This window comes from Lampetra fluviatilis, chromosome 25 (assembly GCF_964198595.1).
Source record: "Lampetra fluviatilis chromosome 25, kcLamFluv1.1, whole genome shotgun sequence".
NCBI classification, from domain to species: domain Eukaryota; kingdom Metazoa; phylum Chordata; class Hyperoartia; order Petromyzontiformes; family Petromyzontidae; genus Lampetra; species Lampetra fluviatilis.
The window spans coordinates 546,494-607,500 of record NC_136299.1 but is presented as its reverse complement, the minus strand read 5'-3'; the positions used below and the strand labels follow the sequence as shown (position 1 = coordinate 607,500).

At 51.1% G+C, this 61,007-nt stretch overlaps 1 protein-coding gene across 8 annotated transcripts; it reads left to right on the top strand.

Moving 5' to 3' along the window:
- Nucleotides 1-492: 492 nt before the first annotated feature.
- Nucleotides 493-50,900, top strand: LOC144941637 (Golgi integral membrane protein 4-like). Of its 8 annotated transcripts, XR_013639252.1 has the most exons (14): nucleotides 1,092-1,140; nucleotides 2,305-2,509; nucleotides 4,895-4,969; nucleotides 13,919-13,968; nucleotides 15,853-15,906; nucleotides 18,748-18,898; nucleotides 38,734-38,816; nucleotides 40,238-40,351; nucleotides 41,971-42,054; nucleotides 48,049-48,144; nucleotides 48,575-48,622; nucleotides 49,499-49,571; nucleotides 49,652-49,700; nucleotides 49,849-49,864. XR_013639252.1 is itself a non-coding variant. In XM_078867972.1 (13 exons), the coding sequence occupies exons 2-13, from the start codon at nucleotides 2,347-2,349 to the stop codon at nucleotides 49,927-49,929; spliced, it is 1,044 nt and encodes a 347-aa protein (XP_078724098.1). In that variant the 5' UTR covers nucleotides 1,092-1,140; nucleotides 2,305-2,346; the 3' UTR covers nucleotides 49,930-50,900. The 8 variants fall into 8 exon arrangements, 6 of the variants coding, with proteins under 6 accessions (XP_078724101.1, XP_078724098.1, XP_078724097.1 ...); XR_013639253.1 differs by lacking the exon at nucleotides 48,575-48,622; XM_078867972.1 differs by lacking the exon at nucleotides 49,499-49,571 and having other exon boundaries at nucleotides 18,754-18,898; nucleotides 49,652-49,702; nucleotides 49,849-50,900.
- Nucleotides 50,901-61,007: the final 10,107 nt, after the last annotated feature.

Sequence of the window (61,007 nt, the reverse complement as noted above, 5' to 3'; positions counted from 1 at the left end):
TCACGCAACGGACGTTCCCCTTCGTTTGTTTGCTGTGGCCCATTGTACCACACCGCTGTTGAAGTCGCCTCTTGAGTTCAGTCCAAGGTGGAGATTCTACACGCGCCTGTCGATCTGGCGGCTTTTATGCCTTAAATTCGACAGGATTGGTCGGACAGTTTCTGGATCAACCTCCCTATACCAAGAATTACCGCCGCTTAACCAACACCTGCTATGAACACAATGCGCAGTCCAGAGGGCATTGACTGCAGACGGACGAGGCACACGACAGCGCACAGCATCGCCGATGAGTGCTCTCGAACCGCGTTCGCATGAGAGGGGCAGTCAAACCTCTGCCATGTCCACGCCACGAGTGTCAAAGTTACTCGATACAACCCACACAACAAAATACCACAGGCAAATAAATGATCCGCGTGGGAACAAACTGAGGTCTCGAGTTTTAACTTTAGACAATGGAAGCAGCAGCAGTCTCAACCTCACGAAGTTCAAGGAGGAAGCGATTTCCAGACAGCAGAAGCCGAGAAGGAGCGACCTCCTCCACTGACGATGATGATGACGATGATGATGAGGTACCTGCAGCAACGGGCTGCTACTGCTGTTGCACAGCGGACGCGGCTGTGGTTTTCCGCAGGAATGAGCACTGAGGCGTTGCTGCTCATTTCCTGTTCACAGCCCTGAGCCGGCGGGTGGATATTCCACATTTCTATGGCGGGAGCGAGTCCCATCCATAGGACAACCACCAGTCAGTTGACTTCCTCGCAAAGTGGGAGTTGTTTTTATCGACCGCACAGGGATGATGGGCCGGGTGAACCCCCGAACCAGGAATTGAACTGAGGGGATTAGAAAGGAGGCTGGTTGCAGCGGTGCACGCCTGCGCGACCGGTGAGGTGGCCGAGTCCCTCTCGACACCGCGCGACTGAAACCGCCCGCGCGCGCCAGCGTCTTCGGTTGCAGCGAAACGCGCGACCCTGCAGTTGCACGCGGCTGAGTTGCGCAACTGATCGCGCAGATGTGGACCCCGCCTATCTAGACAGAGCTCAGGTGGAGGGGGGCAGAGGGAGTGGGGTTCGAGTTACACGAGGGGAGGGGGAGGATGTGCAGGCCGCCGTCACCGCCGCTGCGATAGACACGAGGAGCGTGGTGAGTGAGAGGAGGAGTGTGGTGAGTGAGAGGAGGAGTGTGGTGAGTGAGAAGAGGAGTGTGGTGAGTGAGAGGAGTGTGGTGAGTGAGAGGAGGAGTGTGGTGAGTGAGAGGAGGAGTGTGGCGAGTGAGAGGAGTGTGGTGAGTGAGAAGAGGAGTGTGGTGAGTGAGAGGAGTGTGGTGAGTGAGAGGGGGAGTGTCGTGAGTGAGAGGAGGAGTGTGGTGAGTGAGAGGAGTGTGGTGAGTGAGAGGAGGAGTGTGGTGAGTGAGAAGAGGAGTGTGGTGAGTGAGAGCAGTGTGGTGAGTGAGAGGAGGAGTGTGGTGAGAGACAGGGAGAGGAGTGTGGTGAGAGACACGAGGAGTGTGGTGAGAGACACGGGGATTGTGGTTAGAGACACGGGGAGTGTGGTGAGAGACACGAGGAGTGTGGTGAGTGAGAGGAGGAGTGTGGTGAGAGACACGAGGAGTGTGGTGAGAGACACGAGGAGTGTGGTGAGGGAGAGGAGTGTGGTGAGTGAGAGGAGGAGTGTGGTGAGAGACAGGAAGAGGAGTGTGGTGAGAGACACGAGGAGTGTGGTGAGAGACACGGGGAGTGTGGTTAGAGACACGGGGAGTGTGGTGAGAGACACGGGGAGTGTGGTGAGAGACAGGGAGATGAGTGTGGTGAGATACACGGGGAGTGTGGTGAGAGACACGAGGAGTGTGGTGAGAGACGCGAGGAGGGTGGTGAGAGACACGAGGAGTGTGGTGAGTGAGAGGAGGAGTGTGGTGAGAGACACGAGGAGTGTGGTGAGAGACACGGGGAGTGTGGTGAGAGACACGAGGAGTGTGGTGAGATACACAGGGAGTGTGGTGAGTGAGAGGAGGAGTCTGGTCAGAGACACGAGGAGTGTGGTGAGAGACACGGGGAGTGTGGTGAGAGACAGGGAGAGGAGTGTGGTGAGAGACACGAGGAGTGTGGTGAGAGACACGAGGAGTGTGGTGGGAGAGAGGAGGAGTGTGGTGAGAGACACGAGGATTGTGGTGAGTGAGAGGAGGAGTGTGGTGAGAGCAGCAGGAGTGGTGCTGCTGCTGCTTCTGCTGCTGGTGGTGGTGCAGGTGGTGGTGGTACAGGTGGTGGTGGTGCTGGTGGTGCAGGTAGTAGTGCTGGTTGTGGTGGTGTAGGTGGTGGTGGCGGTGCAGGTGGTGCAGGTGGAGTGGGTGGGGATGCCGCTGTGGAGGCGGAGGCCCACGTGGTGGTGGCTGCTGCTGCTTCTCGCCCCGACCACGCTGCTGCTGGGCTCGCGGCTCCGCGCCGGGACGCGCCGCGCCGAGGCGGAGACGCGCGCCCTGCGCCTGCAGCACGACGCGCTCAGCGCGCAGCTACAAGGCGAGCGGGGGGGGGCACGCGATGGGGGGGGGGGCACGTGAGGGGGAAGGCAGGTGAGGGGGGGGGAAGGCAGGTGAGGAGGAGAGGGCAGGTGAGGGGGGAGGGCACGCGAGGGGGGGGGGCACAGTCGGATCTTGCAGAGCAAATCGGTCGTTGAGCCTCTGGGGCACACGCGGGGGGCACGTGGGGGGCACAGCAGCGGCGCCTCGCTACCCAACAACAACAACCGCCGCCGTTCACCGATAAGCGACGTTGACGTCACCAGCGCGCTTGTGCCAGGCTAGGTGCACCCTGAGGCCGTCACGTTGGGGGTGTGGACGGCACTCTGCTGGATGTTAGAGGACAGACCCGGGATGCTCTGAGTTGGCTGGCTGAGGTCACCGGAAGATGCTCACTCCTGCTCCCCACGCGACACCCCGAGCTGTAACAGAGCTGCGGGGCAGTCTACTCCGAGCAAACTCCCCCAAGTCCCTGGGGCGTGTGGAGTCGCGACCTCTCAGCCGGGTCACAGCAGTCGGCCGTGGCGCCGCCTCGCGCGCGGTGCTGGTGTGGGCCCAGAGAGCGGGGGACGTCCTGGGCCTCACACCCCACAGGGCGCCCCGCGTTGGAGATGTCCGAGGATGTGAGGGATTGTGAGCCTCTGTGAGTGTCTGTGAGTCTCTGAGCTATGTATGTAAGTCTGTGAGTGTTTGTGAATATATGTGAGTGTCTGTGAGTCTCTGAGCTCTGTATCTGTGGATTTTCTGTATCTGTGAGATTAATTGAGCAGACAACTCCTGGTATCCATTCAAATCCCACAGCAAGAACAGCACCTGGGCTCTAACTTGGCTTTACCTGCGGTTGGTGCCGGCAGCGGTGGTGTCGCTGTTGGTGTTGCCCCCCGAGTGCGCTGCTGTGTTCGTGGTTTGTTTGGTGCGGGCGCGGCGCGGTGGCGGTGCTGCGTGTGAGGAGGTGCAGCGGACACGGGCTCGCTGTGAACTTGACTTTTCCGACCGAACGGAAACTGACCTAAGTCACACTTAAACTCACAATCAGCGTCTTGACTTAGACTGGAGGAAGAATCAGATGAGCTGCGAAGCTCTTGTTTCACAGATGTCCAGTAGGGGCGGGTCAGAAGATGACTAACAACAGGGCGCCACGGTGGCTGGGAGATGTTAACTACCTCGCCTGGTGTACAGGAGGTCGTGGGTTCGATCCCGACCCTGAACTCTGCCGCTGTATATTTGGAGTTTGTGTGTCTCTTTCCTCGTGACCGTGTGAATTTATTTCCGGTCCTTCAGTGTTTCCCTCCACATTTAGAATCAACACCCGGCGTTTCGAGGATTCTGGCTGCAATACATTTCCACGTGATAAGCCACTGCGTTGAGCTACCATTTGTGGCCAGGTCGCTTCTGAAAAAGAGCCACATAGCTCAGTGGGCCTTACCTGGTAAAATAAACAAAATAAGGTTAGTGAAACGTTTGAAGTCACGAAGTATAAATATAAAATGAATAAAGCATGTAACTACCCACGGAATAAGTTCATCAACTCCTGACGGTTTCTCCTGACATCAACCAGATAGCTCAGTGGGATTCACTCGGCTAATGAAAGTAGAAATATTTAACAAGCGACGTTTCGGGCAACGGCCCTTTTTCATAGCACATACATCTACGTGCTGTAAAACGTCGCCTATCTTTGCTGTAGATGCTGTATATGTTGTAGATGCTGTCTATGTTTTATATGCTGTATGTGCTATCTATTTTGCATATGTTGAATATGATGGATATGCTGTCTATGTTGTAGATGCTTTTTCTGCTGTATATTCTGTAGATGTGTAAGGTGCCATTGTTTTTTGGTATCTGTGTTCGTGCACCTCTGCCGATGGAGCAGCAGAAGCAGCATCGCCAAATAATTTGTTTGATCAACTCAACTTTTTTCTGCGATTTCACTCCGCTTTATTTACGTTAAAGTCTCATCCGTATTTGAGTGTTAGGCCACGGAAATGATGTAAATGTGTTGTCACCCTCCACCACCCGACATGGCCACATAATTGCGTGACTTAACCCGAATACAGGTGATGGATGAATTGGTTATGGATTAAGCGAAACTAAACTTTTACTTTAAACATGTTTTTCATTTGATCAGATATGGCCCACTGAGCTGTGTAGTTATTCTTCAGAATCGGCCTGGCTATCACAAATGATAGCTCAACGGAGTTGTGGCTTATCATCATCGTGAGGATTTTTTTTATGGCAGCCAAATTACTCTAAATGGGCGTTTCTACGATGGATGATATTGACTGTGAACCCTGACCACGCGTGTACACCTCTCATGTTCACCCCGCGTGTTCACCCCGCGTGTTCACCTCTCCCCTTCTCTCCCCCCCTCTCCCTCCCGCCACTGCAGTGGTGTACGAGCATCGGTCTCGGCTGGAGAAGTCCCTCCAGAAGGAACGCCAGAGTCACAGGCGCACCAAGGACGGTGAGGCTTGCGGCATGATACAACAGAGACAAAGATCCTCCGTGTAGCCTCACACAGACGGTTGGGGCAAGTGCTGTTAGCGAGTAGTATCTTCTAAGACCTCCACCAATACAGGTGCAATGTGTGTTGCTTTGGGACAGTAGGCAAAGTGTTAACTTCACTGGCAAATTATCTGAGTGTTCAGCCCAGCGTGTGGTGTTCCGTGTAATTAATGAGTTGGTGAGTGTGTCTGTGAGTCTGTGAGTGTGTCTGTGTGTCTGTGTGTGTCTGTGAGTGTGTCTGTGAGTGAGTTGGTGAGTGAGTCTGTGAGTGAGTCTGTGAGTGTGTGAGTGAGTCTGTGTGTGTCTGTGAGTGTGTCTGTGAGTGAGTGTGTGAGTGTGTCTGTGTGTGTGTCTGTGAGTGTGTCTGTGAGTGAGTCTGTGAGTGAGTCTGTGAGTGAGTCCGTGAGTGAGTCTGTGTGAGTGAGTCTGTGAGTGAGTCTGAGTGAGTCTGTGAGTATGTGAGTCTGTGTGTCTGTGAGTGAGTCTGTGTGTCTGTGAGTGAGTTGGTGTGTCTGTGAGTGAGTTGGTGAGTGCGTTTGTGAGTGAGTTTGTGAGTGAGCGGTAGTGTTGTGGTTCGTACGCTGCGCTACGACCCTGGCGGTCCGAGTTCGATTCCTGCTCACGGCCAACACCAGTGATGATCATCTGAACCCGTGCTGAGCCTCCCTTAGGTCGACTTAAATGAGTACCTGAAGGTGCAATGTGTAAACATCGCCACTGGGGAGACAAAGGCGACCGGGCATAGCGTTGGCCACCCTTCCCCTTGTGTGCTGTGCCGGCTTTGCGTAGGTGCTCGCTCACAGCACTTGCCCCAATAGTCTGTTCAGGCTATACAGGGGATCTTTGTCTTTGAGTGTGTGAGAGTGTGTTTGAGTGTGTGTGAGTATAATTACGGGGATTTATTAAGGAACGGCTTAGATCCACAGTTTGATATTTAATCTGGCTCCGTGTTGTAATCTCCAGTGGGGAGGGTGGGAGGCACCGCTTTTAGGAGAGGGATCTGCGTGGCCGTGACCTTTGCGTGCCAGCAGCCTCGAGCTTCGTTTAATCCTCCCCTGGCGAGAGATGAAACGAGCCCCCCCCCCCGCTGTGCCATTGTGGCGGAAGCAGAGACCGTGGCCACGTTACAGTTAGACGCGGGTGAGAAACGTCGCTGCTGCTGCTGAATGAATCCAGCGACGACCACAACAAGAACCACTCTCTCAACACGTTCGGTAGTAACACTGCGGATTAAAAAAAAAAGTATAATAGACAACGTTTCAGGCAATGGCCCTTCTTCACAATGTTTTGTTTTTTGTAATTTTGCACCACTTCCAATGGCAATATAGCAAACAGTTGTGTAAATGTGAATGTGGAATGTCAGCTGGGAAGCAGCTCTTCGTCCTGCTGTAGCCCCACGGTCTCTGGCGCATCCCCTCTGCGGGCGACATCGTGCTGTGTAGGAATGGGAAAGCGTTCTGAGAAGTGTCGGTTCAAGTGTCAAGTTCCCTTTTGTTTAACCCGGCGGCGAGAACTCGAGAGCCCCCGGGATGGAAGGGTTTCATTTGCACGAGTGACCTGGGTGACACGTCTGTTGAACTTCTCTTGCACCGTATACGTAGCCAGCCGTGGTCATCGGAGATGCGGGGGATCGACCGAAAACTAAACGCAAAAATTAATTCTAAGGAAATTAGTTTTTAATCTAGATCATTTAAAAGCGCAAGGCTCCAGTGGTTTCCTAATATCGGAAGGCGGAGCGTTCCAGACGGCAGCAGAAGCGCATCCAAAAGTGCCGCGCGATGCGGTGACCGCCGTCTTTGTTTGATTGTTCGGCAAACGCCGCTGCTGCGAGGATGTCCGGAGTTCGCGTGATGGTTCATGCTGCTTGACGAGATCAGCGAGGTGTTGGTTCATCTGTGGCAAGCACTCTGTGTGTGTGTAATGAGTGCGACCTCACAATGTGTTTGTTCGGCAACCCGAAGCCAATGCAGCTCGGCGAGCACCGGACGGACATTGTGAGGTTTGCTCATTTTTAATCTGTAAAGTTGGGATCCATTTTCTCTCCCATGCAATTCCCTCAATACTTATTATCGGACACCAATGCGGATTGCTTTTAAACGTTGCTTTAACGACGACGAGCAATAAGGACAATAACTAGATCCGGAATAGTGACTCTTAACAAGTTTTGGAATGTATTAACTCTGCCTTGATTTGTTACGCATAGTGTGTCAGACATGGCCGCATCTTGCAGTACCCGTCAGAACAGGTGCCACAGAATGTTGTACACGCTGCAGCTTGCTAAGTACAGCGTTCAAGCAAATGGAATTCAGGAATAAAACCAAACAACCAACGAGAAGTCAGAACAAAATACAGGCGATTAGAAATTTGAGCTAAGGCAAACTGCATTACAGAATAAATAAATAAAGAATATGGCACAAACATAACTCAATATCAAACCGAAGACACATCCAGTGGAAAAAGTCGGTGGGCGGGCCCCATCCCGACGGCTGAGGGTGCCACGTGGTGGCTGGCATTGCCCCGTGACAGAGGGAGGCGATGCGCGGCCTCTCCCAGGGCAGGCCGACCGCCGGGAAGCCACTCGGCGACGTGGAAGCTGCCATTCAGTTGTGCGGTCGCGGTGCCCAGCACGCAGCTGCGCTCACAAGTCGTGAACGAGCGCTGGGAAGGTTGCGCGTCAAGTCGCGTGATGACCAAATGGCGGTAACACGCGATGACGTCACGGGGGGGGAGGCGACGATATGTACGCATGGCGTGTGACGTCACACCATGTGTTCTGTGCGAACCTCGATCCAGGCTGTGTTCCTGGGGTGAGCGGGCGACTTGCTGGGCCCACTCCTTGGTTGTGGAATTCCCGACCATTGGGAATTCGTTTATCTGATAGTGCGGATACTTTAAGTCTCGTCTTGAAACCACATCCTCGTAAGTCCGTTCATTCTATGTAGCTTCTCTGTCTCTTATGGCCTTCTTACAAGGCGCCTTGAGGCATTCGTGGAAGTCACCTTTTAATTTCTATTGCTAGCTCCGTTGCATTTGATCGTATCCGTGACTGGGACAAGAGATCGCACCCAGGCATTTGTAAACAGAACTGGGGGCCAAAATTCGGACTATGGTCAATTAATGATTTATTTAAACTGGGTTTTATGGTCAAATGTTTTAATTATCATAGATTTTTAAAAAAAATGTAAAAAAATGGTGTTGTGCATCATTTTGCCATGCGATCTTCATTGTCCCGTTTGGGGCTAGGTCAAAAAAAAATGGGGGGGGGGGGGGCGACGAGGAAGAAGAATCTTTGGGGTTGACGAATCTCTGGGGATTTAATGCGAACGGAGAGCGAAAATCAGCAATGAAGCGTACACGTGAGCGGTGGAGTGACATTGATGAGTCACTGCAGCGCGTGCCGCTGGGAGATTGGTAGACAATAGAATTATGAGTAACAGCCCGTTCTACCAGCTGCACTTGTGGGCAAGGCACGGAGACACCTGGGGGATCCAGAGGGGGGCGTGGCCGAGGGCGGAGCCTGGCCACGCTGTTCAGGATATAAGGCGAGCTCCGACTCACAGTCAGGGCGGCTGCTATCTGGAGTGGAACTCGTCGTTCCGTCGTCGTCCCGGTGATCTTAGCCCCCCCTTCAAGCTGTGGATCTGGCAGCATGTTGGCTGTCCCGAACCGGTGTGTGGTTATCCCCTAAGGCTGTGTAGGCCGGAATGAAAGAGAGAATTGGTACACTACAGAGGTAATAAAATATAGTATTTTTTTACACTGATCACATTTAGCAATTTCCCCACAGGGCGGCAGCCCACCAGGGCGTTTGCCCTGTGGCCTGTCTGGGCCTTCCGTGAGACTGTCGTGGGCCTCTGTTACACGAAGGCAGAGCAAATGTTGTGAGTGGAACCGTCACAGCTAGCTTCGGCTGGAACATTCCGCTGCAGTAGGCGTTGAGTTGTAATATATATATATTTTTCAGATGGTCATGGATTATTACGCAACTCTTTCCTGCATTTACAAATTACGTCTGCACGCGTGTCAGATGTTCGTGTGTGTTTTTTTTTTGCATGGCTTTTTAGGTTATGTAATTTCGCGATTTGCAGTAACCAAGGGACACGGTTAACATTGAAACTTAAGTCCTCTCCACAATGTTGATTTCCTCCACGGGACTGGATGGTGCCGTGGTCATTTGGTCTCGTCTGGCAATGTGGTCCCGCATCTATTCGACGCCTCCTGCGTGGGTTCCTCTGAATATTTATTTTATTGTGCAGGAGGAATCCGATGAGCAATGAAGCTATTTTTCACAGATGTTCCTGTAGGCCTCTGGCGTGCCCCCCGCGAGTCTTCTACACCCCCATCCTCCTCCGCCCCCTGCTATGCACTATAGTTGCTCTACTGCCAATTAGATCGTTCTTTTAATTGGTGACCTTTGTTGTTATAACGCTAGGACGGGAATGATATGGAGAGACCCGCGCCCCACCGCCACGTCTCGCCACACCACCACGTCTCACCACACCAGACACGCGCACCACCACCACATCTCACCACCACGTCTCACCACACCAGACACGTGCCCCACCACCACCTCTCACCACACCAGACATGCGCACCACCACACCAGACACGCGCCCCACCACCACCTCTCACCACACTAGACACGCGCCCCACCAGCACCTCTCACCACACCAGACACCCACCACCTCTCACCACACCAGACACGCGCCCCACAACCACCACGTCTCACCACCCCAGACACGCGCCCCACAACCACCACGTCTCACCACACCAGGCACGCGCCCCACCACCTATCACCACACTAGACACGCGCCCCACCACCACCTCTCACCACACTAGACACGCGCTCCACCACCACCTCTCACCACACCAGACACCCACCACCACCTCTCGCCACACTAGACACGCGCACCACCACCACCTCTCACCACACCAGACACCCACCACCTCTCACCACACCAGACACGCGCCCCACCACCACCACGTCTCACCACACCAGACACGCGCCCCACCACCACCTCTCACCACACCAGACACGCGCCCCACCACCACGTCTCACCACACCAGACACCCACCACCTCTCACCACACCAGACACGCGCCCCACCACCACCTCTCACCACACTAGACACGCGCCCCACCACCACCTCTCACCACACCAGACACCCACCACCTCTCCCCACACCAGACACGCGCCCCACCACCACCTCTCACCACACTAGACACGCGCACCACCACCACATCTCACCACACCACCACGTCTCACCACACCAGACACCCACCACCACCACCTCTCACCACACCAGACACGCGCCCCACCACCACCTCTCACCACACCAGACACGCGTGGCGCGCATGGCAGCAGAGCGTGCGCCTCAGTTTCTGTTCGCGCTAATCGCGCTTCTTACACTCGAGGGATATTTGCCACTGGAACAGTGGGAGCGAGGTGTGTTCGCGGTCCGACGTGAAGAGTGGATGTTCTCAGTGAGGCAGCTCGCGATGATGTCTCCATAGTCACAGCCTCTCACATCAACATGTCCATCATTCCTGTGTAGCCCCCCCCCCCCCCGGCTATGCACGCAATATCAGGATCTTTCAGAGTCTGAGGACATTTTTTAAAATGCGTCTTAAAACCTGGTTATATACGCTTTCACCCATTAAACTTTTAGTTAATTAAAAAAATAGATGAAAAATGTATTATATAATTAATTATATGCCGAGCGTCTGCTGCTGCTGTGTCCTGTAGAGCGCTTTGAGATCCTTAATGAAAATTGCTCTATACATGGAATTATTCAAAGTTTGTATCTTCTCCTGCGGTGCGGAATTTCAAGCGGAAAGATATTTTTTGTTTTGAATTGTTATTATTGTTGCGCGTTAAAACCAGTTTTTGTATTGCGGCAAACATTTTTCGATCTTTTCAACCAATTAGAATATTGAGCAAACGACTTGATGCTGATGCAGTTGCGGCTGCGCTGGCAGCGGTGCACGGACAACAGCATCAACACTGTGGCCTTAAACAGATCAAAATATATTAATATATAACCGGCGACGTTTCGGGCAATGGCCCTTATTCATAGCACATGTTGTTGACGAACGTGTTCATGAAATATTGACCTTCATGGTCTTGCCCCACCATATCTCGCTATTCTGTATCTGTCTATGCCGCCTTCTCGCCCTTCTCAATCTTTACTCTCTCTCTGTTCCTCTTCCTCCTTGTACTCAATCCACGCTATCGCTCTCCCTCTTCTCGCCCACCACCTTTACTGGAACAAACTTTCCCCCTCCACATTAAGCGGTCACCTTTGCTAAGTTCCCACTCCTTACTCAAAGCTCACTTATTGTTACCCCTAGCTCACCCCACGACCCCCCTTAATCTCTTCCTCATAATCACCGCCACCATGACTGTTCCCTCTTCATATTCTCATTACACGGCTGCCACTCATTCACCCCGTTCATTTAATCCATTCCTCATCATTCACTATCAACAATTTCGCTTTCACCGAATTCACGCATCACAGATTCGCCCCCATTGCTTCCTCTCGTCTATTTCATTCACCTCATATCCACCATTACATCTAAAAATAAAATAATACATTAAAATAACATATTACGACGTTTCGATTGCAACACAAGCAATCATCATCAGGCACAAAAGAAATAGCAACAAAAATCTAACCAGAAAACTATAGACAGACATACAAGCAGACAGACATCACAACGGCACACAGAGAGAGGACACAAATCGGCACAAAGAGAGGGGTCGTTTCTGTGACGGTCCCTTAAATATAGAGAGGGGGGGCGGGGACGGAGATAGGGAGGGGGCAGAGAGAATTAGCATATCAATGAGTGTACGGCAACGTACTGCTGTTGCAAGTAAGATGACAATGTGGAACGGGCACGCAAGCTTATTTGATTTTTAGACGTGACTTAACCGAAAAGAACCAAAGAATAATTCCTGCAGTCACGAAAGCTCCTAAATTAAGATTGAACCACTTCTACGGGGAAGTTTTAAGCTTATCCTTTTTCTTTCTGGCTATTTGTTCTCTCTGCCTGTGTCCTCTCTTTGGAATTTTCACACTTAAAATTCTAACTTAGCAAATTTTGAAACACGTAATCAACCAGGCTATGCGTTAATTGTGTGTTAACCGACTCTCTGTGTTGTATTACATCACATTTCGATATTTTGCTAGGTTATTTAATTTTCGTGTGCCTGTCTCCTAATTTTCAAGCTTGCGTGCCCGTTCCACATTGTCATCTTACTTGCAACAGCAGTACGTTGCCGTACACTCATTGATATGCTAATTCTCTCTGCCCCCTCCCTCTCTCCGTCCCCGCCCCCCCTCTCTATATTTAAGTGACCGTCACAGAAACGACCCCTCTCTTTGTGCCGATTTGTGTCCTCTCTCTGTGTGCCGTTGTGATGTCTGTCTGCTTGTATGTCTGTCTATAGTTTTCTGGTTAGATTTTTGTTGCTATTTCTTTTGTGCCTGATGATGATTGCTTGTGTTGCAATCGAAACGTCGTAATATGTTATTTTAATTTATTATTTTATTTTTAGACGTGACTTAACCGAAAAGAACCAAAGAATAATTCCTGCAGTCACGAAAGCTCCTAAATTAAGATTCCACCATTACATTTACACACGCGTCGTTGTTGTTGTTGAACCGTTGTTGATTCCTTGTAAAACGCCGTGGTCAAGATAAGATTATGTTCACGAACTTGGGGCTACCTCTCATGATCTTGCCGGGTATCAGCATAGAGAGCTTCTTGCACGGCCGAGTAAGCGCCCTTCACTAGCCAGGTGGCCTGGGCTTGGCCTGGGCTTGGCCTGGGGGTGACTTTCCAAAGCACCCCGACCCCATTGGAACCTTCTTTGCCAGTAGCAAAATATGATAATTGTTTTTTACCCTTTTATCTGGCAACAAAACTGACACCTTTTTTTACAAGGAGTCATGTTTGCATTGACCACAATACCTGCGGTTGGAATGCAAAAAAAAACACAACTCTGATAAAGTATGCACTGTCCTTGAAATTGGCGTCATCTGGTCCAACACCATGTGAGACTAGGCTCGAATAAAAGCTGTCTCGGGTGTGGACCAATCAATTTCAAGGACAGTGCATACTTTATCAGAGTTGTGTTTTTTGTTGGCATTCCGACCGCAGGTATTATGGTCAATGCAAACATGACTCCTTGTAAAAAAGGTGTCAGTTTTGTTGCCAGATGAAAGGGTAAAAAACAATTATCGCACCCCGACCCGTTCCCATCCACACCTTGAGCTCATCACTCCCAACACCAGGAGCTGTGCTAGGCATGCGGCACTCCGCAGCGTGTCCCACTATCGTTGTGTCCCCTCTCTGACGGGCGGTTTCAACTCGTCCGGCCAACTTGCTGCACGGTGACCTTTGTACTGCTTCATATTTATCTTGAGCAACTTTGCAGTCTTTCTCTCTCTCTTTGACCAACTTCTACGATTATCATTGGGGCTGATTCCCATTGTGGCTGATTCCCGTTGGGATTTAAAATAACTCTGGGAGAAGGCAATTGTCCTGCACACTACCTTTTTGCGATGGTTATAGCAACAACAACGCACACAGCAATAACAACAACAATACACAAATCAACAACCATGCACACAACAATAACAACAACACACAAAGCAACAACCACGCACAAAGCAATAACAACAACACACACAGCAACAACAAACACACTTGAGAGCGTGATCGCGACTCGAATTAACTTCTTACCCATTATTAATGTCGGCATCTTTACATCCACTTCTGAATAACGAGCCGTGCATTTGGGCAAGTTTGTTTCTTACGCTGGTTTCGGCGTGACCCCTGAACGCGGCGTGGGCTGTGCGGAATTCGGTGCTCAAGGTGTGCGCTGTCCGTTCGTGTGCCGACAGACTACAGCGCGTTCAAGGTGGCTTCCCGAGAGCAGATGGAGGCTCAGAAGGTACCGAGCCGCGTCGAGAGTGGCCACTGGCGGCGCGGGTTCCCCGTTTGTCAAACTTCACAATCGGGGTCTGGCTGTTTTTTCCCTCTCTCCTGCTTCTGCGAACTCGCCTGTGATTGTTCACTCGAGAGACTGCTGCTCCACCACCGTAGCCATGCGGAAGGTTGGCTGAAACTGCACGGGCTCACTGGAGGGCACGGGCTCACTGGAGGGCACGGGCACACTGGAGGGCACGGGCTCACTGGAGGCACGGGCTCACTGGAGGGCACGGGCACACTGGAGGGCACGGGCTCACTGGAGGCACGGGCACACTGGAGGGCACGGGCACACTGGAGGCACGGGCACACTGGAGGGCACGGGCACACTGAAGGCACGGGCACACTGGAGGCACGGGCTCACTGGAGGGCACGGGCACACTGTAGGCACGGGCACACAGGAGGCACGGGCTCACTGGAGGGCACGGGCACAGTGGAGGCACGGGCACACTGGAGGCACGGGCACACTGGAGGGCACGGGCTCACTGGAGGCACGGGCACACTGGAGGGCACGGGCTCACTGGAGGGCACGGGCTCACTGGAGGCACGGGCTCACTGGAGGCACGGGCTCACTGGAGGCACGGGCTCACTGGAGGCACGGGCACATTGGAGGCACGGGCACATTGGAGGCACGGGCTCACTGGAGGCACGGGCTCACTGGAGGGCACGGGCTCACTGGAGGCACGGGCTCACTGGAGGCACGGGCACACTGGAGGCACGGGCTCACTGGAGGCACGGGCTCACTGGAGGGCACGGGCACACTGGAGGCACGGGCACATCGTGGCGGCTTGTGAGGGCTACGCGGGGTGTTTGTGAGCTCCAGTCAACAAGCTGCATTCCAACACAAATTGGTACAGTGGATGCCGCAGGCGTGATTGTCCCAGAGACGAGTCTGTGACAGCAGCAAGCGGCTTTTAGGCGTTGCTCAGCGATTCCGGATGCTGATGTTGCTCGGACAGGGGCTGGCGACCTTGAAAAGAAGAATGAGAGGCATTTTTTTTTGTCTTTTACCAAAATAGTTGGAGAGCCGCATCACGCGCAGAGCCACTTGTACACAAACACGGACACAGCAGCGGGCAAGGCCGTAGCCATGAAGTCAACATTGGGGGGGACCAAATCTTCCAGGGTGTCTGGGGGTCCCAACCCAGAAAAGGATCTACATTTGAATACTAATGTCCTGCCTAAAATATAAAAAAATGCACTAACACATGGGTTGGACTTTTTTTACAATAATGTCTAATAGTGTATTGTATTACATTGCTTTGTTTTTCAAGTACTTTTTTACCATTTCTTGTTTTATTGTATGTAATGGCAGAGAAGACAAGTCCAGATATTGTGGCCAAGGTTTAGCAAATTGTTTTTTTTATTTACATAGCATAGCAATAATATTTTTATAGCAATATATTATAATTACGGCCTTGGCAGCGGGGATATAGCAGATGACAACAACACACATTCTGACTTAATCAACAAAATAGATGATGGAATAAACTGCGTCTATTAAAAGTTCCACTGTTCCCCCTTAGTTATTCCTTAACAATATAGTTTGACTGTTGTACATATTGTTGCCACCAAGACATTCCCTAGTGACCCCATTCCCTGACGTGAATTAACCTGGAAGGGGGCAGCCAAAGAATCGTAATGGACAGTCGGAGAGCCGTATTCCGGCTCCAGAACTGCAGGTTGTGCTAAGCGGTGGGTCACGGGCCGAAGCAGCTGTTGCGTTACCCATGCATGCTGTTAATGCTCACAACGCCAGCCACGTGCACTTACGCTACTACTATTTACTCTTCTATGTATATTTTTCACAGCACAACATGTACGTAACGCTTCTATGTCGTGCTTACAGAAACAGGCGTCGGCGTTATTCCAAGTGGTGAAAACTGAAGTTGAGTTTTTGAAGGTGCGTCGTTGGGTGCCAAGCGTGCGTCGAGTCCAGTATCCCCCCCGCCCCTTCGGTATTTCGGAATTTGAAGAGACCGCATCGTAGTCTGCATGACGCTTCATGACTCGCGCTGATGTCTCCTTGCTCCAGGTGAGTAAGCCTGGATCTACGAATACAATTCACGCGACTCACAAAGGTTAATTTCGCGGGATCTGCAGTGATCCATCTAAACCAGTGGCTCTTAACCTGATGGTGCGAGATGCCCTTTCTGGGAGTGAGAGACATGACCAAATGTTTTAGAAAGTAAATAATTGAAAATACAAATTAAGCACGGGTACGTAAGTACAACTACTTTGTTTTATCAAACTTATGTATTTATTAACATTGCAAAAATGTATTTACGAATGAGAACCAAATGGGTGCAAGGCTACAGTAAAGGTTAAGAACCTCTAATCTAAACTAAACAATTTTTTTCTTTGCCAGGTGAGGCCCACTTTTTTCCTTCGAAGCGACCTGACCACAAATGATAGCATAACAAAGTGGCCTATGACGTGGAAATGTATAGTTGGCAAATATTCTAAACGCGTGATGTAGATTCTAAATGGGGAGGGAAAACTCGGAAAACCCAGAGAAAAATCCATGGGACCACGAGGAGACGGAGAGATGCAAATTCCAAATATACAGGCGGCATCAGGGTCGGGATCGAACCCACGACCTCCTGCATACCAGGCGAGGGAGTTAACATCTCCTAGTCGCCCATCTGCGCTTACGCGTCTCATCTTGGGAAGCAAATCAGAACTGAGCCCTGGATCGCTGCTTGGATGAGCGACCACCACACATCATAAAAACCGCTGCGAGAGGCCGCGGCTGCTTGCGAAGCTTCGTGGTGGGCACCAGGGGGCAGTGCAGCTTAATACGTTTCACTGCGCTGCGTTCTGCATTACAGAGGCGCAACCATGGGGTGGGGTTCTTGTAATTGGCAGCGTTACGCGACGCATAGGGTCCCAGTCGGCCGCAAGGGGGCCCCGAATCAACATAAACACAAGTAACATGTTAACAGTTGGTTTTATTTGTTTGTTAATAAAAAATTAGCTGCGGTCTACCATGGACCAAGCCCCGACTAAGGCATCTGGCTATTGTATCAATAAAGTTGCGCGATCAGTGATCACCCCCCTTTGTGGGAATCCTAGAGCAATGGGGCCGGCATGAAAGCAAGATGCACGATTGCTCAATTGTGAGTGTTGTACCTTTAGATCTTTATATTATTAAATCACTATCACCATGAGACTGTCTTCCTTTAATCCCAATACACGCTGTAACTAAAACGACATACAGCATAATTATAGCCTACATATTATTGTATACGGTGTTAAAATCATCCGCAGCTATTTCAGTAAAAGTGAGTCGGGTGACAGGAGAGCGGGCACAGTTGCAGGGCCGGATGAAGGTTCTTGTCGGCCCTAGGCACTTCCGTTTCGTAGGCCTTCAGTGATAACTCCATTTGGTACTGCTGCTGCCCGTGTTACTACTACCCCAGTCCCTGGTGTCCACGAGGTGCCTTCTCTCGCTCCCTATCCCCCCTCCGTTTCCCCACCTCTTTGACTTATATAGACTCCTGGCATCTCTCCCACTTTAGTATAAAATTTCTTGCTGTGGTGTTCACACCTGATGATGATTGCTTGTGTTGCAATCGAAACGTCGTGATTTAATTTTATTTATTTTGATCTTTTATTTTATTTTTATTTATTATTTTCTTTACCTACGTGACTTTACCGAAAGAACCAAGAGCATGGATCCTTGCAGTCATGAAAACTTCAAATCTAGAATTAATCTCCGGTGTTAATCTCTTCTACCTCATGAGAAAAAAACCGACTGACACGACTTTTTGTATCTACACTGTGCTTATCTTTGCTATTTGAATATATCTATTCAAGAATATATCTTTGTAAACATGTTTTTATCCATGTAAAATAACATGGTCAACATTTATTTCCGTAGGCCGTTAAGCTTTCGTAGGCACTAGGCACAGTGCCTACTGTGGCCTATTGGATAATAGGGCCCTGCTCTGCTGTACTATGGTCCACTGTCTATGCTCCCCGTCATCACCAACAACATGCGAGCGTGATGGTGAGCATATTTTGGTGAATTAACTCCCATGGCCTCACACGGCATGGGGAAAGCCTTTGTCCAGCAATAGATTTTCACGTTGACCAAACATCCCGATATTGGACCACATAGCTCGAGCAAATGTTGGTAGTGCCGGTTCTGTGGTGGCCGTTCTGCTCTGAATCTCTCTCTCCCGAAAGGGGTTAAAGGAAAACGGAACAATTCTCAAGTTGCTATAATCTCTCATCTAATAATTTATGTGGGGCCCAAGTGCCTGAGCAACTCAAAAAGCCTCACCATCTCAAACATTCGAACGGCACCCCCAGGTGGCAGCTGTCCCTGTGTGGCACGCGGTGACTCGGCACTCAGCCTTTGAGCGGCCATCGGTCTGCCATCAGGGGGTGATGATTGCCGCTGCTGTTGTGCTTAATCCCAATTGAGTAATTTGATGGTATTTTTTTCCGAATTTGGCAAATTTGGACCCGAATGACACCAGGGGATCATTAGCGGCCATTGTAAAAGCAGATGGTGTGTGTAGTATGTTATGGTTAACATACCCGCGGTATTGACCAGGGTGGTCTACCGGAATTAGAACCGCGAACCCCTGCAACAACCGGCAGACGCGCTGATGCTTCTGGGCCATGTGTAGTGGGATGAACGGGGGTTGCAGTGGTTACGGTGTGTTTGGAGTGCTGTGGTCGTGGTGGCGTCCCCGGGAGAGTGCAGCGGCGGTGGTGTGCCCGTGGGGTGCAGTCGCAGGGTGGGGAGATGGAGCGGGAGATGGCGGAGCGGAGCGGCCGCTGGGAGCGTGACGGAGCGGAGAGATCGCGCGAGTTGCGTTTGCTGCGACAGCAGCTGGAGGAAGCGGAGAGGGAACGCGACACGGAGGTGACGAGCCTGCAGGGTGAGCCCTCCACCACCCCACCGCCCCATGCATCACCACGGCCGTACGCTGCTGCACTGGCTGCTCGTAGGGACGTTCATTCTAAGCTCTTTGCTGTGATGGGCCGGACAGCTCGCACTTTCGAGGTTGTCAGTTCAAATCCTGGCCGTTGTTGACTCGGCAAATCATTCCTCCCTCTGGGGTGGAAACAATGAGTACCCTTTCGTAGGGAAGTTAACAGTGGTTACCCTACGGAGAGATCTGCTCCCGCCTATAGGAATGTGGAATTTCCACCACCAGCTCAGGATGGCTGTAAGCGGATGAGCGTCGATGCCACGTTGGCTCATTTGAGCAGCAGGAATTCGCCCTGACTTTAGTTTTAAGAGAGGTAGGAAAGTGTGTGGAGGAGGTGAGAGGGGAGAGGTAGGAGAGTGCATGGAGGTGAGAGGGGAGAGGTATAGTTTATGGGCCCAAACCAAGAAAAAAACACTTATTGGTACCATCTGAGGTGGCAAAGTCTAGTCATGATTTGTGTAATCATCCATGTGTGTGGGACATATTCTGATATGATAACTTTTGCGGAGTGGCAGCTTAGTTGTAGTTACCATGACTTTTATACCCATAACCTTTGACAGGTGTCCGGAATGATGAAATGAGCATTACTGAAAAACTACATAGACCAAAGCCAGTTAGGTCACAAACTGGTCTTTATTGGTTTAAATGCACAATGAAAACACACGATAATAAGGAATAGCATAGTGAACTTTAGAACTACTTGAATATTATAAACATTGACATTCGCACATACTTAGTCAATGATATATGTGTAATCCCATATATATCGTTAGTGATGGGTATATGTGAAGAAGGTTACATTATTGTTATCAAGCTCTGTGTGTACTTGGATGGTGTTAACAATGGTAACCAAGTCCGGATTCACCACACTGTGCATCGATGTATATACTGCGACTACCACAGTAATACCATCAGAATCGCCACCCTGTGTCACCCATCAAACTGCTCGTCTATCTCGTCATCTGACTTCCCGAGTTCAAAGTCAGGTTCTGGATCGCCCTGCAGTTTTTGGTTACTGCAGGTCTGTAACCTGCACATGTCTGTGCATGTCAGTCCATTTGACAGGCACGTGCAGCTTGGCATTTTACATGAATGCACACACTTGCATGCTAGCAGTTCCAAGACCACATCTGGAGTGGGTGGGGAGCACATCCAGTAAATAACTAGCTTGCCATCATTGCCTGTCCATCCATACTCAGTAGGGCTTGGCACCACATGGTTCGCCTGCAATTTTCTAGAACAGCTCATCACTCACATTCCATGACTGCCCCAGTCGACTAAAAGTATCTTGGCAGGAACTGTCCTTTCTCACCATCTTCAGGACATTCAGCTTCCCTCGACTGGCGAATGCACTGACAGTGTCGCATCCTGTGAAGGCGTGTAAGCCAATTAGGCTGTCCCAGATGCTGTCTCCAAATGACCTTGCCAGTTTGCTGATAATGACAAACCGTGTGCGGTTCTGTATCCCACACTTCTGGTAGATGGGACAGGTGATGTCCTTCTGGAAGCCAAGACAAAGCACCATGAAATCAGTGTCCTTAGCTGTGATAATAACTGCCTTTGAGCCCACATTTGCTGCATGCAATGCATGCAGAAGCAGACGGGTGTCAGCTTCTTCATGCGTGGAGTGCAGCTCTGCTACTTCCTCACACATCTTCTGTCAACTTGTAGCAGGTTTCCTCACAGGTCATGTACATAACCTTGCCATGCAGCATCTCTCTGTATCGTGGGAATTTTCACTGTTCCACCAGAAACTTGACTCTTGATGTCCTCTCTCAATTTGATGGCTGCTTTGGCTATAACATCTTGAGCACCGACACTTGTCAGGGTCTGCAGCTCCACTTTGAGGGACTGATTTTCTTTGGCAAGTTCCCTCATGGACAGGTTATCTGGATAGAGAAGGAGTTTTCCTTTCCCATCAGGGAAGATGTGCAAGGCTCCAGCAACGGCACTCCAGCTTTCGCCTTATGTGCTTCTTGGTTGATTCTTTGACTTGGACAATGCCTAGGGAGTTCATTGAAGGGACCAGTCGAGACATGAGATCAGTCATTGTCATCACTTTAGGATTGCCAAAAAGCTCCATCCTGATGTTGTGTCTTGTAAAATCACTCAGTCGCACACGTTGTTACAGGTCACCTGCTTATACTTTGTTACTCTATTCTTGCACCAGTTGTAGGCACTCCTTTCTCTGTCTATACGGTCACTTTTGTTAACTAACTTCCCCTATCTACTTTACACCTTGCTAACCTGCATGCGGCAGCTCTTCATCTCAGCAGTTCTGCACTCACAGCTCCGCACACAGACAGCAGCTCCGCACTCGAGGCTCCGTACATGGCAGCTCCCGCTCTCGGTAGCTCCGCACTCGAGGCTCCGCAATCAGCAGTGCTCACACAGAGCTCGCACATAGCTTCGCTCACTCTGCGCTGCTGCCCTCGCCTACGTTCCCTCAGACCCACTCACTCGTCCGATCCGGGCGGGGGGATCATCCCTGGCTTGAACGGCAGTGGCGAGATGTCGTCACCTTGGTCCCAGCAACCAGACTTCTCGCTCCGCTCTCACGTGCCTCCTTATATCCTCCTCCCAATTATCCAGCTCCTCCCTTGTGTCTCTTTAGGGCCAGACAGGTTGGCGCCTGTCAGCCCATCAATCACCCCTCATTGCACGTCTCCCTGGCAACACCTTCGGTGTCAGCGTGCAACCCCGGGCCGACCCCGTCTGCAGCCGTTTCTCCCCTTAATGAGGGGGAGGTTTGCTCGTGCAACCTCAAGTTGCACACGCGCACCTGCTTGCCCTCGGTTGCCCTCAGCCAACAGTGTGCACCGCGTATTTTACCACACTACACTGATGAAGAGGAACAGGTCATTTTATGACTGATTCACAGCAGCTTCGTACTGGGCTGCAGCATCATTATCCTCATTACTGGCAACCTCTTCTTTGGAAACCTCTTCGGTGTACAGTCTACAGCATGACCTGTGGTAGTGCCCTTCAGCTGCTATAAGGTCTCGACTCACAATGGCAAGGATTCTGCTGTCCGTCTTATTTGTGGCTGCACTCCTGATCTTTACATCAGCTCGCAGTTCTTGACACTGTACCAGTACTTCTCTCGTATTCTTTTCCTTGGCATATTTGTTGGTTTTCTGACAAATATGCACTCTGCGTCATAAGTCCTAGACATACTTGGGGCATGTCGAGCTGTTAGATTATTTCTCTTCAGCAGAGCCACTGGCACGTTTCTTTTCTTTTGCAAGGATGCCATAAAGAACTTTCTCCATAGTGAAGATACTGCGATACTTTCTGTGGTAGTAGATTTCTGGAATCTGTCCCTCAGGAATGTCTTTTGCCATTTCCAAAACTGGTGCATGATTTTGTATCTGAGCTGCCCTGAGCAGAGTTCTCCAGGAGTAACCACTTTGTGGTGACACCAGCTTATCTGTCGCATCAAAACAGTGGCTGATGCACTCCAACCATGGTCGCTTTGGTAGTGGGTTGTTGCTTGCTTGTTCACCAGTGGCCATATTCAGTCGGTTTTCACCTGCATCATACAGTACAATCAGAAATCATTATTACTTTGATGCAAAACCTGAATTAATCTCTCAGTACTTTGGTTACACATTGACGGCAGCAGAGAGTTACAACCCAAAAGCAAAACTAACATTGCTTAAGGGTTAAATTAATCTTAACTAATCTTAACTAAATTAAGGAGAGTTACTACAGGTGAATAGGCAAAACAAATTCCTGTCCTTTTATCAGAATGAAAAATTACCAGATGAATAGACACAAAAATATACTTCTTTTTTTTGTGACTTTCCCCCATTCATTTATGCATATTACGTGTTATCTCATTAAATATGCACACTTGCATATTATGTAAAACACATTATTGACTTAGTAGATGAAGTCAGAACTTTTTGGTTTGTTTTAATATGATCAATAACTAATTGGTTTGTAATCTACAGAGGCTTTTGTCAAAATATAGTTTTTTCAGTTAATTATGTTAAAATACACTTGACACATGTTAAAAAACAAGATTTTTGCCTATTTTTTTTAGATATAATACCACGTAAAATGGAAATGACAAAAGATATCAAAAATCCCTCCGAACATTTCTAGCTATTCCAAGTAGGAAGCAGTATGTATAATTATGTGGCTTTACCTAGTATGAAACATGAGTTGTCAAACTCGGCATGAAAAATGTCATTTTGATAAAATCGCAATTCCTGTTCTGGCATTGTGCTGCAAGTAGCAATGAGATTTGAGCGTTATACTTGCGTTCCCCCTCTTATTGCCATAAGAGCAAAGTAAATAGCCATATATGACTAAGCTAGACATCTATTCCAGAGAATAAGCTTTTCAGTGATATGCAATACAACTAGGTTATTTGTTTAAATGTGGAGACAAATTGCGATGAAAGATGCTAAAAAACGCTAATTTAAGGCTTTGTTTACTTGGCGAAGTTTGTATAAAATCGTAAAAACTAACTATTTATAAAATATAAATAGTTAGTTTTTATGATTTTAATCGTCAATTATTACCAATAACAAAGTTATTGGTATTAATTGTGTGCATGTTATGAAAGTTGACAATTTATAGAAGCAAAATATCAACAGATATCAAAATTGACTAACTGAACAAAATTAGTTATTTTTGCCTTAACTAATAATCTTAACAGGTACATACAAAATACATTGAGAGTAAAGTTAGCACTTGAGATATCTTTACTGAACATAAATAATACAGAACCACCAGTACTTGCCTCACCTGCCAGTAAATGATCATGAACAAACAAGCTGCTAGAAACAGAAGGAAAACAGATAGCGCCAATCTATTCCAGACTTCACTAAGTCACTGAAATTGAAGAACAAGCGTGAATACATGCAATAATATGTATGAAATACATGCCTTGGGGACAAACATCCATTTTGTCAATTATTTATTGTCTTAATTAACAGCAGATGTTTTGGAATGTTTTATTTGTAACGTCCGGGCAAATAGGCATGATTGCGATAGGTGCAAAAACAGGTTTCCTGCGAGACAAATTTAAACAGCTACTCATTTGTAAAGGTTATCACGTTTTATTTTACTTCTGTTGGTGTAACAAATAAAATGGCAACATTGAAGTGTTGCCACCTTGAGTGGTATCGATATCTGGTCTGGCACAAGTGTAGTGAGTTCTTAGAGAGACAGACGACGTAGTTGAGGCACACTCTTTTATTTAACCAAAAGGCGGTAACAATACTTGAAGGGGTAACGGCCCCTTCACCCGTGCTCAATGGGAAACACCCCTAGCACTATTCCCTGACTGTCCTATTCCCAGTCCTCCGCTATGAGTGCTAGGGGAGGCTATCTGATCCGGCCCTGGTCAAGCACGGATCCCGGCACCCAGCTAACCAGGCCGTGCTCTTACAAGAGCAGCGGTCCTGGAGCTCTTAGGGCCGCGCCACTGGCTTGCTCTGCTCGGCCCTGACAAGGACAGCGAGCCAGGGGAGTTCCAGGGCCTATTCTGCCGGTCTTCAGTCTTCACTGGTAAGCTTCTAACAAACTAGCCCCGAGCCCTTTGGCTCCCCGCCTTTTATAGGAATCCTCTCCGAGGGGTGGGGCTATGGGGGATCACAGCGCCCCCATGGCCCCCCAGAGTTAACCGATGCGGACGTGGATGTAGACACCCGTGTGTGGGTGCAGACACCCTTGTGTTTCTGTCCGCCTTTCTCCCCGTAACAACCCCTACATCACCCCCCCCTGTAGAGCCCACAGCTGTCCCGGCTGCGAAACCCCCCTCCCCAAAAGCCAACAACAATAAAGACGTAACACAGTCAACATGTGTGTGCCTCGTAACAATAACAAGGGTAACAAAAACAACCGACGGTCCCCTATAAATACCCCAACCCCAACATGCAAAGACATATGTACAGAGTGTGGTTTCCCACCCCCTCCCAAAAGGTGAGCGAGCCCCACGGCAGCGGAACATGCGCGGAAAGCAACTCACAACAACCGGCGCATCTTGGCGCGTGTCCGTGCAGCGGGCCCGTCACAAGGGCCCGACCCGGTCGGGCCGGTGGTGGGTGTTGACAGTTCAGGTGCACGGCCCTCCGGCTTCTCGGACGAGCCTGCGCTGACCCCCTCGGGGGAGGCTGGCGGCAGAGAGGGCGTCAGTCTCTGGACCCCTGAAGGCGGAACAGTTAGCAGCGGAGCAGAGGCTGATGGTGAACCCGCCCTCCAGGAGTCGGTGGACCCCCCACTTGTTCGGCCATAGTTGTGAGGAGAGGAAGCATGTGGCGCAAAGAACGGCTTCAACCGTGAAGGGTGGACGAACCACTGGCGCTTCCCCCACTTAATGCGAATACATTGGGGCCGCACAACCTGCACAATTTTCACGGGGCCCCTCCATGGTCACAACAGCTTAGACGAGGTAGCCAATGGCACCTGAGGACAGTGTAGCCATGCTCTGTCGCCCGGGTGCCATTCGTGCGTGTGCGACCGGCGCAATCTCAACCTTTCACTCGCCTTCTGGCGAGAGTCAGAGTTTTGAATAGCCGCCTCCCGTGCATCAGCCAACTTGAGGATATTAAGTTTAACATGGTCAGCCAATTTGAACTTATCATGCGGTGTGGAAACGCGCAGCTGGGTCGCGACAGGCGGGTCAACTTCACGGCCATACATAAAAAAAAATGGCGAGAATTCGGTTGCCGCGTGAGGAGCCATCCTGTAGGCTTCCAGAACCTCCGGGATCTGAAGGTCCCAATTGGTTTGGGACTCAGATACCTGGTGGGACAGCATGGACGTAATAGTCCTATGCAGGCGTTCTACCATCCCATCCGTTTGTGGGTGGTATGGGGAGGTACGAATTTTCTTCGTACCGAGAAGCTTGCACACCTCGTGTAAAAGGGAACTAGTGAAGTTCTTTCCCTGATCGGTCAACAACCGTTCCGGAGCGCCCTTGTCGAGGACATAGCCCTGGACAAAAGCCTCCACAATGGCTGCTCCCAACTGGTTGGCGAGGGGCCAAGCCATAGGCCATTGCGTGAAATATTCCACGCCAACCAGTAGGTACTTATTACCCCTAGGTGTGGAAGGAAACGGCCCCAAAATATCAAGAGCGATGAGCTCATTAACCCGGGTGACCGAAATAGACTGGAGCGGTGGGCTGGCTCCCCTTGCTGGTGGCTTCCATTGAGCACACTGGGTACAGGACTGCAAGAGATCGTCCACATCTCTTGCCATGCCCGGCCAAAAGAAATTAAGCTGGAGCATGGCAAGGGTTTTGTGGGTGCCCAGGTGCAGGAGCCGCTCATGAGCAGCCCATACAGCCTTACCCCTCAATGTGGAAGGCACCACCAGCCTCTGGCGGCGGATCGTCTCGTCTCAATGCATGAGGAGGCCCTGGCACAACCCCCATGAGTCAATGCCCGACCTCCCCTGACCGGATTCCCCTGCGCGACGCCGTAGCGCCAAGAGGGAAGTATCCTCCATTTGGAGGCGCCCCCACTCCACACCTGACAACCCCAGTAGGGAATCTTTCCCTCCCATTTCAATAGGGCCAATGCTCGAAGGTACCTCAGCGGCGGCAGCAAGGACCCGATCATGGCCGTCGCTCGTAGATTTGCAGCGCCCCGAGCCCAGGAGACAAGTGCAATCCGAAGTGGCCGGCAGGCGTGACAGGGCATCGGCATTAGTGTGGCGAATCCCCTTGTGATATGTTGTTTCAAAATAGAAATCCTGAATGATCTCCAGCCATCGGGATAATTGCCCTATGGCTGGTCAACACGCAAGGCATACTGCAATGCCGCATGATCTGTACGGACGGTGAAATGCCGACCGTACAGATATGGCTGGTACTGTTGAATAAAGAACACAATAGCCAACAGTTCACGGCGGGTGACGCAGTATCTTTGCTCGGCAGGAGACAATACTCTACTACCATAAGCCACTACGCGCTCCACGCCTCCAACAACTTGGGAAAGCACGCCCCCAATCCCCGTATTGCTCGCGTCCGTGTCGAGCAAGAAAGGTTTAGAAAAATCGGGGTAACTCAACAGTGGGGCCCCCACCAAGGCGTCCCGAAGAGAGTTAAAGGCGGCCTCCTCTTCTGGCCCCCAATGAAACTTCACCCCCTTTGCCGTTAGGGCATGTAACGGCTTAGCGATGGAAGCGAACTCTGCGACAAACCGCCAGTAATATGAAGCAAAACCGATGAAACTCCTAACCTACCCCACTGAGGTGGGAGTCGGCCAGGAGCTGACACAACGCGTTTTGGCGGGATCGGTTGAGATACCTGACCTTGGTCTCGGAAAAGACAATTTCATGAGAGCCCACAGCGTTGTAGCAATGATCGGCAACGGCGGAAAAATCAGTTTTGCTGATTCAACCAGTCTACACAACAAAGACTCATTCCTGGCAGCGGTTTCAGCCGCACCACCTCTACATAACAAAAGGCTCAGTCCCATTAATACGCACCTTTACATCAGCCGCACATTAACAACTCTTGGAACCTCCGATTTAAACCAGTCTACACAACAAAGGCTCATTCCTAACAGCGTGCTTCAGCCGCACCGAACCTCACAATAATAATATCCAGGGCCTACCTTGGCTCCTCCCACCGTCAACCAGTATATATACAAGGACTGTTTTCTTGGAATTTCTCTTACTTGATACAGCTATCGTGCTGTGACGGTTCCACCTGAAGATGGAGGCTTGTGTTGCCTCCGAAACGTCGTGATTTTTATTTTATTTTTATTTTACTTTTATTAATTTTAATTTTTTACCGATGTAGGGGTGTTAGAGAGAGAGCCCGTTATGCATGGCAGCTTATGGCAAACAAACACAGTGGGGGCGGGGCTACGTGAGTGCACGGGGAGGTGCTCTCTACGACGTCCGCGCCAGGCACCCCGGGGGGGCCCCACCCCTCAGCGGGGGGTTGGGTATAAAAGGGGATGTATCGGAGGGCTCGGGGTTCTTGTTAAGCTAACCAGTGAAGACTGAAGACGTCTTAGCTAGAGCCCTGGACTCCCCTGGTTCGCCGTCCTTATCAGGGCCGAACAGGACCGAGCCAGCGGCGTGGTCCCGAGATCCAGAGCCGGTGCTCTTGTCAGCGCTGGTCTGGGACTCAGGGTACCGGGCCCGACTTACCAGTGTCGGGCCAGATAGCCTCCCCTAGCCCGTTAGAGGAGGACTAGGAGGCAGGCTAGGAAGTAGCTAGCGCGTGTATCCCCAGCTAGCCGGGTGAGGGGGCCGACACCCCCTCTAGTGTTGTATGCCAGAACCGTGCTGTGTGAATAAAACCCGTGTGCCTCCAACTCCGGCGTCCAAGAGTCGTGAACTCTATTACATCTGGTGTCAGAAGTAAAGATCTACGAACATGGACACGCGCCGGACAGCTCGAGTCGGGGTACTGGAGGGGGAGGACACCGTTGCAGTCGGGGAGCCCGGGACGGCTGAAGAAAACACGGAGCAGTCGGGGTCGGATGCGTCCACACCGCAGCAACAGGAGAATGGAGAGCCGTCGACAGAGGGGCTGAGGCAGGCGCACGCTAAGCTGGCGGAGCTGCTGTACGCCGCTGCCGCCATGCTGGACCAGATCACACAGCTGGGGGCTGCTGGACCGCCACGGCGGAAGAGATTTGCGCCATCGACCATCAACGGCAGCAGGGAGCGGGAGTACGGGCGGACCGGGGCGGTTCGGGCCATCTCGACCATCCATCGTCTTCGCCAGCGCTCCCGCGCTGTTACAACTGCGGCATCCGGGGCCATGTCGCCTCGGGGTGCCTCTCTCCTCGGCAGCAGGGGACGACACCTCGACGGGACGCCGGCCCTCTTCCCAAGCTCCGTCATCATAACCCGGCGAGTCGCGGCACCCCTCATGTTTGGCCCACGCACACGCCCGTCACACACTCAAACACCGCAGCGAATGGGGGATCGATATCGCGCACCATCGCACCAACACGCACCACTCTGGGTACTCATATCGAACCCAGCCAGTGGTCCATGTTGGCCCATCGTGTTGTAGCCGCATCATCGGGGTCGTCTGCCGTTGTGGGGCACATCGACGGGGTTGAGGTGCGCATCCTGGTCGATACGGGAGCATCGGCGACCATTATTTCGGAATTGATTTACAATATTCTCCCTGTCCAGAGCCGTCCTTTTATGCCCGTTAACGTGCCATTCTATGCTGCTAATGGGGGCTCACTTGGCATCATTGGACAAATTCGAGCCAAAATTTGTATCGGGGATATTAAATTGTCTGGGCCGATTTTTGTTTCCTCCTCGCTGGCGGTTCCGTGCCTGCTGCGGATGGACTTCCTGGCCAAAATGCCGATTAGGATATTAATCGACCAGGGATGCATTGAGCTCCCATCGGGCCGACGCATGGCGTTTCTGCCATCTCCCGTTACGAGTCGGATGGCGTTCGCGACGGTGCCGGCGTTCGTAGATAGAACGGTGCGCGTTCCTCCGGGGGCACAAATGTTGATTCCTTTGAAACTTCGGCGGCCCTTCGCTAAGGGCATTGGGGCCCAGGGGGTTCTGCTGGGGCCGTCTAGGGCCGGGGTTAGTGGACCTCATTTACTTCCGGCCCAGACCATAGTAAGAGGGGACGGAGACCCCTTCATCGCGGTCCTCAATGTGGGCTCGCAGACGGTGGTGGTCCCACAGGGGACCGTGCTTGCTCACGCAACGCCGGTGCCCTGTGAGGAACCCGTCGCGAATCACGTGAGCGCTGTCCCAGCGCCGCGACCACATTCGGACAGCGATGAAGGATGGCTCGAGGCGCTTTGTGCGGGATCGACGGACCTGTCAAATTCAGAGCGTCAACAGCTTAAAACACTACTGCGGGAATTTTCCGACGTTTTCAGTCGGGACAAATACGATTTTGGCTGCACTCATCTGCTGCGTCACCATATTGATACGGGTGACAGCGCGCCAATACGCCAGAATCCTTTTCGGTTAAGTCCCGCCGAAAAGGACCATGTCAAATCGGCTGTTGATAACATGTTAGCCGCCGACATCATTTCTCCTTCCACCAGCCCTTGGGGAGCGCCGATCGTCCTAGTTAAGAAACAGGACGGCTCGTTGCGGTTTTGCATTGATTTTCGGCGCCTTAACAAAATTTCGGTGGCCGACGCATACCCGCTCCCACGGATGGACAAATCGCTTGACGCCTTGGCGGGAGCGCGATTCTTCTCCACATTGGATTTACTTTCGGGATTCTGGCAGCTTCCTCTGGACGATGATTCAAAGCCTAAAACTGCTTTCCGTACACCGCACGGCCTGTTCCAATTAAACCGGTTGCCGATGGGACTCCACTCAGCGCCAGCAACTTTCCAGCGTTTGATGGAATTAGTTTTGGCTGGATTGCAATGGGACTCGTGCTTGATTTATTTGGATGACGTTATCGTCTTTAGTAAAACATTTGACGAACATCTCCAGAGGTTGCGGGCGGTTTTCAAAAAGATGCGGGCTGCTAATTTGAAATTCAAACCCCAAAAATGTCATCTGTTACACGAATCGGTGCGTTATTTGGGACACATCGTGGGACGCTCAGGTATTGCTACCGATCCCGCCAAAACGCAGTGCGTCAGCTCCTGGCCGACTCCCACCTCGGTCGGAGAGGTCAGGAGTTTCATTGGCTTCGCGTCCTATTACCGACGGTTTGTCGCAGATTTTGCGACGATTGCGAAACCCCTACACGCTTTAACATCAAAAGGGGTTCGGTTCCACTGGGGACAGGAGGAGGAGGCTGCTTTCCGCTCCCTTCGGGACGCTCTGGTGAAAGCTCCTCCCTTGGTTTACCCCGATTTTTCTAAGCCCTTTTTGCTTGACACCGATGCGAGCAACACGGGTATTGGGGGCGTGCTTTCCCAGGTGGTTGACGGCGTGGAACGGGTGGTCGCGTACGGTAGTCGGGTGTTGTCTCCTGCGGAGCAAAGATATTGTGTCACCCGTCGGGAACTGTTGGCAATTGTCTATTTCATCCAACAGTATCGCCCATATCTGTACGGTCGGCATTTCACCGTCCGCACAGATCATGCGGCACTACAGTACGCCCTGCGAGTTCAACAACCATCGGGACAATTGTCTCGATGGTTGGAGATTCTCCAGGACTTTGATTTTGAAACCACCTACCGTAAGGGCGTTCGCCACACCAATGCGGACGCTCTGTCGCGCATGCCAACCACCTCCGAATGTGCATGCCTCCTGGGGTCTGGACGTTGCAGGCCTCCGGGGGACATATCGGTTCCGGTCTTGGCGGCTGCCGACGACGACGAAAACATTGATTACTAATTCGATCGCACAACAGGGAAAAGATTCCCTGTTGGGGTTGCCCGTCACTGAATGGGGGCGCCTCCAGATGGAGGATACCTCCCTCCTCGGGTGGCGTCGTCGCGTCGGGGGTGCTGCGCGGGGGAGGGGTTATGCCGACGCATGGGAGATGGTGCAAGGTCTGCTGATGCATTGGGACGGGAAATCTCATCGACACCGGCTGGTGGTCCCTTCTGGGTTGCGGGGCAAGGTGGTGTGGGCCGCTCACGAGCGCCTCCTACACCTGGGGACCCAAAAGACCCTCGCCTTGCTCCAACTTGATTTTTTTTGGCCAGGCATGACGAGGGATGTCGGGAATTTATTGGGGTCATGCCCTCGGTGCGCGCAACGAAAACCGCCAGCACGGGAGTCTAACCCACCCTTGCAATCAATCAAAGTGTCCAGAATAAATGAGCTTGTCGCGCTGGATATTTTGGGCCCATTCCCCGCCACCCCCAGGGGCAATAGATATTTGTTGACTGGTGTGGAGTATTTTACGCGCTGGCCTATGGCCTGGCCCCTTGCCAATCAGTCGGCAGCAGCCATCGTGGAGGCCTTTGTTCAGGGATATGTCCTGGACAAAGGTGCTCCAGAGCGGCTGCTGACCGACCAGGGCAGAAATTTTTCCGGCAAACTACTCCAACAAGTCTGTGAGCTCCTGGGCACAAAGAAAATTCGTACCTCCCCGTATCACCCGCAAACTGACGGGATGGTCGAGCGTCTGCATCGCACCATCACGTCAATGTTGTCACAGCAGGTTTCGGACTCACAGACCAATTGGGACCTGCAAATTCAAGGGGTCTTGGCGGCATACCGAATGGCCCCCCATGCAGCTACGAGATTTTCCCCCTTCTACCTCATGTACGGCCGCGAACCTGACCCGCCTGTTCGTGCCCAGCTGCAGATCCCCGCGCCGCAGAGTAAAACTAAATTGGCTGACCATGTAAAATTTAATCTGGCCAAATTAACTGAGGCACGGGATGCTGCCATGCAAAACTCTGACCGCCGTCAGAAAGCGAATGAGCGGCTCAGACTGGGTCGGGCGCACATGCTGCAGTGGAAGCCGGGGGACAAGGCATGGCTGCACTGTCCCCAGGTGCCACTTGCTACCTCCTCTAAGCTGGTGCGGCCGTGGCGGGGCCCTGTGGAGGTGGTCGAGGTTTTGCGACCGCAGTGCGTGCGCATCAAATGGGGGAAGCGGCGTTGGTTCGTGCACCCCTCTAGATTAAAACCCTTCGTTGCGGTACACATCCCCACTTCACACACGCGTGGCCAAACATGTGGGGGGTCGACCGACTCACTGGGTCCGTCTCCGTCGCTCTCACCTAACGCCTTGCCGGCTGTGCCACCTCCAGGTGCATCAGGAGTGACGGGCTCACGCCCGATCACCCCTCCTGGGGATGCCAAGGGTCACGCGGCGTCGGATGAGGACTCACTCCGAGACGGACAGTTGCCACCTGACGGTCCGCCACCCGGGGTTACCCCATGTGAGGGGCCCGCTGCAAGGACGCGCGCTAAAATGCGCAGACTGTTGTGAGGCCGGAAGATGTGTACATAGGTTGTGTTCATTGTGTGTTGTGTGGGTGGTGTGTTCCCGGCTCATTGGATGTACATATGTTGGGTTCGCCATGTGTTGTGTGTGTGGTGGGTTCCCTGCAAATTGTATATAGGCTGTTTTTACGGAATTCGTATTTATTCGGGGGGGGGGTGCGTCGGGTTGTTTTCTCTTCTCGCTGTTGCGTTCTTGTTGTGTTCTTGTTGTTGTTCTTGTTATTGTTAAAAAATAGTGAGGCACACGCGCGGTCAGGGGGTAAATGCGCTTTTATTGTCATTTTTTTTGTATGTTGGCAGCCGGGACGGCTGCAAGCTATGCGGGGGGGGGGGGTGATGTAGGGGTGTTAGAGAGAGAGCCCGTTATGCATGAGTGCACGGGGAGGTGCTCTCTACGACGTCCGCGCCAGGCACCCCGGGGGGGCCCCACCCCCGGGGGGGCCCCACCCCTCAGCGGGGGGTTGGGTATAAAAGGGGATGTATCGGAGGGCTCGGGGTTCTTGTTAAGCTAACCAGTGAAGACTGAAGACGTCTTAGCTAGAGCCCTGGACTCCCCTGGTTCGCCGTCCTTATCAGGGCCGAACACGACCGAGCCAGCGGCGTGGTCCCGAGATCCAGAGCCGGTGCTCTTGTCAGCGCTGGTCTGGGACTCAGGGTACCGGGCCCGACTTACCAGTGTCGGGCCAGATAGCCTCCCCTAGCCCGTTAGAGGAGGACTAGGTGGCAGGCTAGGAAGTAGCTAGCGCGTGTATCCCCAGCTAGCCGGGTGAGGGGGCCGACACCCCCTCTAGTGTTGTATGCCAGAACCGTGCTGTGTGAATAAAACCCGTGTGCCTCCAAGTCCGGCGTCCAAGAGTCGTGAACTCTATTACACCTACGTGACTTTACCGAAAAAACCTAAGAATATAAAACCATGTGTTGTGTCAAATTGTTGGGAGACAAAGGCGGTTAGGAGTCTCTGGTCCTATGGAATACCTATTATCTCGGTTGTGTGTGATTGACCTATTTTGCCTTGTATCTCTTTTGACTTACCCTAGGTCTAATACTTCATGATTATTATTTGGTTTATGTTTAACCAAGATTCGTGATCTACCATAGTTTTTACCACATGTATTCCGAGGGTTTTATTAACCTTTGTTCCCTGTCTGTATCCATTGATCCGTGCTTTAATTCTCGAGTTCTATTTTGATATCCTGAGGTTGGAGATGTAACTAAGTTTTCACTTAAGCTTTCTTGACTGCCGGAATTCATATTCCTTGGTTCTTTTGGTAAAGTCACATAGATAGAAAGATACAATAAGAAACAATATATGAGGTGAATAAGGGTGAAATAAAATAAGTAATAATACAAGCCACTAATGTAGACTGCAGTCGATAATGTCGATTGATTTTTGTCGCTAAGTTTCGAACTTTTACCGTTAAAGAAAACGCCATTTGTAATGTCCGTTTGCCCTGTGAACTGTCCAAAACGTCCGTGGAGGTCGTATCATATGGTCCTTTGGCAATCTGGAGATTTCCCAGATCGTCATTAACCCCCCTTTGCCCCAGAGTGTATTATTTAATGGCGCTTTATGACCTCCTCCCTCCAGTTGCTTTAATATGGCAAGGCAGCTGGGTGTGAGGGGTGGGGTGTACCTCACCCTTTCATGCCCCATGCTGACCCTATATATACAACAAGGTTTCGCGACACATTCATATTTACGCGATCTAACCAAAAAAATAACTCAATTATGGACATAAATATAAGCAGACAATTCGACTCTCTTCTGTGCATCGAAACTGGTCCAGAGTTTTTGCTTCATGTTGAACACCGCTAAAACGATGCACTTCAAGAAGGAGGCCGGGTGACTGATGGGGATGTGTAAAAACGAGTGCACATTGTGCGTGGCAGGCACAGATGCATGATGGAGACGTAGCGCCCATTTAATTAATCTTGCGCGTCAACAGCATTACCGCAGCAGGGCGTTGGCTCACCTGATGAGCTCTCATGAAGTCAAACAACAACAACAACAACAACCGCCATTCGCCACTAAGTGGCGGTGACGTCACCACGACGCTTGTGCCAGGCCATGTGCACTCTGAGGCCACGTGAAGTGTCGAACGCCCGCTGGCAGGAGGTCACGGGGCAGACCCAGGTGCCACGGGTCGACTGACCGAGATGACCGAGATGACTGGCTGATGCACCACCTGTGCCCCCTACTGTGCCGACTTGCTGTGCTTTAGCCACCCGGCGCTCCGCTCGTTGTTGTGAGCGTCGCTCCTCCGCCCTCCGTTGTTGTTGGAGGGCGACTGCCTCCAACTGCCCAGTAGCGTCCTTCACGAGCCTCCTCCACTGAGGCCGATCTTGACACCGCTGGTACCAGTCATAGGCAAGTCCACTCAGCTCCACGTCCTCCTGTACCACATCACTCCATCTCTTCTCTAGCCCGTGCCGCGCCCGTTTAGCCCCCTGGATCCGGCCGAACAAAAGCTGTTTAGGCATGCGGTGGCTGGGCATGCGGGCTACATGACCCAGCCAACGCAGCCTTGCCTGCCGGAGGAGCTCACTGATGGGACTTTGCCCAGATCTTTCAAGGACTTGTGAGCTCCTCACACAATCCAGCCTGGTTAAACCCAGGATGGATCGTAGGCAGGCCAGCCTAAATGTTTCCAACCGGCGAAGATGCTCCACTAGGGGGGTCCACGTTTCGCAAGCGTAGAGAAGGGAGGGAATGACCGTGGCCGAGAAGACCTGAAGCTTCGTGCGGAGCGACAGACCAGGTAGCTTCCACACAGCGTTACGCAACCGATGAAAAGATATTGCCGCTCGACTGATTCGGAGTGAGACCTCTGCTGATAAACTGGAGCCGGTCATGAGCACACTGCCCAGGTATGGGAAACTCTCCACTCTCTCCACTACTGCCCCATCACCGATTGGGAGTTGTGGGGGTGGAGTGCCCGATGGTACAAAATACCCAGGCAGGTGCTTAGTTTTGGTGGGGCTGATGGTAAGGCCCCACCTCTTAGTGGCACACTCCAGTCTCAGCAGCAGCGTCTCCAACTCCTCTTCTGAATGAGCAGCTATTACCAAATCATCGGCATACATTACGTGGTTGACCAATAGGGAGCCATCCCTTGATCGCACCCGGGCGTCGATCAGCCTCCCATTATATCTGTACCAAATGGTAATTTCCCCGGTACAGCTATTGAAGGCTTCACGAACTACGCAGTCGAAATAGATGTTAAATAATGTGGGAGCCAGAGGACATCCCTGTCGCACCCCAAGGTGTACAGGGAAAGGCTCCGACTCCCGGCCACGTAGTTTTACCCGGGCCCGCTCACCATCATGAAGGTCCTTAATGATCGTGAGCAGAGGGTCAGGGACTTCGAAAGCACGAAGAACAACCCAGAGCCCAGTCCTACTGATGGTATCATAGGCCTTGACCAGGTCAATAAAGCAGAGATGTAGGTCTTTTTGGAATTCCCTACACCTCTGCTGTAGCAAACGGACAGAAAATATGGCATCTGTGCAGGACCGCCCTTTCCTGAAACCGCATTGGGGCTCCGCAAGCCTCTCCTCAGCATGCCTAGCAAGGCGATGTTGAATAATCCTTGCCAGGACCTTACCCGGCACACTGAGGAGTGAGATGCCCCTGTAGTTGTTACAGTCGGTACGGTCCCCCTTCTTAAAGAGGGGGACCACCAGGGCATCCTTCCAGTCCTGCGGAACCCGTCCAGTGGTCCAGACTGTTGTTATGATGTCATATAGGGCAGTCTGTGCACAAACGCCACCCTCCCTCAGCATTTCGCTTGGGAGATCATCTCTGCCCGGTGCCTTCCCTGGTCTCAGACTCCGGATCGCCCTCAGTACTTCCTCAACAGCTGGTACCTCAGCCAGCCACTCACAGGGGGTGACCTCTTCTAATATTTGAGGCACCGCAGCCTCAGCAGGGTTATCCCCACTGTGCCATGATGTTTTCCTGGCTGAGAGATTTTCCCTCCCCCAGGACCTCACAGAAATGCTCAGCAAATCTGCAAACCTGTTCCTGGGGGTCGGAGATTGGATCACCGTTTTTTCCTCTAATGATGGTAATAGGTGTGGCGCTACAGGTTACTTTTTTGATGGAGTTAAATAGTGATTTGTGATCGCGGGCTACTGAGGCAGACTCCATCTCCTCAGCAACCCGCGACCACCACCCATCCTTGCAGCGCCTCACGGCTCTCCGAACCTCCGAGCGAAGACTGCGGTAAACCTCCTCATTCTCTGACGTGGGATGCTGTAGGCGATGAGAGTGGGCCTGTCGCTTTTTCTCAATTAACCTGAACACCTCCTCCGTCAGCCAGGGTTCCCGGGGAGGTCTGGACCGCGTACCCAAAGCAGCCATTGCAGCTGCATGAGTCACAGTCTTAAACCTCGCCCATTTACCCTCGACATCAGGTGGAGTGGGGGACGATGCCAACCCCAGCTGCAAGCGATGATGAAATTCTCGCTTGCAACTTTCATCAGCTAACTTAGACCAGGCCACTTTTGGTTGGAATGGGATCCTGGGTGTACACCCACCACCGGAGTGGAAGAATGGCAGGCGCATCTTACAGATGACTAGTCGATGGTCAGAGGGCAGATCAGCTCCACGGTAGGTCCTGGTGTCAAGGACATGGGCTCGCATCCGCTGGTCCATCACTATGTAGTCCAGCAGATGTTCTTGCTTGGACCCGGCATGCATCCATGATGTTGTGTGGATGCGCCGATGCCGGAAGAGCGTGTTGGTAATTACAAGCCCATGGGCTGCACAAAAATCTAGCAGCCTCCTACCGTTATTATTGAGCTGATCTGGCCCATGCCTTTCAATCACTCCAGACCAGGTGCCAGCATCATGACCAACTCGGGCATTGAAGTCACCCAACAAGATGACTCTGTCCCGAGTGGCCACTTTAGCCAGCACCTGTGACAGGAGGTCATAGAAAGCGTCCGACTCATCGGCTTTACCTGCATCCCTCCACGGATGTTCGTCTTCGGTGGGGGCATAAGTAACCACGACCACCACTCCTCGCCTCTGGTTGATGGGAAGGCGAGCCCAAAGTATCCTGGGGCTTACAGCTTCCCACACCTCACCGCCACGCTCCCACGCCCCCTTCATTCTTTTGTTCAGAAGAAGAGCCACACCCTGTTGTTTGGCAGTCTCCTGCCCCGAGTAGAGGACTGTCCACCCCTCATGGTGGCAGGAGCCAGAACCGGTCCACCGGACCTCCTGAATGCCACAGAGATCCAGGCGGTACCGGTCCAGCTCCCGACAGAGGAGTGGCAGCCTCTCCTCCGCAGTGAGCGTTCGAACATTCCACGTGGCCATCCGCAATGGTTTTTCGTTGTTTCTGGAGGAGCCCCGAGGGTGAAAATTCAATCTCCTGGCTCCGCCAAATGGGGTTTGGCCAGGAGACGTCATAAAAGCCTGACCCCCCGGGGCCTCCGGCACAAGCTTATTAATTACAGGTTTATGTTTAATTCGTAGTTTAGTGGTGGTTAATTGAAGGTGGAGGGGTTACCAGCCCCTCGCACCCGTCCAGAGCCCCCGTTTAGCCACTGTGGTGGTCACAGACACCATGAGGGGAGAGGCCAATAGGCATTGGCCCTCCCCCCACAGCACTGCCCACGACAGTGTTGCCCGTCCGGCACCGCGAGGAGGTAGGAGGTTGTTTTGAAGTCAAACGCACGCACACACACACACGTCTTGCATGCCGGAGGCCTGTCGAGCGTGCACACTCACAGATATGACGGAATTTTCCAGCATGCGCAGTGCAGCTCGGGTGCCTGCGTGACCACGGTATTGGGTGCTGCGTGACCACGGTATTGGGTGCCTGCGTGACCACGGTATCGGATGTGCGACGCCATTGATGGCTTGCGTCGAGCGCCGCGCACCGCGTTGTAGTCCCTGTGCTAAACCCTCGTGCCCGTCCCTCCGATAGAAACGATAACCCGAGAGAAGGAGGAGAGTCAGCAGCTGCGCAGGGAGAGGCAGGAGTGCCACGTGTCTCTGCAAGATGCACAGGTACGGCTCGCGGCACGCACGCATGCATCCCACCATCCTCAAGCACTCTAAAACTCCCGGCTCATCACCACAACCACTGCGTGCGTCCGCGCACACTGACCGCTGCCTCATTCTTGTGTACAGGTGGTACAGGTGTATGTAGCACGTTACCTGACCATGGTGCTGCGTTGGCAGTGGTGCACAAAGCAGAGTTAACAACGACAACTCAACGCGTTTTGGGCAATAACTCCGTAGCCTTGCACAACAATACATGAACATGAGGGGTGACATTTCGGGCCATGGTCCTTCTTCAACGCATGTGCTTAGAGAGGCAAGAGGACAGTGGATGATACGAATTGGAGACTGCATGAGGTCACACCATGGGGGCATGATTAGAATGATGTAATGCCGTGTTTTCTGAACATGTTAAGAATAGGCGTGTTTAGTGCAACTTTACATGCCTGCCGTACTTGGACGTGAACAAAAGGCCGACAGAGATAAGATATTGGCACTCCAAATGTATCGCTACAGAAGTATTACCGCTGCATCTAAGCTGGAGCCAAAGAGTGGCCAACCTAGAAGTAAGAAAAAGGTCGCACACAGAAGCAGACGGCCTGCTGATGAGACAGGCAGTGATGAGAAGGAAACTGGCACTATTTGGACAGATATGTAGGATGGACAATGGCAGGAAAAATTGGAAGGAACCGGACAGAGAGAAAGACCTAATGGAGAAAGGCTTTACGACGACATCAGAGATTGGTGCCTGAGAGATATTGCCACTACTGTGGAGACACTGAGAGAGTGGGAGGACAGACGTCTCACTCGAGGGAACAGCCGTGCAATTCATCTTCTTGGTTCTTTAGGTAAAGTCACGTAGAATTGAAATAATAAAATAATAAAAATAAAACATAATAAAATAATTCTCACGACGTTTCGGCCACAACGCAAGTAGCCGTCCTCAGGTGGAGAACAGGTCTGTCGAGGAGACAGAATATTATTTCAATTCACGTGACTTTACCAAAAGAACCAAGAAGATGAATCCCTGCAGTCACGAAAGCTTTAAATCGAAATTTAGCCGTGCAATTGTTTTCCGGTAAGGAATGAAGTGATTTTTTAAAGTGTAGTGTTCAGCATTTCGATTTATTTGGCAACTGCTGCTTACGGCCAACACCAGTAACGATTATCTGAACCGGTCCTGGGCCTCCCCTAGGCCGACTCAGCCTTAAATTAGTAGCTGGTGTGGTGTGTAAACATCACTACTAGGGAGACAAAGGCGGCGTGGTTCTGGCCACCCACCCCCTTCGTGTGCCGTGCCGTCCTTCGTAAGTACGACTTGCTAACAGGACTTGCCCCAAGAGTCTGTCAAGGCTACACGGGGGGAGATATTTGTCTTTGTGTGTTCGTGGCGTTGTAGTGATGCAGAAGCGCGCGTGTTTCCGCAGGTACGTCTGGAGGCGTGCGAGCTGTCGCGAGGCAAGCGAGCGGCACGCGACGGCACCGCCGAGTTAGAACAGAATGAGACGAACGCAGTGCGACACGCACAGCGGCACGTGCAGGTGCCCGCCGTGAGCCCCCGCCACTCGCGCGCACCCAGCCACATGGGGCTTGCTTACGTGGGAGTCTCTGCACGCTTGCTACCTCATACCAAATTGTGAAAACTGAAGTTGAGTTTTTTTAAGGCGTGTCATTAAGTGCCACACGTCTTGTCTAGTCCAGTACCCCCTCCTTCGGTATTTGAAGAGACTGCATCGTAGTCTGCGTGATGCTTCATAACTCACGCCGATGTCACCTTGCTCCAGGTGAGTAAGCCTGGATCTGCGAATACAATTCACGTGACCCACAAAGGCTAGTTTCTTGAGATCTGTGGTGATCCATCTAAACTAAACTATTTTTATTTTACCAGGGAAGGCCCACTGAGCTATATAGCTCTTTTTCAGAAGTAACCAAGCCACAAATGATCGCCCAACGAAGTGGCTTATCATCGTGTGAAAATTTACAGCAGCCAAATACTCTAAACGCGTGACGTTGATTCTAAATGTGGAATGAAAAAACGGAGTACCCAGAGAAAAATCCACGCGACTACAGGGAGACATGCAAACTCCAAAGATACACCTGGCGTCAGGGTTGGGATCGAACCCACGCCCTCCTGTATACTAGGCGAGGTAGTTAACATTTTTTACTGTACCGGCTTCTCCTGCCGAGAGAGGGCACGGATCCTCCTCGACACACCATCTGTGCATGATCCACCAACCCTCACTGCTGCTTCCACAGTGTTGGATGACAGACTGCCACGTTCATCATCACCACCCATTGCCTGATCAAATCTGTTATCTGCTAACGCTGCGGTGTATCGGTGCTCCTCCGGCGTTATAATTTCACACGGATTGTTCGAGCGTAAGACAGATGCGACCCTGCGCGTATCCCAATTGCAGGTATTGATCGCAATCGATGGGTCGATTCATCATCCCACCCGATGTACAGGCCAGAGCGAGTTAGACCGCAATACCGAAGTTATCGGGTTTGTCCCCCAGATGGAGACGTTCGGTTTTGAGAAGGGAGCTGGTGCGTCTACCGGTCATCTCAGTCAGCCAACCCATGGCACCTGGGTCTGTCCAGAGACTTCCTGCCAGCGAACCTTCGATTTTTTACGTGGCCTCAAAGTGCACCTGGCCTGGCACATGGCGCGTATTGGTTTTGGTGTCATTACGCAGGTGTGGGCGTGTGCATGCATGTGCGCGTATCACACACCGCCACTTGGTGGCAAACGGCGGCTGTTGTTGTTGTAGTTGTTGCGTGACCCAGTGCTGGTGCCAGTTGTTATCGTGACTTCTCATACTAGCACATGCTCACGAGTGTGTGTGTCTGTGTGTAACGCAGGGGAAGCGTTAGCCACGCTACCGTTCGAAACCGGTGACGCGAGTTTGATTCCCGCTCACGGCCAACACCAGTGACAATTATTTGAACCGGTCCTGGCCCTCCCCTAGGTCGACTCAGCTTTAAATTAGTACCCCGTGCAGTATGTAAACATCAGCATTGGGGAGACAAAGGCGGCCGGGCATGGTGTTGCCCACCCACCCCCTCATGTCCCGGCCTTCGTAGCTGCTCGCTAACAGCACTTGCCCCAGCAGTCTGTTAAGGTTATGCGGGGGATCTTTGTATTTGTTGTGCCACACAGCAAGCCCACGACATGCTGTCCATCCAGCATGATCAGATCAAGGAAGTCCTCAAGGATCATCAGAATCAACTGAAATCTGCAAAGGTTCGTTACCGCCCCTTGTCATGTGTGTGACATCATCGGGCGTCGCTGCTGCTGACAATAATTGTTGTCAAACTTTGATGTACGTCACATCATGGGAAATCTGATGATCCCCACAGCATCAAGAATACAACATTCCACGTGGTCAGACCGGCACATTGTCCGTAGGCCTGCGTGCATCCACACGACGGCATTCCCTCGTTATTTGCGGCGAGGGAGACGCTCCAGAGATGCTCGTGAATAGCACATTTGGCGCATGATTTTGGCTTACAAAACTCTATCCTATATCTCATAACTTTGTCATCACTTTCTCGTATCACATTCTCTCTCATCACTTTATCTCATCACTCTTTTTTTCTCTCTCTCTCGACGCAGCAGTCGTGTTGAGTTCCAGATGCGATTCATGGACAGCCAAAATCTTAGAGAGCAAGTTTGTGAATAGCGAGAGAATACTGTACCCATGTTCATAGTATTATCTGTGTGAAAAATTATTGTATGCCAGCCTTTGCTGCTCTGCAACTGTCATTGGGAGGCAGGTAAAACTCGTGCCTCACAGTAAGAAGGAGTCTGGATTCAATCCCCAAATCAGGCGCTTTTCTGCATGGAGTTTGTATGTCTCGTCTTTTATGTTCTGCATGCGTCTTCAGGTTTTCCAGCTTTCTCCCAGAGCTTAAAACGAAATACACTTCAGACATCCAAATGTTAAAGTATTGCCTGCTAACGACTCAACTGGGATGAGGCATCGTAACATAACCCCCCGACTGTGAACTACTTTGACGGGACCCTAAAATGAGTCTTGGGACTCGGTGAGACTTTGTTTTGGTAAACAAGCACGAATAAATAAATAATATACAATTATGCACCAACTGTTGCAGTTAAACATGAACAGTACACAGCTGGACAACGCCGCGAAGAAGACGCATGTTCACACGGGGGTTGCGTTAACTGGGAACATTTAGCGGAGGGTCGTTTGGAGCTTAACAGGCCATCGGGCAAGTGTTGTTAGCGAGCACCTATGAAGGCCGGCACAGCACACGAGGGGGTGGGTGAACAGCACCACGCCCGGCCGCCTTTGTCTCCCCAGTGCTGATGTTTACACACTGCACCGGGTGCTAATTAAAGGCTGAGTCGACCTAAGGGGAGGCCCATGACGGGGTTCATATAATCGTCAATGGTGTTGCTGGCCCTGAATTGGAATCTAACTCGGGTGGGCGGGGTTTGTAGTGCAGTGCAACCACTCCTCATACATTAACGCACGACGACCAAATACACTCACTCACACATTCACTTAATATTCACCCATTCATAACAACAATAATCGCCATTCGCCACTAAGTGGCGGTGACGTCACCTCGGTGCTTGTGCCAGGCTAAGTGCACTTTAAGGCCATGTGAAATGTCGAACACCCGCTGGCAGGTCACGGGACAGACCCAGGTGCCATAGGTTGACAGACTGTGTGGATATGAATGGCACCAATTTATATCCACACGTGTACACACGTGCACTGGGTTTCTTTCCAAGTGGTCAAGCTTGCCCCGTGCGGTCACGTGGCGACGCCTCGCTGCCTCGTTACATGCGGTACAGGAGCAGATGGACTCACGTGTTGCGTCCCAGCTTGTGTTTGGTGCCAGGCATAAACCCTGTGGGTGCAGATGCAAGTCTCTGGCTGTGAGGTGTCGGCGTCACGGGCTCCTTGCTATCGCACCGTGCGTGAGCATCGGGTTTTTAGCTCCACGCCCGTAATGCGATCCATCACCTGAAACAACTAAATGACGACAATTACTGACAGCAGACTTCACACGGGTAGGTGGGGTTACAAAAGTCTCTGGTCAAAAGCCACGGCCGTAAGATGTTCGCCCGCTGCATTAAATTTTGCGGTAAAGGACACTGGTTTTGTTCGCTTTTGGGATTGTTGAATGATTTGTGGTGTGTAAGCAACGTGAGCATTACAACATCATCTTGACACGTGATTGATGTTCGGGCCAGATCCGCGCAAGCCAACATGTTGTGCCATGAAACCCTCCCCTGTCTGACACGGCCAGCAAATGGGTATTTTTTTTTCGTCACATGAAGTTGTATTCGATTTGAAAAAATCAATCGAATACAAACATATGCTTATGGTGCTGAAGCAGCACAAGCATATCTTTGTATTCGATTGTTGAAGCAGCACCACATTGGCACGATTGTTCACATGCCAAATTTATGAACTGGCTGTGTCAGGTAGGTGGAGAGTGTACGACACATTCTACTGATAAAAACAACAAGAGATTTTTATCTTTTCTGGCAATAAAACAGGAGCAGTGATAAGATGTTCCAACACCAAATAGATACAATTTTCATAGGTATCAAGTCTGTATTAACTACACGTACTTGTCGCAAACCATGCATCGATATTGATCGAAAGGGTATCCGATAGACACAATTACTCGACCCGAGCTACGTGTTTTGATACTTGCATTGTCTTTGTACTGTTCGCCTTTTGCAATTTTCTGTTCTGACACTGGTGAGACAAGGCCATAAAGAAGGCTGCTGTCTCTGGTGTGTAGGCCAATCCGTTTAAAAGGCAATGTATATCTTATCAGAGCAGGTTTGTTTGCATGTTTTGTCACAAGTATGTGTGCTTAATGCAAACTTGATGCCTTGATTAAGTTTTTTATTTGGTGTTTGAGCATCTCCATACCTCTTCTTGGTTCTTTCGGTAAAGTCACGTTGAAGGGAAGTAATAAAATAATAAAAATAAAACATAATAAAATAAAATAATAAAATAATAAAAATAAAACATAATAAAATAAAATAAATTTTTATTTTATTATGTTTTATTTTTATTATTTTATTTCTTCCCTTCTACGTGACTTTACCGAAAGAACCAAGAAGATGAATCCCTGCAGTCACGAAAGCTTTAAATCGAAATCTCCATACCTGTTTTATTGCCAGAAATGGTAAAACCTATTCTTATTTTTAATCATTTTGGATACTGGCAAAAGGTCCCATAGAGGCATATTCTACTTACGTGATTTGACCCAAAAATCAATCACCTGGAGCCTGCGTGTTGTATGTACGTTGAACTTATAGCCAGGCGTGCTAATCGGAGGTGCGAGGTGTTAAATAGTGGAACTTGGTTTTTATATTTTCTTAGCCATACTGTTGGTAGCAGTGCATCCTCGAGGAGGTCATGGGCCTCCTCGAGGCCGACTCAGCCTCAAACGAGTAACTGGCACGGTGTGTAAACATCACCACTGGGGAGACAAAGGGGGCCGGACGTGGTGTTGGCTACCCACCACCTCGTGTACCGTGCCGGCCCTCATATATTTTCGCTAACAGCACTTGCCCCAACAGTCTGTTCAGCTTCTTGGTTCTTTCAGTAAAGTCACGTAGAAGGGAAGTAATAAAATAATAAAAATAAAACATAATAAAATTCTCACGACGTTTCGGCCACAACGCAAGCTGTCGTCCTCAGGTGAAGAACAGGTCTGTCGGAAAGACAGACCTGTTCATTCAGACGCTGTCTTTTCGACAGACCTGTTCTTCACCTGAGGACGGCTGCTTGCGTTGTGGCCGAAACGTCGTGAGAATTGTATTTTATTATGTTTTATTTTTATTATTTTATTACTTCCCTTCTACATGACGTTACCAAACGAACCAAGAAGATGAGGTCAAGGTGTTTATTTTGTTCTTGTTTTGTCTGTTCAGGTTACACGGGGGGGGGGGGGGGGGGGTGTCTTTGTGTTTGCGTGTGTGTATGCATTTGGGAAGTGGTGATACAGTAGCTGGAACTCGGCCTTAATCCGAGAATATACCTGGTGCAGTTCTTATTTATCGTGCTGGTGCAGCACTATATATAGTAGAAGCCCTTTTAACGACGGTAATTGGTGAAGTGATTTGGTCGTTAAGCCAGTGTAGTGAGTTCAACTGAGTCACAGACGTACTCTTTGGAGGCAACACATTTATTAATACCAACACAAAGGGGTAACTGCCTCTTAACCAGATAACAAGCTATGGTGCTGGACCACCAGGCTAACTAGACTAATTACACCATGACTAGCTACAACAGACCGGACCACAGCTCGGGTCCAGGTCCACGTGTTGGAGAGTTTGTAGGATGTAGAACGGAGAACGTAGGTTTCTTCAGGATGAACAACAGCAGCCGGTCCCTCTTGGGGACCCGGCTTATATCCTCTGTGGCGTGGCTGGCTCCGCTCTTAGCCACGACCACCTTCTAGAATCCTCGAGCAGGATCTCAACCCTGACATGTGACTACCCCTAGCCCCCACCTTGGGGGCCCTGTGTAGTCTATACCGGTCACGTGTCCTTCGGGGTCAATCAGAGTACCATGGCCCTTAGTAACCCCATGTCCGACACTCTCACACCCTATCCTGCAGGGGTCGGCACTGCACGCAGAGCGTGGTGCCATCCAGCACTGCCAGTCAGTGCTCTCCGAGCCCCTCTAGGGCCAGTACTGCACCCACATATATGTGGTGCCCGCGACGTCAATGCATCGCACGCCGTGCCTCTCTTGGGCCGGCATTACACAGTGACATCCGCGATGTCACTACACCAGAATAGGCAATACACGTTAAAGGCTTAATTCGTTCTGATACCATTGAAAGTTACTCATTTTCACCCAAAATACGTACTTTATAATATTTAAACAACGGATATTAATGCATAAAGATACTAACATTATGAAGACACAATATTAGAAGAAACATAGTTAATCAATGCATTTGTAGTGGTTTCCACGGAGGCACACACTTGAACTTCAAGTCAACACGTTTATTACTACACCCCAACAGGGTACTACTTAACACATACTGGATAACGACATAGGTGGTAACTACCACGGTTAATGCAAACCCCAACGGAATAACTAATCATCTGAGTCAGGTCAGTAACGTACTGCATGACTCACGATGCCGAACGTGACGACCGAAGAGCGAGGAGACGTAACACCGCGGGTTGCTTCCTGAAGACAGCCCGGATTGGCACTCAGGAATTCCCTTTTATGCCCTGAGCGCGGCCTGGCTCCACCCTCGGCTACGCCCCCTTCTAGATCCTACGAGAAGGTTCTGGGCCTTGTGTCATGTGTCCCTCTCACCACCCCTTGCCCCCCCTTGCTACCCTCTCCTGGTCACGTGCCCTTTTGGGTTCACCCAGACTGTCATGTCCTGAAGTGCCCTCTCTCTGGCCGTCACCAGAAGCATGCCCCCTAGGGCCCCTTCTATGCCATACACACTGGTGCCAGAGAGAGACGCTAACATGCACCAGTACCACTCTTACTCTTTGGTACTTTCGGTAAAGTCACGTAGATAGAAAATAAATTAAATAATAGAATACGACGTTTCGATTGCAACACAAGCAATTGTCATGTAATAATGAATGAGAAAACAAACCTAGTAATCTTGGAAATATAATGCAATACAACACAGAGTCTGCTAACACAACAGTCAACACCCTACATGGTTGAGTACGTTCTTCCAAAGATTGCTAAATCTGAGAGAGAGACAAAACACAGACACGGAGACACATAGACAGACACACAAGTAGAGAGACGCACAGACACACAGAGAGAGACACACATAGACACATAGAAACAACGCCTTTGTATCGAGGCCTTAAATAGAGAGGGGGGGGGGGGCAGAGAGGCCCGTCGTTAAGCGATTAGTCGTGAACAGGGGTGGTCGTTAAGAGAGGTTATACTCTACACTAATATACCCGACACTATATACTACACTATACACGACACTACTATATTCTAAACTATACACAACACATTGGGATCTATGGAGGCCCGTTGTTAAGTGATCAGTCTTAACAGGGGTGGTCGTTAAGAAGGGTTCTACTCTACCTAGTGCAGCACTTATCTACAGTGCTGGTGCAGCACTTTTTTTAAATGCAGACAAGTATGTGGGGCCGTAATAGGCACTCTCTAACAACACTCGCCCTCACGGTCTATGAAGCTACAATGCGTGCGATATGTGTGTTGGTGTGCATGCGTAGGTCTTGATTGAAGAGTACAAGCGACTCAAACAAGGGCTCAGGTTCATGCCTCCGTCACACACCGTGCAGGCACAGGTGACGGATCCTGCACGCACGGTACAGTATGGGCACCACATTCTGTCGTCATCATCCGGTTCGCAATTGAAACGTTGAGAGTTCACATCCTGGTTGGGGGTGGGGGGGAGTTGATTCAGTCCATCATCCTTCCGCGGTCGAAAAATCGACTGGCACCTCCGATTAGCACTTAGTTACGTAGACTCATCCCCACCATACAAATGTGGAATTTCCACCACTGGCTCTATAGGGCTGTAAATGGGAGATTACAATTGGATGCTTCAATGCTGCTCGTTTGAGAGCAGCAGGGAATGTCTTTGACTCTTTGTTTTGTTCCATTCTAAATCTGAGTCTCCGCTTCTTGCACAGAGCAATGGATTTACCCTCGCATAAAGTTCTGCTCTCAATATCTGTCACATGAAGCCACGATTGTTGTTGTAACGTGCGGCTGCTCTGCCATCCCATTCCACAGCTCAAGGACAGCCTGCCCGCTCGCTTTGCAGTTGTCAAACAGTCCGAGGTGCGAACAAGCTGGGGAGGGGGGGATGTTGCGTATCACGATTCCACGCTTGAGGCATTTTCTTTCTGTGCACACATTGAGGAAAATGATTTGCCAACTTGTGGCCAGATAGCTGCTTGCAAGAGAAAGACACGGAGACGTGGGCAGTCGCACGACACTCCGCGTTATGACTGAGGGAATGGACGCTGAGCTGAGCCAGTCGTAGTGTTTACAGTGGTACCAAGGTGGCTACCTCGCCTGGTACACAGGAGGTCGTGGGGTTCCCGACCCTGACGCCATGTTTGGCGTAAAAATAAATCCGAAACCGTGATGACTATCCAAAGAGCCTGATTCGCACACATACCCACAAACGCAGACTACACCCACTGTACAGGCCTTTATTTTCACGTTAACTCTCCTACTGCCCTATTGCAGTAGGTGTCATTACACAGTCACATTCGTCCTGCTGCTCGACCTGTGGTGAGATGTTAACTCCCTCGCCTGGTATGCAGGAGGTCGTGGGTTCGATCCCGAGCCTGACGATGCCTGTTGTATATTTGCAGTTTGCATGTACTCCCCGTCGTCTTGTGGAGTTTTCTCCAGGTCCTGCGGTTTTCCCCACCACATTTAGAAACAATATCACGCGTTTAGAGTATTTGGCTGCTATACATTTATACGTGGTGATGATGATAAGCCACTTCGTTGAGCAATAATTGTGATAGCCAGGTCGCTTCTGAAAACGAGCTTAGTGGGGATTTACCTGGTAATATAAAAAAAAAATTGTTTAGGTTATCTTGGAGAGAGGGAGAGAGCGGAGGTCCTTTAGCCCAGGATGCTAAATTTCTCAGTGTTTTCAACTCCTCGTATCACTGAGTGGCGGCTCTCACCCCAACACAGTTACTCCTGGAGCCTGGCTTGAGAATCAATCAGCCGTGGTGACGAACACCCGCCCACCATACCCTGTTTGCCGGTGAGATAGACGCGTCCCCCCACCTGCGTTTGTTTGGCTAGCGGCAGTTTCTCATGGTGACGGCGGCGATTGTGTTTCAGATGGATCGCGATCGCGAGGGCGAGAGCAACAACGCCCAACCAGAGGACGGTGTGAGTGCACACTTCACACGTGAAGGCTGTCAACTCTACACTGCTTAATTTCAACTCTCCTCTCCCGTCTCGACCCCACGTATGTCGTTAGCGTGATTACGAGTGCTTGCATTAATCGGTCGTTTCATCCCATTCCGCCTTCACAGGGAAACAATGACAACGATGATGATGACGACGATGATGGCAACGACGACCTGGAGGCAAGGCCATACGTGGTCCGCACGTGATGTGCACGCCACCACCGTGGACAAGGAGACGTCACCTGACCCGATGTCATCCCCCACCCCCGTCCCATCTGTGGATCCCATGGGCGGTGGAAGAGGCATCGGCTTGGCGCGTCAGGCGTGCGACGGGTAGTTACACGCGGGGGTGCGGCTCGGTAATCGGGCCTAAGAGTAAACAGTGGTCGGCTAGACGCGGGACCAGGTGCATGCCAGATCGGACGATTGCAGGAGGGCAGGTCTATGTGTTTGTCTTGCCTCACGGCAGATGTGGAGCGTACATTCACAGGAAGTTCCTGTTTTTTTATGCTAATTTTGGTCACGTGACCAGGAAGTGACGATGTTAGATTTTCAGTGAACCACGCGGGCTTCTGCCATCTTACTGATAATTCAAGATGGCGGCACGCATCGCATCTCGGTGAGACCACAGCCGCACTTGTCCATTGTGGGAGCTTAAGAAGCATTGTCTGTAAGTTGTTTATATTCCTATAATATTGGCAATGCTGTTGTAATGTTGGAATGACCGTTATAGTGATGTAAATGCCTTTATGGTGCCGTTAAGTTGTTGTAGTAAATACGAGGCCTAGTTAGTAACGAAGCCTGCGACTTTCCTTATTGTAGATGTTACTTGTGATTTAGTAGGTCGAGTCAGACTTGTGCCTATGTTGCGATCCTGAGAGTAAAGATGACGAAGTATCTCATCCACAGTTTAGTGTTATGTGTAATGCTGTACATTTGGGGTGCAGTGGAATGAATACACGATGTGCCTGTATGCAACGCACCGGCTTGTGCTCTTGTCTAGCTGTTCAGTGGTAATGTAGGGGCCTGGTCCGTCCAGGATCCATTGTTATCTAAGACAATGTTCTGATGCTGTGGTGTTCATTGTGTTGGTGTTTCCGGATTATAACAGATGCTGTATCTGTATTTTCTCACCAGTTTTACCTTGTTACAATCAATAAATGACGATTGGAGTTGGACGTTCATCCTGGCTCCGAGGGTTTATTGAACGCAAGGTTATCTACTCGACTAGCGGTGCAACGCAGCGCACAGCGAGGCCGAGATAGTGTTGCTTTAGATGACGTTGGCTAAACTCACAGCTGCATCGTCTCTCGTTTTATGGCAAGGGGGAAGATATGTTAAGGTCAAGGGCCGATCCGAAATTCGAGAGTTTTGGATTGTGTGTGGGGCCATGTCGAGTTACCACCCTGTGCGTAAAATAAATCAAGTCCGTGACGTCATGTTTTGAGCCGACTATCCCTGTTTTAGAGAGTTTCTTCGTCTTAGAAAGTAGACAATGGGGTTGGGTTACCAGTGTCAGACGGTGGACTTAGCGGAGGTCGGTGATGGAAATTGTATCGAAAGTCGACCATTTGCCACGTACGTTGGAGAACGGTGACATCCATTGGGAATTCCCAAGCATGAGATAACTGAGTTGGGCCTGTGGATGGCAGGCAGGGTTATTGATTAACTGGACTTGTACACCAGTCACGTGGTTAATGGCGACTCGGTTGAGGATTGCTGTGTGACACACGTGCTGTTGAATTTTACAGGTAAAGGACCCAAATGTTGTTTTTGATCGTTATAAAAATGTTCTAGACTTGTTCTAGACTTCAAGCTTGTCTTTGAATTGTTAGTTTGTGATATATTCAATAGGAGGGTTTTTAGCACTGTGCACTGTAAAGGATGACGTACTGTAGTTAATACTTGTAATTATCTAACCCTAATACTGTTTATTCTATAACCATGCCCATGCACCAGAGGATGACTACTTGCAATGCTATTGAGAATATAACATGTGTAGTGACATCGCGGATGTCACTGTGTGGTGCCAGCCCTAGAGGGGCACGGCGTGCGATGTACTCACATCGCGGAGATCATGTATGTAGCCACATTGTGAATGTCATTGTGTAATGCTGGCTCTCGCGGGGCACGGCGTGCTATCGCACGATACATTGTCATCGCGGACACCCCGTAGGTGGGTGCAGTACCAGCCCTAGAGGGGGCTCGGTGAGTGCTGGGATAGCGCAGTGGCACCACGCGTGGCACGTAGTGCTGACTCCTACAGGAGGGAGTGTGAGAGTGTCAGCCATGGGATGAGGTTACCCTAGGCCAGGGGTCGGCAACCTACGGCTCCGGAGCCGCATGCGGCTCTTTACGGGCTGCTTCTTGACGATATGTACGTATGTACAGTATGTACATAGATGCATTGCGGCTCTTGAAATACTGAATTTTGTACCGAATTGGAAAGAAATGGCTCTTCTTGTTATTTTGGTTGCCGACCCCTGCCCTAGGCCATGGCACTCTGGTTGATCCTGGAAGGCACGTGACCAGTAAGATCTACACAAGGGCCCCAGGTGGGGGCTTGGGGATGGTCACGTGTCAGGGTGAGATCCTATGGGAAGGGTCGAGAAACGACGAGGTTTCACGAAGGTGGTCGTGGCCAAGGGCGGGGCCAGCCACGACCCAGCAGCATATAAACCGGGTCCGCACAGGGACCGAGGTTCAGCGTTGCTGTCGTCATCTGAACATCTACGATCTACGATTCTACGTCCAAGAAGAAGTCACCAACACGTGGACGAGGACCCCAGCTAGGGTCCTGTCCATCGTAGCTACTCCTAGTAACTAGCGTAGTTAGCCTGGTGGTCCACCACCATAGGTTATCTGGTAAAGCGGCAGTAACTCCTTTGTGTTATGTGTAGTGTTCAACACGGAGGCAGACACTCTGGACTCGGAGGCAACACTTTTATTTAACAACTTCCCTAGCAGGTAACACTGAACGTAACTCGGGTTTTATATTAGGTGATGTGGCTAACTATGCGAGTAGCGAGTTAACTCTAGACGAAGACCCAGAGACGACGAGATGCGGGACCCAGGCTTAATTCCACCGACGTGCCAAGAACACTCTCGCGACTGCCATTTTATGCTCCTGAGGGTGGCCTCGCTCCGCCTTTGGTCACGTCCCCTTCAAGACCTTTCTCGAAGGATCCCGACCGAGCATCACGTGCCCCACTCAGGCGACCACGTCCTCCCTTGCCCTATCTTAGGCCATCACCAGGACTATGCCCCCTAGGGCTGGCTGACATGCCGTACTTACTCTGGTGCTAGAGGCACCAGATGCACAGTTGCACTACTGTAACAGAAGCTGGCGTGAACACCATAGTGACACAATTTACGTCACTACATATGTGTTGGTGTTAATAAATATGTGTTGCCTCCAAGAAGTGCATCTGCGACTCAGTTGAATCCACTACACATGTAAAGTAGTAAGTTGTACAATGGTGACAAGTACAGTACCTATACTGTACACATACAGTACAGATAATGGGTGTAAGATACCGATATAAGTGGATGGTATAGATCAGGGGTCGGCAACCTACGGCTCCGGAGCCGCATGCGGCTCTTTACGGGCTGCTTCTTGACGATATGTACGTATGTACATAGATGCATTGCGGCTCTTGAAATACTAAATTTTGTACCGAATTGGAAAGAAATGGCTCTTCTTGTTATTTTGGTTGCCGACCCCTGGTATAGATAGACATACAGCTTAGAATTAAAGTAATATTTAAATAGTGAAGTGCAAAGGTTGCTGTCAAAGACAAAGATGGTTTATCAGTAGTAGCACTGGGTTTAAGCGAAACTGTTATTGATTAACGAGACTTGTACACCAGTCATGTGGTTAATGGCGACTCGGTAAAAACCAGTCTCATCAAGTTTCTGGTGGAAGAGTGGAAACTCCCACGATACAGAGAGATGCTGCATGGCAAGGTGTTGTACATGACCTGTGAGGAAACCTGCTACAAGTTGACAGAAGATGTGTGAGGAAGTAGCAGAGCTGCATTCCACGTATGAAGAAGCTGACACCCGTCTGCTCCTGCATGCATTGCATGTAGCAAATGTGGGCTCAAAGGCAGTTATCATCACAGCTGAGGACACTGATGTCATGGTGATTTGTCTTGGCTTCCAGAAGGACATCACCTGTCCCATCTACCAGAAGTGTGGGATACAGAACCGCACATGGTTTGTCGATATCAGCAAACTGGCAAGGTCATTTGGAGACAGCATCTGTGACAGCCTAATTGGCTTACACGCCTTTACAGGCTGCGACACTGTCAGTGCATTCGCCGGTCGAGGGAAGCTGAATGCCCTGAAGATGGTGAGAAAGGACACTTCCTGCCAAGAGACTTTTAGTCGACTGGTGCAGTCATGGAATGTGAGTGATGAGCTGTTACAGAAAATTGAGCAGTTCACCTGTCGCATGTATGTTGCTGATAGCAGCACCAGTGAGGTGAACGAACTGTGCTACCAGCTCTTCTGCACCAAAAGGGGAGAAGTCGAGTCCAGCCAGCTGCCACCATGTAGACACTGTCTCTTCACGCATGTGCAACGAGCCAACTATCGGGCAGCAATCTGGAAGTGCTGTCTGCAGGCTAACCCTGTGGTGCCAAGCCCTACTGAGTATGGATGGACAGACGATGATGGCAAGCTGGCCATTTACTGGATGTGCTCCCCACCCGCACCAGATGTGGTCTTGGAACTGCTAGCATGCAAGTGTGTGTGTTCATGCAAAATGCCAAGCTGCACGTGCCTGTCAAAGGGACTGACATGCACACACATGTGCAGGTTACAGACCTGCAGTAACCAAAAACTGCAGGATGATCCAGAACCTGACTTTGAACTCGGGAAGTCAGATGACGAGATAGACGAGCAGTTTGATGAGACACAGGGTGGTGATTCTGATGGTATTACTGTGGTAGTAGTAGTAGTATACATTGATGCACAGTGTGGTGATTCTGGACTTGGTTAGCCTTGTTATCACCATCTAAGTACACACAGAGCTTGATCACAATAATGGAACCTTATTCACATATACCCATCACTAACGATATATATGGGATTACATGTATCATTGACTAAGTATATGCGAATGTCAATGTTTATAATATTCAAGTAGTTCCTTACCTCACGATACTATTCCTTATTATCCTGTGTTTTCATTGTGTATTTAAACCAATAAAGACCAGTTTGTGACCCAACTGGCTTTGGTCTAGGTAATTTTCAGTAATGCCCATTTCATCATTCTGGATGCCTGTCATAGGGTATGGGTATAAAAGTCATGGTAACTACAACTAAGCTGCCACTCCGCAGAGGTTATCATATCAGAATATGTCCCGCACACGTGGAGGATTACAAAAATCATTACTAGACTTTGCCACCTCAGGTGGTACCAATAAGTGGTTGTTTGGGTCTGGGCCCAATGGACTCCGCACCCTGGAGCCGACTTGGGGACGCGGCGCTGTCGAGGCTCACGGGGAAGGGGTAGCGGTAGGGGGGGCTAATAAATTGCAGACGTTGAGGACAGGCAATGCAAAGACTGAGATTCTTCACGTGTGGTGTTACATTTGATGTTTACTCTGTTTAAAAATGATAATTTCTCACTTGCATTTTTTTTTTAAGTGGAACATTTTGGGGCTGAAACGTAACTTGGCGTTTAACGTGGGAGGGAGTCAATGGGATAACAACGCTGGTTTTACCAACTTTCGCTTCACGAGCAATTTTTAGAGGAATGCATTTTGCTCGTTAAGCGAGACACAGCCCTTTAGCGTCATCTAGGCGATGTGATAAGTATAGTGACATTCTTTAAGAAAAGTCCCTCTTGATCAAAGACCAGAAACCCATTGGACGATGTCTTCGAGTGTCCCAACCCAACCATGAAGGATTCTCTAGACCTAAATGTCAACATATCGCCAAACGCAATAATATAACATAATCTATGTAATGCTGCTAAGTCATTTTACCACGGTGGCGAGATGTTAACTACCCGGCCTGGTATACACGAGGTCGTGGGTTCGATCCCGACGCCTGCTGTATATTTGTAGTTTGGGTGTTTCTCTCACTGTGGTCAAAAGGAAATTTTCCCCGGGCCCTCTGGCTTTTCCCTCCACGTTTAGAATGAACGTCGCGCGTTTACAGCATTTGGCTGCTGTACATTTCTACATGATGATGATCATAGGCCACTTCTTTGAGCGATCATTTGTGATACTGTTGCTGCTACTGACATGTGTGTTACTGCAACTGCTGCTGTTACTAACGTGTGTGTTATTGTTGCTGCTGTTACTGACTTGTGTTGACGTGTGTGTTACTGCTGCTGTTACTGACGTGTGTTACTGCTGCTGTTGTTATTGCTGCTGCTGTTCGAAAGCTGCGTATGAGAGTGTTTTGATATTCACAAGGAAGGTCGCGACCTCACCACGGGGTGAGGGGCAGGAGGGAGGATGGGGCCTCTGCGGAATTGGTGTGGGTCTCCTGGCCTGCGCTGTGGCGAGCGTAGTGTATGAGTGTGTGGTGAGTGTGTGGTGAGTGTGGTGAGAGTGTGGTGGGTGAGTGTGTGGTGGATGAGTGTGGTTGGTGGGTGAGTGTGTGGTGGTTGAGTGTGTGGTGAGTGTGGTGGGTGTGTGAGTGGTGGGTGAGTGTGTGTTGTGTGTGTGGTGGGTAAGTGTGGGGTGAGTGTGTGGTGGGTGTGTGGTGAGTGTGGTGGGTGGATGAATGGTGGGTGAGTGTGTGCTGGGTGAGTGGTGGGTGTGTGGTTGGTGAGTGAGTGGTGGTTGAGTGTGTGGTGGGTGAGTGTGGGGTGAGTGTGTGGTGGGTGTGTGGTGTGTGGTGAGTGTGGTGGGTGGGTGAATGGTGGGTGAGTGTGTGCTGGGTGAGTGGTGGGTGTGTGGTTGGTGAGTGAGTGGTGGTTGAGTGTGTGGTGGGTGTGTGTTGGGTGAGTGGTGAGTGTGTGTTGGGTGAGTGGTGGGTGAGTGTGTGGTGTGTGGTGGGTGAATGTGTGTTGGGTGAGAGGTGGGTGAGTGTGTGTTGGGTGAGTGGTGGGTGAGTGAGAGGTGGGTGAGTGTGTGGTGAATGAGTGTTGGGTGAGTGGTGGGCAGGGGCGGTTTCTTCATTAGGGCGATTGGGTGACGCACCACCAATGTGTGAAAGGGACTTTTTCAATCACATTAACAATCTCATTCAACCACAGAGCTATGCTAGCCGTTACTGTGCCTCTGGATATAGTCCAATCAGCGTCATGTCACGTTCTGTGGAGTACCGCCTCTTTTTGGGCGATTTCACTCCGGCTGAGAATCGCCCCGTGTGGTCCCATATGTAATAAAGGACTCGATCCTGGTTCTGTCTCCGTCGTCCTTTATTCGGGTTCTTACACCTTTCCCGCACGGCCCTCGCTCAGAGCTCTCCCCTTGGCAGCTCCATAGCTGCTCTCGCTCCCGTAGCCTCCACACCTCTGCAGCTCCGCTGCAGATCCCCGGTGCAGTCCTCCGGCTGCCCTCACTGCAGCTCCACCGCTGCCCTCACTGCAGCTCCACCGCTGCCCGTTCCTCCGTGCTCGGTCACCGCTGGCTGGCGGTGCCGAGTCTTACCGTGTGTGGCGATCTCGCCACTCTCCAACGTTCGCCCTGCGTGGCCTCTGTGGCGATCTCGCCACTCTCCAACCTCAGCCCTGCGTGGCCTCTGTGGCGATCTCGCCACTCTCTGTCTCTATCCCCAACTCTCTCTTCCACCCCGCTGGCTGGCACCGTCATGAGCCCCTCAGCCACCAGGCTGAGGCACGGCGACCACCCAACGTGTTCTCCACTCTTCACTCCCCCGACTGACCCAGATGTCTTCCTGTCTCCCCGCTATACCATCTCCCCCCACGTGACCCTGACTCCTCCCTCTCGGATCGTCACATCCGGCCCGCCCATTTACGCCCGCATTACACCACCCTCCCCCGTAGAGAAAATTCCAGCCGTCCTCGGCTGAAACAGAACAAAATAATGCGGGCGAAGGCATCACAATCAGGAGTCCCCCAGATACAACGGAGATTATAACAACAACACAAGTAACGAAAGGGGAGGGATCAGGAACCGGAACAGAACAACAAGAATAATAATAGCACAAAGCACAACAACGGCAACCGACACGCAAGAATGGCACACGCGCACAACCCAGAAATGTGGTGTCTTAGAGCGTGTCCATGTTGTTGTTCCATCCGCTCGGCTCAAGTCCAACATCAAAGAGCAAGTGGTAGAGCAGAATGACGAACGGGCGCTCAATTGCTCCTTTAAGTCCTCATCCAGTTAGCACACAAGGTAACACCCAGTGTGTGGCAGGCGCCGAAGATCTGTGACGAGAAGGAGAATCCAATCCCCTGAGGCACAGCAAAACAACGCCCATCCGCATGTCGTACACGACAGCCACCCGGCCCCAGGGTAGTGGAGATGATGTAATTCCGGCCCGTTTAAGAAAACCCCAATAATTACCCAAAATAAACGCGATGGATGCCCCAGTATTTACATTTTAACAACAATATTATTTACACGTGCCAACAACAACAAAAACAGATTTTCTGCTCTTACCCACCAGCAGTCCTCCCCTGAGGACCAGCACAGACATCACACGTACACAGCATGTACCCATGGTCAGTCTCAACAAAACCCCCAGTCGCACACCCTTGCGTGGAGAGAGCCACGCTCCCCAGCGGTAACGTTTAACTCGCCCTAACCCTCACCGTGGTCGTCAAACCACAGCAACATCCACTGATCATACTCTCGGCTAGTGCAATTTCGGGGATGAGCAGCAACTCGGCCATGCTCCTCCCTTACTATCCCATCAGCGATGGACACACACCAGCCTCTTATAGTCTAACGCTTTATAGCCAAGGGAAGATCAATCCCTCGACAAGGCCAGACACCAACGACCCCCCCCACGGGGTAATGTTCTCTTATAGAGACAATAACGCCCTAACCCAAATCCTGTGAGCCCCCGGCACACCAGGTTCAGTCTGCCACCGCACAACTGAACCATGACTCCCCGAGCCATATGAGCACACGGCCCATTAGTTTGAGACATACCACGGAGGTTTCGCCTCCGGGCTGTCAGGTCAGCCATCAGCCATAGGCCGATGTGACCACAACTCGTGCATCACCCAATCAACAATGGCAGGCATAACAGATGGAATATTTGCCCCACCGAGGTTTTTCCCGCGCGCTCAAAATGGCGGCCCCCTTCGCCAAGCGCGTTCTCGCAATATCTCGCGCGCACTCAAAATGGCGGCCCTTTGCGCAAAGCGCATCGTCGCCATACCCCGCGTGCGCGCAAAATGGCGGCCCAACGTGCGAACACGTGGCCAGTTTTCTCCGTGCGTGCACCCCAGCTTCCCTTTGCTGGGGGTCACCAAATGCATCCCCCGTCACGTTGTAACAACCCCACCAATGATAGACGCACAGCCCCAGCTTGCTGCGCACAGCAGTCATATCGGGGAATTTTTAACCAATATTTTACCAAAACACATTGGTTACACACACCAACTCGCAAAGCAACCCCTGGCTGCATGCAATCAACCGAATGAGCGACGCCACTTGGCGCCAATTTATGGCCCCATCACCATTAACATCCGAGCCACCCACAACGGCGTCATTGCGCACCCTCATCGCGCACTCTCTCTCTCAAAAAGCGCAATTACCTATAATATACACGCAATATCGTGTGCATAAACATCCATACAACCAAATTTTTGGGTCCCCCTCGAATTTGTTACCAATTTCCAAACAGGTACGCACAATAACACTCCCAAACCCAATAGTCAACCAATGCATCGCACCCCGTAACCGTACAGAACGGTGTCAAGAGCACATGCAGTCAGCATATCGCGATCACACGCGTACATTTAAGCACAATAGCAAGCAGATCTGCAGGCAACCAACACACCATTAATCCAGTCGTAACATTGCAGCAACAACACAAATATTATCTCTCTTGCAACCAACCACATCGCACGCAGCATCTCGCAGCACCATACACCAAAACAAATATTTTTCAATCAAGCCCGTCGCACACGGTAACCCACGAGATGGAACAGCGCAGGATACCCGACACTCCCGAGTTAATAATTAACTTTGCCATCAAGATAACAACTCCACACCACAGCGCACACACACAATTTGACACTCAGCAAGCACAGCAGACTCTCCGTCCATCCTCAACACACACACACACACACTAATTGACACCGAGCAACAAGCAGATAGCGCGTTCATCGTCAACACGCACACATACACACAGCCCGAACCGCGCTCCGCACACTCGAGACATGAGAAAAATCGCCCCCCGGCCCTCGAAAGATGGGTGAGGTGTGTGTTAAGGCCTGGTGCGTATCGTTATGACTCGCCCGGGGCTGCAGCAAGCGGGGGACAGCAGGGTGGTAACTTGAGACGCCTCGCAGAACTCGAACGATGACTTGACTGCTCCGTTGTCTCGCACCCGAGCCAGGACGGGAGAGGTCCCGCCCCAGCAGCTGCAGCGTCGTCGTCCTCTCCTCGCAGCTCCTCGTCGCAAAACAGCAGCTCACAGCAGGCTGCTCTCCCCGCGGCACCTCCAGATGGCAGCGCAAGGCTGCCTCTCCGCCGCGATGTTGAAGATGGCGGCGTCTCCCCGCCGCGGTGAAGACAAGATGGCGGCTTCCCGCCGTTCTCCCCTGCCACGCACAAGATGGCGTCTTCGTGCCGCGTGGCAGATGGCGCTGGCAGCGCAGGCAAGGCGGCGGCCTGCAGACCACCATCGGCTCTCCCCGACGCCGTCCTCGGCGTGGTGAGCTCACACAGTTGTGCCAGCACGATTTTCAAGGTCTCCAGCTGCGCCGCCATCTGTCCCCGTTGTAAGTCGGATGATGTAGCAGATGATGGCGCAGGAATATTCTTTCTTCTGAGCTGTCTTGACATGCCGTTTCACTTCTGACACCAGTGTAATAAAGGACTCGATCCTGGTTCTGTCTCCGTCGTCCTTTATTCGGGTTCTTACACCTTTCCCGCACGGCCCTCGCTCAGAGCTCTCCCCTTGGCAGCTCCATAGCTGCTCTCGCTCCCGTAGCCTCCACACCTCTGCAGCTCCGCTGCAGATCCCCGGTGCAGTCCTCCGGCTGCCCTCACTGCAGCTCCACCGCTGCCCTCACTGCAGCTCCACCGCTGCCCGTTCCTCCGTGCTCAGTCACCGCTGGCTGGCGGTGCCGAGTCTTACCGTGTGTGGCGATCTCGCCACTCTCCAACGTTCGC

What these genes read in the sequence shown, in the direction of transcription:
- LOC144941637 (XM_078867970.1), top strand. Translation starts at nt 2,347, where the DNA reads ATGCCGCTGTGGAGGCGGAGGCCCACGTGGTGGTGGCTGCTGCTGCTT. An exon ending in GCTCAGCGCGCAGCTACAAG is followed by an intron (nt 2,510 to 4,894) that starts GCGAGCGGGGGG and finishes CCGCCACTGCAG; the next exon opens with TGGTGTACGAGCATCGGTCT. An exon ending in TCACAGGCGCACCAAGGACG is followed by an intron (nt 4,970 to 13,918) that starts GTGAGGCTTGCG and finishes GTGTGCCGACAG; the next exon opens with ACTACAGCGCGTTCAAGGTG.